The sequence below is a fragment of the Pinus tabuliformis genome, chromosome 8 (genome assembly GCF_031772625.1).
Source record: "Pinus tabuliformis cultivar Carrire ecotype Pingquan chromosome 8, CPIR1, whole genome shotgun sequence".
NCBI classification, from domain to species: Eukaryota; Viridiplantae; Streptophyta; class Pinopsida; order Pinales; family Pinaceae; genus Pinus; species Pinus tabuliformis.
Genome location: NC_142294.1, coordinates 789,293,392 through 789,365,480, shown reverse-complemented (window position 1 = coordinate 789,365,480; position 72,089 = coordinate 789,293,392).

Genomic DNA, 72,089 nt, shown 5'->3' with positions numbered 1-72,089 from the left:
GAAAACGATCCTTTAAAAGTTGTCTGCAAAGTATATACAAGTTTTGATTCTAAAAAGCATGAAGACAATCTTTACTTAGCTGATTGTAATTAAGAGAAAAACATTAAAGAAACTAAACCATTAAATGATTGCAAAGGAATTCAAATGCAAATGAAATAACGAGATTTAACTGAGTTATAACGAAATGATAAAATAGTGAATTAAGGAAACTAAGCTAGAAAAAAATGACAATGTGATAACAGAAAGTGATAAAATGAAATAAACTTGACCTCGACTGTTTGCAAGGGCTCTTCACATACAATAGGTGTAAATCATGCTTAAATACGCATCAAATAACAGAAATGTAACTTCAATTAAAAATGAGAACAAAAGGGTTTGTTTCACACAGTTTCTTCAGAGATTAACTACTACTTCCTGTTATCGTTTACAGGGGATACATATTTATATATAAAATGCATACTCAATAGTTTGAGACTTATACGCCTACAAGTCTTTTAATAAATCCTTATTCAAATTCAAAACTTAAACATTAAAAGCATTATCTCGACGATTTTCTATTTGGAAAGTAAATCGGAGAAGCGTGATGCATTCTGACTTCTGTTGCTACGTGTTTGACTTGTGTTGGCTTCTAGGTTCAGAGTTTAGCTACAACAACCAACAAAACCCTACACTACTGGCCCTTTCTGTAACAACCTGTGTAGTGCAGGCTGCAGTCTCACCCAAAGCAGTATGGGGGGATGCAAGAACCAAGTATTTGCATCTAGAGACTAGAGTGATGTCTTTGAGCGCCTCATATCTGCCTTCGTGTAGATTGATACACTCTTAGGGAAAGTTGCTACAACTTTGTTACAACAGCCTTCATACCTTTACGAAGGTCTATGATCAGTCTTAACAGACCTTTAACAGTAAATTTGCCTAATCATACGCATCAGAGAGCAGTCCTAAAATAGGATTCACGCATATTTACTTAAGTTATTAGTAAACATCGGAGAATTCATCAGTCTTCATGAAAATAATTAAACATGCATTGCATACATTATTAAGACTTATTTAGGGGAATCATGTAACATTCAATCAATATCTCATAAAACAAATCATTCATCGACAACATATAACATTAACAGAGATAAACAAAAATACTTAGGAATTCTTGGAAAATTGTCTTTATTGATCTTCAATTCAAGGTTATAGACTCAAAACTACCTTGCGCACATAGCTGTAAGGGTTCGCGCACTCAGCTGCAGACTCTACCTAGGCCTCTGCACACTCAGCTGCAGAGCCTTTCTTCTTCTTTCTTACCCGCTTCTCCTTACTTCTTCATCCCTTAGACTCTCTAAGACACACCTATTTATAGCCTTTTTCATACAATGCCATGGTCCGCGGACCATGGGTGAATCTCAAAACTGACTCAAAACTTATCCAAAACAAGGGGTTAAGCCCCTTTGACTCCTATTCATCTACGTGCTCCACATCCACAAATCGTGGAGACTTTACATTATTTACAAAACTGTACCAAAAATTAGGTTATCTTAACCCCAAACTAACCCAGGGGACCCCATCCCAACAAGCCCCCAACACAAATATTTGACTCACCCTCGAGTCACTCTGCTAGCGCCATGATCTTACTGCGAAGATCCCCCAGCTCCACCTAGACCACTCCAACTTCGACATTGCTCTGCGTTGCTACCTGTTGAACCTCCTCGACCAATGTTTCTGTGGCTGGCCCTTCAACGACCAGCCTCATTGTTTGTTGTATATGTTGCAGTCCCTTAAGCTTATCTTGAATGGAAGTAGTGACCTGATAAGTCTTGTGATGCAGGAAAGTGTTCCCTCTGCGGACAGAGGCAACCCCTCAAGTCCTAGAGTGGGTCTAGTTACAAACAAGGACAGATCAACAATAGCTTTCCTTAAATAGTCATAGTTGAAGGCCTACCTCAACCGGTGGTCAATGGAGTTCCGTTGTGCTACTCCAGCTTCCGCTTCCTTCTCCTAATGAGTGATCAACCTGAAACAATGCAAAGGAAATACAACAAAGCACGTAACCGGAAAACAACAATGATCTATTTACTCACAAAGTCAAGAAGTCATGAGCTATCAAGTAAATTACATACAAGACATAAGAAAACATCATTGATTGTATTAATAATGAAATAAGAGCAAGCTTACAACCAAAGTCTTGACATCGCAAGCCTTCTCAGAGGGATCCAACCAGCATGTTCTTCAAGCATTCACTCTTTGAAGATGGATCTCCCAACATACAAGATTCTCTCTCACTCATAAGTTTTACACAATGTTAAGGGCACTTCACAACCTTCCACAAGCTATCAACAATCCCACACTTGTCACACTCACACCAGCTACACTAACAGCACTGCTCAATCCAAGAATTTACCAACTAGCCAACTATCCAACTATCCAAACTAGCAATGCATAGCAATGGTGAGAGTTTAAATAGGAGAAGGAGTCTCCATGAAAGGTGGAAGAGTGAGCTTATCCCCAAGGAAGGTAGCACAAATGATGGAACAACCACACCAGAGGAGGAAAGGCGACACAAACTATGCCAACAACCAGGTCTGGAGTCATCCAGAAGGCCGACTGTTGGAACAAATTCGCCCAATCTGGATCATCACGGGTGAACAACTAAGCTTTAGCACTGACATCGCTAGTGAGCAATGTAACTAGTCAGATCATCGCTAAAGATAACAAGTAACCTCGCGCTGGAGCATAAAATCGGACCATCGCGAGAATCAGATGTACTTCCGCGCTGAAAGCACAGCTGGACTGTTTATGAGCGCCCTTCAGCGCATATATTAAGTCCACAGTCACGATGAGGTAGATAACTTAGGAAAAATGGGTCATTTGGCAGCACAAGAGAGCATTTGTTCAATATGAGCATGTTTGACTTGGACACATGACACAGTAGAAAGATTGGGATGAAGGCAATGACAAATCATTGTGTAACATATGCCCCCTAAAGTATGAAGCCCGAGAGATTGGGAGGGGTGAAATGCTTTACGAAACTGACTGAGCTATAACACCATCTGGAAGAACCTGCACGCAAGTACAACTGATATATCTGATAGTGAAATACATGTAGTTTAGGCATGGGCGCAGCCATCCAAAAGACATACGAACTAGGTCTGTGGTATGGACGTAGCCATCTAGCTAATAAGACCATGATAGTGATAAAGGTATGGTCGCAGCCATCCATGAAGACTCAGGTATGGTCGCAGCCATCCATCAATGAGTCATGTAATCACGAACCAATCCACGCAGCCCAAACATGTGTAATCTAAGTTCAGGGTCTTGAATCCAACCGATCGTAGTACATATTCTAACATGCGAATGGATGTGCTGAGGTCGAGCATGATAGAAAGTCACTTGATTACCGGTCAATGATGAAAACCATTAACAAGCGCGAGAGAAACCACCAATAATGCCAATGGTTCTCAAGGTACTATCTAGCACAATCCACAAAGTGTGAAAAAGGAGCTGAAGTCGAACACTCGTGGAATCACCCAATCGACGACCAATGATGAAAGTCAATCGTCAGGTGCGAAGAACTTGCCATTGAGGCATGCAAGCTCTAAGGTACCAAAGGGGATCTCTAGATCAATCTCCTGGATAATGAGCTGATGTCGACAGGAGACGACCCATCGCAGGAGGGCCATAATGTTTCCCCCATCAATGACACGAGATAAGGAACAAGTGGTAGATGGCGAAACAGAGTATCAAAGGAAGAGGCAAGGGTGTAAACTGCAAAAGGATTATACTCTTGAACATGTCGGCGACACGACTCCGGAGGGTGGCAGCATTCAGGTACCAAGGGATCAAAGGCTTGATGGAGACGGCGTGAATCGGATGGAATGAGGCTAAATGGCAACCCAAACCCGCGGAAGGCCAAATGATGATGTATGGATGTCCCAACCCGACAAGAAGCAAAAGTGTCGATGTTCAAGAGTGACTAGCTGCCAATGATGATTTCCAAATTTTCCCCACCATTGCTGGCAAGTACCCCTATTATTTTTGAAAATAAGCTTGAAGGGGATAGCATATGATTGTAATACAAGTTTTACCATCGGTCGAATCCAACCTAGTAATAGTTTAACGAGCCCTAGGGAGGAGAAGCTCGAGTCTCATCATGGTGACGAGTCTAATGTCGTCAGAGTTTAACGAGTCTGACATAGGTAAAACTCAGAGTCTTTTTCATGTTTAGAGATTTTGAAAAAGACATGGAAAAAAAACTCTAGGGGGGTCCTTTTTCGTAGATTTGTGTCTCTCGAGCCTGAAAAAGTATAAAACGATACTCAAAAGAACTGCTTGACCATTATGATCAAGGAGTACTTTTCGTGATTAGTGACCTCAACCCGAAAAAGTAGAAAAGTGATTGAAATCACGTCGTTTCATAACCAATAACGAACTCGAAACGACCAAGGCCTGGTAATCTTTTCGTGTTTACATGGTCGGAAAAGAGCTTAAAGCAGATCACCCCTTATTTTGTTTAACGAGTTAAAAGGGAAAGCTCGACAATCTTTTCGTCTTTAAACGGTTGGAAAAGAGCTGAAAGCAGACCTCCATTTTTGTTCTTTTTAACGAGTCAAAACGGGAAAAATACTCGGCAATCTTTTCATCTTTTACGAGTTAGAAAAGGGCTTAAAGGTGACTCATCCTAGAGGAACAAGTGGTATAAAGGGTAGCAACTGGTTCCGGAAATGGTGGAACTGCTCAAAACATGTAATGGTCAAGAGGCTAGCTAATAAAACTACTCATCACTGCGGTTCCTTAGGAAAGGATAAACAATCAAGTGAAAGCATATGATCAGCCAAAGAGGTGGTGGTGATGGAATGAAACAACCATGACTCATCTAGCAGAATTTAGCGGATAAAAATGACAATCACGAGGTGTACATTAGGTATGGGTTCATTTTTACATAAGCTTGAACCATGGAGAACTCTGCTTGGATTCGGTTTCATGTTTACACAAGCTTGAAACGAAAAACTATGCTTGTAATAAGTTCGCACGCCCCCAACATAATGACGGAAATCGAGGTACAAGCCCCCTAAGCTTCATTGCATTCAACGAGGTGGATGGAATGAAGGTTCACTTTCGAGACCTTGGAAAGACTCGATTTGGATTTTACGAGATCTTAATCAAAGACTCGATTTGGAAAGGGGAGTTGTTTCTTTTTTTAATGAGGTTGACACAGTGAAAAAGAACTATCCTCATAACCCTTGTTTCATCTAACGAGCTCGACACAAGACAAGGAACTATGCTCAGACACCTTGTTTCATTTTTTAACGAGGTTGACACAAGATCCAAACTATCCTCGGGACTCCTTGTTTCATTTTTTAACAAGCTTGACACAAGACAAGGAACTGTGCTCCATGATCCTTCTTTCATTTTTTAACGAGGTTGACACAGGAACAAACTATCCTCGTGACACCTACTCATGGGCCATATGAGAACATGGCTCCCAAGAGGTCTTCACGGATGGAAGAAAGGCACTCTGGGAGGAATACATGTCATGAGGAACCAATGACAGATCAGGTTTCAATGCCCCCAGTACATGATGTACGAGACCATCTGCATGATCGTCAGCAAAGGCAGAGATAGAACGGGTAGCCACATAATTGACATGTGGCAAGGAAGGTACTGCTTGCGAGCAAGAACTAATACGGGACGACGGCTGCACAGGAGGCACCGGGGGACTAAAGAACGATAATTGATCTATAGCTGCCATTCTTCCGTCGTGTGGAAAACAAACCACACGGAAAAGTGAAGAGATGAGGGCCCTTATGGCATAGAAATAGTCACGACCAAGGAGAAGACTGAAATCTAAAGCACCTTGGACAACCATGATGTCTATATAGACGGTTTTTCCCCCCAAAGTAACAGGAAGCTTCGGGAGGATTCCTAAAGGTTGACTGGTTCCTCCATCAAATGCCAACAGATTCTGCATGACTGGCACAAGTTGTGGGGAGCCCAAAGCTTGCCAAGTAGTGAAAGGCATGAGACTAACTGACGCACCCTCATCCAATACAGTGCCAGGTACTACCTTATTATAGGCATGTACTGTAATCTAGAAAGGCACATGGGATGGAAGGCGGAATGCAGTCAAATGACTCCAGTCGAAGGAAACGACCGGACTACTTGGTGGGGGAATCGTATGATTGCCCCCCTGCTCTACAGGAACCGAAGAAGGACTCTCATGATCAACGGGGATAGGAGGGTCGTTTTTGGACTCTGGAGAATCTGACGAGACGAGAAGAACATGAGAATGATGCTCTTCTGAAACATAGTGATCAACAGGTGGTGAACCCAAGTCGACACTCTCTCTGACCAATGGTTGGTCTGGAATAGGCTTAGCACATCCAGGCTTGGGAAGAGGAGGATGGACAAGAGAAGAATCTAATTCAATCTCTTTGCCAACAAGGAGAGGGTCTGAAGAGAGCCTCTGATAACCAATGGAAAGTTGGCGGGGGAGAAGCTGTAAGACTTTTCAAAACGGGGGAAGCTTTATCCATGAGAAAACAAAGGTGAAGGGGATGTTGGCCTTCACATAGCCTACAGGGGAATCGAATTTTCCCTTTCTTCTTACCACTGCCAGTTGATAGGGTAGCATCGTCATGAGCTTCAGAGGACAATGAGGGATGAGCCGAATCGCTAGACCATACGTCTAAGATCCTAGGAATACAAGGACAATCACGAAGAAGATGGTCACCCTTGCACAATTTACAAGGAAACTTAACCTTTCGTGGAGGACCAGAAGGTGATCCGATCTGAGATGTACTCGGAGCAATAGCTGCATAGGTGGCCTCGTGTTTATCGCATTGCTTCTTCTTCTTCATCTTCTTCTTCTTATTCTTAGTCTCCTGGTTACTAGATGTGAAACTTTCACTAGGCGAAGGAGGAGAGGAGGAGGAAGAAACAGGGGAAGAAGGCGTAGGCTCAACCTTGGAATCAACATATCATGGTTCACAAGAAGGAGACGGTGGAACAGGAGTCATGACGCTCGGGACCACTGAGGTTGAAAACAACCAAACGGGTAAACCGATGGTTAACCCAGGTAAGGACAGTGTTGCCATATACGGAGCACCGACATTTCCAAAAGGTGGAAACAGCCTAGGATTTCCATCTAGGGAAAGACCTTGGCCGATAGACTCGGGGAAAGTTTCCATCAAGAATGAGCCTGAAAAACAATCGAACTGTAATGAAGAACTCTAATTGTTACCAGGAATATTTCGTGGGTAGTAAATTTTATGTCACAGGAACAAAACTTGACCTTTTCATGTTTCAAGAGTCAAGAAAAGGACGAAGAGGTGACTCTATCTCTTTCGAGGTTTAATGATCTTGAAAGGACAAGTGCTCAGATGGACCTTTTCCTTTAAGGAGTCCGAAAAGGAACGAAAGTGACTACTCTGGAGAACTAGGCAAAAGGTTTACCAAACAACCCGTAAAATTGCATATACACCTTGGCAGTCATATGAAAACCAAGGACTTTCCGTATGGCAGTCAATCTTCCCGAATGCTGTGTTCGGTGCGTTACGGTTTGTAAGGCGGCAGACACGACTTCCTAAGGATAAAGGATGATAACCTAGTGGGGTCTCCCAACATATACTCGACGGTACATGGGAGCACAATTCTGTACTAGACCGCTATTGAGTCACAGAAGGAGGAATCACCCAACCTTGAGTGAAAACAATAGTGACTAGGTTTAACGACGTCAGAGCACGTCTCTAGCCTAGACCTCTAAATAGTGTGCGTTATGTTCCAATGCGTTGTTAGGTTTATTCAGTTCATTTTAAGGTTGATCTTGAATTATGTTTCAGTTTTCAGGCCTTACCGTATGTATACAACAAATCCTAGGATGCAGCTAGAATGAGTAAAACATCTTTCATTTCGATGAACACCTACTTATAGAAAGGTAGAGAGTTCATTCCCAAACCAAGACAAGTGAATGCAAACACTAAGAAACACAATGCATCAATACACTAATCTCACGATGCATCGATACTACTAATGAAAGATTTAAAAATTTGCTTTCCAATTTCTCAAACATGAAAATTCGTAATGCAAATGTACTTTCACTTTCGTATGCTAAATGAATGCAAACTTTTGATTTTTTTTTTTTTGAATTTAAAGAGACAAACAAGCAAGTGTGAATTGATCGATCCAAACAATTGTGATCTATGCTTGGTAGTGAAGAAATTGAATCAACATAAAAAATTGGTTCAATAATCGACACTAAAAATCAACCAGCAAGAAAACAAGCAGTGAAAAATCCTCAAGCAAATCAACAAGACAGTTGTGGATGAACCTTGAATAGACAAGTAACCCAAGCAAATGGTTTCTCGATGAAACTTCTAAAGGGCTAGGTCACATGGTCCAAGAAACACAAGACTCACTCAATGAAATCAAAGAGACAGTACCCTAACCAAAAGCAATTAAAACAAGCTAATGAGAGACAAGAAACAACAGGGGATAAGCAAGATTGATGAATTCAGGAGGTAAAGTCATAAAAACAACTTTACAAGAATCATCAAAAGTGTTACGCTAACAACTAGAGCTGTCATCGCTGAATGAGAGACCATCGCTAGTGATGGACAAACAACTAGAGTTGTCATCGCAAGTGTTACACTAACAACTAGAGATGGTCGCGAAAGTACACCTATTTTCTGCGATGGTGCGATTTCAAGAGTCGTCGCGGGAATTAAACTAGCAACCCAAGATCATCATGGGTGCAAAGCTATAAAGTGGCGATGACGTCACGACTGTTAGGCTTTTTTCCACGATGATGTTAAAAAACAATGACAAATGAACAAAAACTCCCAAACCAAAACCAGTCAACCCTTCAATCAAATAGATATATTTCCCAGATCAAGCCAGGAAACTTAAAATACTGATAGTTAATACCCAAACGTCAAGGGAGACCAAATCAAAATGAAAACAAGAGCAAAAAAGAGAAGAACATAGGACAGACTCCCCAGCGGAGTCGCCAATTTGTGATGCAGGAAAGTGTTCCCTCTACGGACAGAGGCAACCCCTCTAGCCCTAGATTGGGTCTAGTCACAAACAAGGATAGATCAACAATAGCTTTCCTTAAACATTCATAGTTGAAGGCCTACCTCAACCAGTGGTCAATGGAGTTCCGTTGCACTGCTCCAGCTTCCACTTCCTTCTCCTAATGAGTGATCAACCTGAAACAATGCAAAGGAAATAAAACAAAGCACATAACTGGAAAACAACAATGATCTATTTACTCACAAATTCTATTAAGATCATCCTCTTCACATACACGCATTTCAACTTGTGAACTCATTTGCGGCTGCTCATCCTCTGTTCCGCCTATAATTCGAAGCATTCCCGTTACCTACTACCGATTGTAGCCACTGCATTTTACCATAAACCCTGCAACCAAGCTACCTTCCCTTTGCTAAACCCTCACACGCAATTGAATCCTCAGTTGAAATTCAAAACAGAGGAAGGAATGGGAAAACTACTAAGGGTAGAACCATAAGGACCGAAATATTTAGAAGGCTACCCTCAAGCAAAAGATTTGCTGAAGAAATCCAAATGGTTACGCTTCATCCAAAAGTTTAAAGGCTATAATAAAGAGGTAACCAAAGCTTTTGCACGATCCTTCGATAGTCAAATGGTGGAGATTGGAGACTTGAAGCTCACGGTGACTGAAACAACAGTAGCAGTTGCCACAGGCTTACCCTAGGAAGGTGAGCGATGGTTCAAAAACAAAAGCGTGGATGAACAGGCATGGAGTATTATGCTAAGAAACCCAGGTATGGACACCACTGTGTTTACTAAAGGAATTCCTGTTCATGCATTGAAGGAAGAATGGGCCAGTCTGCTATTAGTTATCCAAAAATTGATCACTTGCGAAGGACGCTTTGGTTCAATGTACATGTACCATGCTAGACTATTGATGAATTTCTTAGAGAGTCAAACTCTAAATTTTCCTTATTTCTTACTGTTAATTTTGAAGAAGATGAGTATTACAGTCCAAAAACAAATAGGCAATATAGAACCTCATATATATCATCATGGACTTGTAAAAATTCTCATTGAGGACCAACTAAAGAAAAACAAAGATACCTGGGAACAATTCTTGATAAGAAACTACTTTCAAGAGCCATCTAAGGCCTCTGGAAGTAGTACACCAAATACACCAAGAAAAAGTAGGAGAAAAGAAAAGAGTACCGTAGTCCAAGACTCCCCTACTACAGAAACTCAAGAAGTTGGTAAAAAAGAAAAAGAGAACAGAACTAAAGACAAGAAACAGAGAAAAGAGAAAGGCAAAAGAACCATCCAAGAAGTATACTAATCACCTCAGCCATCCATAGAGGAGGATTATCAACCACTGTCAGAGAGATTAGTGCATCTTCAAGAACAGGCTGCTATAGCAAAGAAAAAGGAAAAAGGGAAACAGTGTATACAAGAAAGGAGTACTAGTACACCATACTTAAGAAGAAGCACCAGGCTAAGAGGAAAGGGGAGTAAAACACAAATAAAACGGCCCCATTTCATTGACTTGGGTGGAGAGACACCCGAGAAACCTCCGGCTGGCCGTAGTCCACCTCGTCCTCAGCCAAGTATTGAAACTAGTCCTCCACATGATGAAAGCCCTTCTCGGCTAGAGCTAGAAAGAAGTCCTCCACCTCCACAAAATTTTGAACTCAGTCCAAGAAAGACACTTGAAGTAGATCCCAATCAACAAGGGGTATATGACTACTTGGAATCTTTAGAAAAATCAGCTGCAGGTCCGAGTGCCACTCTGCCACCAGATGCACAAGTTCAGTCCTTAAAGGAGGAGGTATTTGAATTAGAGGTTCTAAACAAGCATATCAAGCAAGAAAATGAAGCACTCAAGGAGCAGACCAAAGTAGATAAAATTATTCATGATAACATTATGCTTCATTTGGGACTATGGCAAAAGAAAAACAAGAAACTGAAGAAAAAGTGCAAAAAGTTGAGCAGAGCATTGATCAATCTCAAATTCAGATGTCTAATAAGGAAACCCAGGATGGTGGTAGCACCAAAGAAGAAGAAAAGAGGGCTAGATGTCCTAGCAGAAGCTTCAGAACATATGGATTAGAGGGGAATGACTAAATTTTGGTTGCATGAGGACATGCAACACCTTCACAGTGGGGGTATGTTGAGTCCCAAACCTGCACTTCCCTATATACCTTTTCAGCCTTCTTTTCCATTTACTTAATCCACCAAGCTGTCAAATCATTGCATATTAGTCTAAAAAGAGCTTATGAAATGGTTTCCTAACTATGTTTATGACTGTTGTTTGATTTAGATTTTTTTTCAAGCAGCTGTGGAAACTTGTCACTTTCCGCAGCCAGCTTAAGTTTCCGCAGCCATTTTGTTAAAGACTATGTTACAGGTGTCCAATGGAGAAACCGACCACATGGGCAAGCTGCAAGTGACATGTACATGGAGCGTGTCTCCTCAGTTCAGCCAAATCACTCATAAACAGTCATGGTCAAAGACGGTCAAAGGAAGGGCCAAACCAAGAGTTTTGCAGTGGCACGACTCTGTTTTGCCCACGTGAAGGTTTGTGTGGCACGATCCTCAATTTCCGGAGGTATTGGCACACCTGTAGATCAACCCGTGAACTGAATCGAGCAGCCACCACTCCATGGATTTAACTGTCATGATTACCATAACGCTAGATCTCAGGCCGTGGAGATTTACGTGTCTGTTTGGCAGCGTAGAATCTAGGAATTAGTTGCAGCATTTTCACTTATAAATAACGCGTTGGTATACGCTGGATAGTTAGTTTTTGAGATGTAATTTTGACTGTTGTTATAAGCCCACTGTACTGTGCTTTACTTTGTCTTATTACTGCACTTTAATATATGAGAAGACAGCATTCCTGAATTCGATTTGTGACTGAGTACTGACTGGCTGAGGTTGCAGAGGGCCCCTGTACACCAAGGCTCTGTATAGTTTCTTACTTGCTTTCATTGTGTTACTATTTTTATAATCATAGCTTGTATATATTACGCTGTTCTGATGTTCATAATTAACTGCTGTCCATATTTCCTTTTATGTTTTCTCATAACTATTAGCTGATCAGTGCTTTTCTTACAAGTTTTTGTAGGCAGCCCGGGCAAATTTACATATTTTTAATGACTACTGACATGAGATCATCTTGTCCTTTTTGCTAATTTTCATTTACTGAGTTTTAATTCCAGCATTGTCATTTGTTTTAGTTTTGCTTTGCTTATTTACTTTCCTGCCACTTAGATATCATATTACTCACCTGTTTATGATTTCCTTTCTATAGCCAAGCGACTAATTTAGTGAGGAATCAGAATATTATTTGATGTAGTATGATTTAGTTTGCTTTCCTGCAAGTTAGAGATTAAATTACTTATGCCATTTTCAAGAATTAAAATATGAATGAGTAGTTAAATCTTAGTTTCCTTTTATGCAATTTGATTTCCTACAATTTAGATATCATATTACTCAGCTTGTTTATGATTACTTCCTATAGCCGGAGCGAGTCGAAAGGTGAAGGGTCAGAATGTGGGTTGAAGTAGTGTGATTTAGTTTGCTTTGCTTTCAGTCTTTGAGTTGATTTGAGTTCAGTTTTTATTTTCTTTTTCATACAACAGTAAGGATACTGGGCCATTGTCACTAGTTCACTATTTTGGTACATTTTCCTTTTGAGAATTGATTTCATCACAGTCATTTTGAAACCTTCTTTTTGAGAACTTTAAAGTTTGGAAAATCATTGTAGAAATCACCATTACCATCCATACTTGACTTTCAATTTCGCCATCTCACACTAAGGAAACCACAGAAGATAAACCCAAAAACAAACTAAAAAAACTCAAAAACGACAAAAGACTAGGAAATAGGTTATCTTGCACATACAGTGTACTTCACTTCAGCAGTTTACGACTCCCGGATTGACATTTTAAATAGAAATTTAGGACACATTGAATTGACCTAACATTTTGGCGCCATTGCCGAAGAAGTGAAAATAGGTAGCCAATTTCTTAAAAAAAAACACAAGAAAATTTCAAGGAAGGAAAATTGATAACCTCTCAAAGTATGCTCTCCTCTTGCACTTAGTGTGAATTGGAGGATCAGAAAAGAGAAAGTTATTGGTTTAATAGTTTCTTGAGTATGCTCTCTTCTTGCACCTGGAGTGACCTGGAAGATCAGAAAGAGAATTATTAGCTCGACTTGAAGAAAAATAAAAAAAATGACATGCATAGAGCAAGAGATTCTAGGGGAAGGTTTTTAGCTAGGGAAAAGAGTTCGATTTTTACAACTCCATCTACTTCAAGGAATTGACAAGAGACACCTCCATCATCTCCAACTCACACTCCTAGCCTTAGGATTCCTGGAATTCAAGAGGTAGTAGTTGAATTAGAAGACTCTCCCACACCATCCATCGAATCTGAATTAGGAAAAGATCCTTTCTTTCCTTCTATAGGGAGACACATTGTAATTAAAGAAGTAGAATCACCCGAGGAAGAAGAGGGAGAAATTCCTCCTCGTTCGCCATTAGTAGAGGAACCAGAGGACTCTAAAGTCTCTGAGGAAGCTATCATGACAGAGGAAGTAGTAAACGGATTTGGTAGAGGTAGAGGTAGAGGAGGAGGAGGAGGAAACAATGGAGGAGGTAGAGGTAACAATGGGGGAAATAGGGATGGAGATAACTCATTCGGATTTCCTATAGTCGATGAGGATTCTCGAGCAACAAGGAAAAAAATTTCACCATCTGTCCTCCCAAAATTTCATGGGTTAATAAATGAGGATCCTGAAACATTTCTATTTGAGTTTGAGGTCGTGTGTCGAACTTATGATTATCTGGAAGACTCTCAAAAACTCAAACTGTTTCCTTCAACATTGAAAGGAGCTGCTTTGAAATGGTTCATGGGATTACTCACTCAATCCATTAGGACTTGGAATGATATGAAACAAACATTTTTGGATAGATACCTAGACTATTGTATGCCCACCAATCACAAGGATGAAGTATTCAAAATGGTGCAAAGGGAGGATGAAAACTTGGAGGTTTTACTTGAAAGATTCCAATACAACCTGAAAAGAGCAAAAATGAGTAACTTAGATGAGGAAACCTTGAAAGCCCTTCTATTAAAAGCCATTAGAGATGAATGGATAGATATTTTGAACATGATGGGAAAAGGTGATATATCTCAACTTCCACTTCATGATATAGCAGAGCTATGTGTCCATCTCTCAAGGGGAAAATCTAAAACCGGAAAAGGGCCTAGAGTTCCTTCTCTCATTAGAGCAAACAAATCTGCAACTGGATCAGTAAGTAGGGCTGAGATTGGAAACATGCTTGATGAATTTAAAACTGATATTTTAGGGAGTCTTGGTGAACAACTAGACACCCTTAAAATACAAAACAAGCAGAAAGTAGAAGCTGAAGCTTTGGCCATATTTTGCCCAAAATGTAGAAAGAAACATGCTCTAAGGTAATGTCCATTGGATGCAAAAGTTGTAGAAACATGTGTGATTTGTTTACAGAATCATGAGACCAAGGATTGTCCTTCAATTCCTGGACTCAAAGCTGTCTTTCAAGAAGATCCAAATACAATTGAGTCTCTCTGTTTTGTTGCAAGGATACCTTGGCAGGGACAACAAAACCAAGGGTTTAACAACTCTATGAACTTTCAACCCCCACCGAATTGGAATCCTTGGCAACAACCTTGGTCCCAACCTCAAAATCCTTTTCAATCATGGGTACAAGGTATGCAAAATCCTTATGGGAGATTTGCTCAATTTTATCAATATCCTCCATATTTTCAAAACCAACAAGCTCCACAAGTTCCAAATCAAAATCCACAACTATCATTGCCTTTCCACAACAACAACAACCTTCTCAACAGAATCCAAATTCTCAACTCTTGCTTCCATTCGAACAGAAGCCAAATCAACTTCCTTCCCAACCATTGCCAAACCCCAACAATAAAAACCCTCAAAATGCTTACATGGTAGAAGGTCAACAATTTCCTACCTATATGATTGTTCCTCTCAATGATGTACAACTCAGATCTGGTAGAGTTTTAGATAAACCTTCTATAGATGCCCAAAAGCAAAGCATTTCTGAGGAAGATTCTCTTGAAGCCAATAAAGGTTCTGAAGCATCTCTTCAAAACCCAAGCACTCAAAAAGAAAAAGAAAAAGAATCAACCCCCACAACTCCTATAGTTGAGCAACCTGCACCTTCATCCACACCTCCTTTTCCTGAAAGATTACAAATTGACAAAGGGGTGGAAAAACAAATCTTGTTGCCTGACTATGATTTTCTAGATGAATTAAAGAATGTCTGTATCAAGATTCCCTTGTTACAAGCCATTAGAGAGATTCCTATTCTAGCAAAAACAATAAAGGAGTTGAGTCTTAAAAGACCAGGAAGGAAACCAAGAGATACAAGAAGAATCCACCTGGTAGGAAAAATTGCAGATATCATGATGGGAAAAATTACTATGCAGAAGTATGTAGATCCCGGTAGTCCAATTGTCAAAACACATATCAATGGGGTAGAAATTCCAAATACTTTGATTGATTTAGGGGTTGCTATCAACATTATGAGTAGACAGACTATGGAACAGCTGAAACTTCCTAATCTTCTTTTTACACCTACTTTACTGCAACTTGCAGATCGATCAATTATCAAACCAGATGGTGTATTAGAAGACATTTTGGTCTCCTTAGACTCTTGGGAATATCCAATTGATTTCATGATTTTAAATCCCAAGAGTAATTTAGGAGGACACCCTCTCATCTTAGGAAGACCTTGGCTAGCCACAACTGATGCTTTTATCAGTTGTAGGTCTGGGGATATGTATATTTCTGATGGTAATTCAACAAAGAAATTCAATCTGTATCCTCCAGCAAAAGAAATTACAGAAATAGGAGATAATGAGTGGGTTGATGATGAGGATACTATACAACTTGTCTTTACCATTTCTGAAATCAGTGAAGATAGTCAAATTCTGAACACATTAGAAAACTTTGAAACATCTTCAGAATATGACCACACACAATTTCAGTTAGATTCTGACATTGAGTATCTATCATCTAGACAAATGTCTCTTTTCTCTATGGAAGAGTTTGGTAGTTCTGCCATTGAGATCTTTCCAGGTAAAACATTGAATATCAACAAAAACTTGGAAAAATCACAACAGGGAGAGCTAACCAAAATCTTGCAAAAACATTCTACTGCATTTGCATGGGAGTATACTGATATGAAAAGTATTGACCCTAAGACTTGCATTCATCACATCTACATCGAGGAAAACAGTAGACCAATCCGACAACCTCAGAGAAGGATGAATCCAAACCTTAGGGAGATAGTGAAAGAAGAGCTCCAAAAACTACTCAATGTAAACTTCATTTATCCAATTTCAGATAGCCGATGGGTTTCTCCTTTGGTTATAGTACCTAAAAAGAATGGTAAATGGAGGGTATGCATTGATTACAGGGAATTGAACAAAGCAACTTTGAAGGATCACTTTCCTTTACCCTTTATTGATCAGGTATTAGATACTTTAGCAGGCAAAAATTATTTTTCATTTTTGGATGGTTTTAGTGGCTATAATCAGATTTAGGTAGCACCTGAAGATCAAGATAAGACCACATTTACCTGTCCATGGGGAACTTTTTCTTACCGAGTACTTCCTTTTGGGTTATGTAATGCACCCGCAACATTTCAAAGGGCAGTACTAGGAATATTTTATGATCTAATCCATGATTGTGTAGAGGTTTATATGGATGATTTTACAGTTTATGGTAATTCATTTGAAGAGGCATTAGAGAATTTGGAAAAAGTCCTTATAAGGTGTAAAGAAACAAACCTTTCATTGAGTCATGAAAAATGCTTTATGATGTTTACTGAAGGGATTGTTTTAGGACATCATATTTTAGGGGATGTGATTAAAGTTGATAGATCAAAAGTTGAAGTCATCTCCAAGTTGTCTATTCCAAATTGTCAAAAAGATGTTAGAAGTTTTCTTGGATTTACTGGATACTATAGAATATTTATTGAAAAATTCACCAAGATAGCATCTCCACTCTTCAAATTACTTACAAAAGACTGTGAATTCAAATGGGATCCTGATTGTCAATCTGCATTTGAAACATTGAAAACAAGAATATCTGAAGCACCCATTTTGAGAGGGCCAAATTGGAAACTTCCTTTCCATATTTCTACAGATGCTTCAGATACAACTCTAGGAGCTGTGTTGGGTCAAAAGGATTTAGTTCCGTATGCCATTTACTACACTAGTAAAAATTTGACTCCCACCGAGTTAAACTATACTGTGACTGAAAAAGAGTTCTTAGTTGTTGTTCATGCAATCAATAAGTTTAGACATTATATAACAGGCTATGAAACTTTTGTCCATACTGATCATTCTGCAATTAGATATCTAATGAACAAACCTGTTACTAATGGCAGAGTTACAAGATGGCTCTTACTTTTACAAGAATTCAATATTACTGTGTTGGATAGACCAGGGAAACAAAATACAGTAGTTGATTTCTTGTCTAGAATCCAAAATACTAATGAAGATTCTCCTGTAGAGGATAAGTTTCCAGATGAATATTTTTTTGCAGTAACTACTAAGACTCCTTGGTATGCAGATATTTCTAACTATTTGGTTACAGGGAAGCTACCTCCACATTTATTTCCTAGTGAAAAAAGAAGAATTATTCAGGAGAGTTCGAATTATTCATGGATTTCTAATGAATTGTTTAAAACAGGGCTAGATTGTGTGATCAGAAGATGTGTTCAGGAAGATGAAATCACTGAAATCCTCAAGGCATGTCATGATGAACCATGCGGTGGACACTTTGCTGACAAAAGGACGGCCTATAAAATCCTTTCTTTAGGATATTATTGGCCTTCTCTTTTCAAAGATGCAAAACAATATGTCAGAAGGTGTGACAGCTGCCAAAGAGTTGGGAGACCGACTCTTTCAAATGAAATGCCATTACAACCATAGGTACTCATCGAACCCTTTGAAAAATGGGCTTTATATTTCATTGGACCCATTAATCCACCATCTAAACATAAGAAGTATATATTGGTATGCACTGATTATGTCACTAAATGGGTAGAAGCCAAAGCATTTCCTTCTGCCACTGAAAATTTAGTTGTTCATTTTCTTTATGAGGATATTTTTACTCATTTTGGTGTCCCAAGAGAAATTGTGACAGATCAGGGAAGTCAATTTACATCTAACTTGATGGAGAAGCTGATGGAAGAATACAAAATCAAGCACAGAAAATATACTCCTTACCATCCGCAAGCAAATGGCCAAGTGGAGTCTACAAACAAATTTCTTGAGAGCATCATCACCAAAACTGTCCATCTACACAGAAGAGATTGGGCAGAGAGGCTTCCTGAAGCCTTGTGGGCCTACATAACTACATGGAGGAATACAACATGACATTCTCCCTATGAACTTGTTTATGGGAAAGAAGTCATGCTCCCCATTGAGTTTCAAGTCAAGACTTTCAAGATGGTAGTCTAGTTGGGGATGAATCTATCAGAAGCCCAAAAGCACAGAATGGAGCAGCTGAATGAGCTAGATGAGATCAGACAAGAAGCAATTTTAAGGACTGATCTAGTTCAACATCAAAGAGCTAAGTGGCATGACAGATATATCAAAGAGAAAAAGTTTCAAGAGGGAGATTGGGCGCTACTGTTTGATTCCAAGTTTAAAGACTTCAAAGGCAAATTTCAGACCCATTGGCTTGGGCCATATGAGATTGACAAAGTCTTTAACAATGGAGCGGTAAGAATCAAGACCATTGAAGAATTTCAGACTCCTCTTATTGTGAATGGCCACTGATTGAAAATTTATCATAAGCCACTCTCAAAAGAGGAATTTGTCAAAATGTTCCAAGAGAATTCTGCAATAAGGCTGGTGGAGAAGAATCCTTCTTCCCCACCAGCCTAGCCTTTGTTCTTGTTCCTTTCAGTTAAAAAAAGAAAAAAAGAAAAAAAGAAAAAAAGAAAAAAAAAATTGTATAAGCTTGAAAACCAATCATAGATTGGCGGTCTTATATAGAAAATATAGAGTGAAAATCAGGGACAATTGACACTCTATATTTTCCAAAAAAAAAATCTCTCCTCTCCTTCTTTTTCCATCTTCACTCCACCTAATTTTCCATTTCACTCCATCTCCATCTCATTCTCATTTTCATTTCACTTCACTCCGCTTCACTTTCACTCCATTCCACTCATTTCATTTTCATTTCATCAATAAAAGTCCCTTTCAGGACTATTTTCACTCAGTTAGTTCTTTTCTAACTATCTTTGTTCAGCTAAGTGGGTGCTGTCCCAGTTTTCGCAGCTGGAAGTAGTTTCCACAGCCAGAAACAGTTTCCGCAGCCAGAAACAATTTCCGCAGCTACCACCACTCTGTTTTTCAAATTCACAGTCAAAATGTTAGTGCAATAATCATGAAAATGCAGGTGTAATTGAGCAAATGCTATGAAGACATGGAGCATCTCCAAGACATCAAGGAAGAGCAGTTGGTTAAAAGCTATGAGCAAGAAATGACAAAGTTTCCAAAGGTATGAGCAATTTTTTTTATCAAATAGCAATTAAAGTCATGATTATGCATAGTTATCAAACCATAAAAGTTCTACTATGTGCAATGATTCGGTACGATAGCTCCATTACCCACTCCTATTCCACGATATTACTCCACACACCATGCATTCATTTCTTAACGGTCTCATGATTGATTTTCGGGTTTAAACTCAAGTTGACTGCACTTTCATTTACCACCTGTACTCATGAGATGTGACCTATCCCATTACGGCTCCTCTCCACCGCATTTCCCGCAGCCATCCATTAAAACGTGTGATATTTCGTACGCAGCCGTTAATTCAAAAATCTCGACTCCACTCCGTTCACTTACCATTCTATTAAGATCATCCTCTTCACATACACGCATTTCAACTTGTGAACTCATTTGCGGCTGCTCATCCTCTGTTCCGCCTGTAATCCGAAGCATTCCCGTTACCTACTACCGATTGCAGCCACTGCATTTTACCATAAACCCTGCAACCGAGCTACCTTCCCTCTGCTAAACCCTCACACGCAATTGAATCCTCAGTTGAAATTCAAAACAGAGGAAGGAATGGGAAAACTACTAAGGGCAGAACCAGAAGGACCGAAATATTTAGAAGGTTACCCTCAAGCAAAAGATTTGCTGAAGAAAGCCAAATGGTTACGCTTCATCCAAAAGTTTAAAGGCTATAATAAAGAGGTAACCAAAGCTTTTGCACGGTCCTTCGATGGTCAAATGGTGGAGATTGGAGACTTGAAGCTCACGGTGACTGAAACAACAGTAGCAGCTGCCACAGGCTTACCCCAGGAAGGTGAGCGATGGTTCAAAAACAAAAGCGTGGATGAACAGGCATGGAGAATTATGCTAAGAAACCCAGGTATGGACACCACTGTGTTTACTAAAGGAATTCCTGTTCATGCATTGAAGGAAGAATGGGCCAGTCTGCTGTTAGTTATCCAAAAATTTATCACTTGCGAAGGACGCTTTGGTTCAATGTACATGTACCATGCTAGACTGTTGATGAATTTCTTAGAGAGTCAAACTCTTAATTTGCCTTATTTCTTACTGTTAAGTTTGAAGAAGATGAGTATTACAGTCCAAAAACACATAGGCAATATAGAACCTCATCTATATCATCATGGACTTGTAAAAATTCTCATTGAGGACCAACTAAAGAAAAACAAAGATACCTGGGAACAATTCTTGATAAGAAACTACTTTCAAGAGCCATCTGAGGCCTCTGAAAGTAGTACACCAAAGACACCAAGAAAAAGTAGGAGAAAAGAAAAGAGTACCATAGTCCAAGACTCCCCTACTACAGAAACTCAAGAAGTTGGTCAAAAAGAAAAAGAGAACAGAACTAAAGACAAGAAACAGAGAAAAGAGAAAGGCAAAAGAACCATCCAAGAAGTCTACCAATCACCTGAGCCATCCATAGAGGAGGATTATCAACCACTGTCAGAGAGATTAGTGCATCTTCAAGAACAGGCTGCTATAGCAAAGAAAAAGGAAAAAGGGAAACAGAGTATACAAGAAAGGAGTACTAGTCCACCATACTTAAGGAGAAGCACCAGGCTAAGAGGAAAGGGGAGTAAAAAACAAATAAAATGACTCCACTTCATTGAATTGGGTGGAGAGACACCCGAGAAACCTCCAGCTGGCCATAGTCCACCTCGTCCTCAGCCAAGTATTGAAACTAGTCCTCCACATGATGAAAGCCCTTCTCGGCCAGAGCTAGAGAGCAGTCCTCCTCCTCCACAAGATTTTGAACTCAGTCCAAGAAAGACACCTGAAGTAGATCCCAATCAACAGGAGGTATATGACTACTTGGAATCTTTAGAAAAATCAGCTGCAGGTCCGAGTACCACTCTGCCACCAGATGCACAAGTTCAGTCCTTAAAGCAGGAGGTATTTGAATTAGAGGTTCTAAACAGGCATATCAAGCAAGAAAATGAAGCACTCAAGGAGCAGAGCAAAGTAGATAAAATTATTCATGATAACACTATGCTTCATTTGGGACTATGGCAAAAGAAAAACAAGAAACTGAAGAAAAAGTGCAAAAAGTTGAGCAGAGCATTGATCAATCTCAAATTCAGATGTCTAATAAGGAAACCCAGGATGGTGGTAGCACCAAAGAAGAAGAAAAGAGGGCTAGATGTCCTAGCAGAAGCTTTAGAACATATGGATTAGAGGGGAATGACTAAATTTTGGTTGCATGAGGACACGCAACACCTTCACAGTGGGGGTATGTTGAGTCCCAAACCTACACTTCCCTATATACCTTTTCAACCTTCTTTTCCATTTACTTAATCCATCAAGCTGTCAAATCGTTGCATATTAGTCTAAAAAGAGCTTATGAAATGGTTTCCTAACTATGTTTATGATTGCTGTTTGATTTAGATTTTTGTTCAAGCAGCTGCGGAAACTTGTCACTTTCTGCAGCCAGCTCAAGTTTCCGCAGCCATTTTGTTAAAGACTATGTTACAGGTGTCCAATGGAGAAACCGGCCACATGGGCAAGCTGCAAGTGACATGTACATGGAGCGTGTCCCCTCAGTTCAGCCAAATCACTCATAAATAGTCATGGTCAAAGACGGTCAAAGGAAGGGCCAAACCAAGAGTTTTGCGGTGGCACGGCTCTGTTTTGCCCACGTGAAGGTTTGCATGGCACGATCCTCAATTTCCAGAGGTATTGGCACACCTGTAGATCAACCCGTGAACTGAATTGAGCAGCCACCACTCCATGTATTTAACTGTCATGATTACCATAACGCTAGATCTCAGGCCATGGATATTTACGTGTCTGTTTGGCAGCGTAGAATCTAGGAATTAGTTGCAGCATTTTCACTTATAAATAACGCGTTGGTATACGCTGGATAGTTAGTTTTTGAGATGTAATTTTGACTGTTGTTATAAGCCCACTGTATTGTGCTTTACTTTGTCTTATTACTGCACTTTAATATATGAGAAGATAGCATTCCTGAATTTGATTTGTGACTGAGTACTGACTGGCTGAGGTTGTAGAGGTCCCCTGTACACCAAGGATTTGTATAGTTTCTTACTTGCTTTCATTGTGTTACTGTTTTTATAATCATAGCTTGTATATATTACGTTGTTTTGATGTTCATAATTAACTACTGCCCATATTTCCTTTTATGTTTTCTCATAACTGTTAGCTGATCGGTGCTTTTCTTACAGGTTTTTGTAGGCAGCCTGGGAAAATTTACATATTTTAGTGACTACTGACATGAGATCAGCTTGTCCTTTCTGCTGATTTTCATTTACTGAGTTTTAATTCCAGCATTGTCATTTCTTTCAGTTTTTCTTTGCTTATTTACTTTCCTGCCACTTAGATATCATATTACTCACCTGTTTATGATTTCCTTTCTATAGCCAAGCGACTCAATTAGTGAAGAATCAGAATATTATTTGATGTAGTATGATTTAGTTTGCTTTCCTGCAAGTTAGAGATTAAATTACTTATGTCATTTTCAAGAATTGAAATATGAATGAGTAGTTAAATCTTAGTTTCCTTTTATGCAATTTGATTTCCTGCAATTTAGATATCATATTACTCAGCTTGTTTATGATTACTTCCTATAGCCGGAGCGAGTCGAAAGGTGAAGGGTCAGAATGTGGGTTGAAGTAGTGTGATTTAGTTTGCTTTGCTTTCAGTCTTTGAGTTGCTTTGAGTTCAATTTTTATTTTCTTTTTCATACAGCAGTAAGGATACTGGGCCATTGTCACTAGTTCACTGTTTTGGTACATTTTCCTTTTGAGAATTGATTTCATCACAGTCATTTTGAAACCTTCTTTTTGAGAACTTTAAAGTTTGGAAAATCATTGTAGAAATCACCATTACCATCCATACTTGACTTTCAATTTCACCATCTCACACTAGGGAAACCATAGAAGATAAACCCAAAAACAAACTAAAAAAACTCAAAAACGACAAAAGACTAGGAAATAGGTTATCTTGCACATACAGTGCACTTCACTTTAGCAGTTTACGACTCCCAGATTGAAATTTTGAATAGCAATTTAGGACACACTAAATTGACCAAACAGTGATGTAGTGATGTTGGTGGTTCACTAATCTAAACACCATCCAGTCATCAAAGTATACTTCCAGGAACTTATGAATGAACTCCTTGAATGCTGCTATGACTATGTAGGAAAATATCACAGGCGCATTCTTAAGACCAAATGACATCACAGTGTATTGAAAACAACCCCATTATATAGCGAAGGCCATTTTTCTCATATCCTCTGGTGCGATCTTGATCTGATGATACTCGGAAAACCCGTCAGTAAAGGAATAGGCCTCTTTCCCTCCAACAATGTCTAATACTTCATCTGTAAATGACGTTGGGAATGGGTCATGAACACACACATCATTAAGCTTCTACAGATCTATACAAATACTTAATTCTCTTTTTTGTTTCTTCTCCTGCACCACCATCGGGCTCACCCAGTCAGATTCTTCAATAGGTTCTATGATGCATGCCTCCAACATCTTATCCAGCTCCTGGCGAACCTTTTCCTTATATTTAGGATTAAGGAAATATAGCCTCTGTTTAATAGGCTTCACGTCCGGCTTCAGAGTGATCTTCATAATGCCCAAATCACCAACTATGCCCTTTAAATCCGAAAACTTAGTGGGGAAGAGATCCTGGTATTCGCAGAGTAACTCAACAAATTTATCCACGGTAGCGTCATCCCAATAATCTCCAATCTTCGCAAACTTCGGTTCTGCTTCAGTGCCAATGTTTACTTTCTTTGTCTTCAACAACGCAGAGATGTCCAGGTTTTCTATTTGTGGGCCTTCGACTTCACGATGCCCTTCTGCCTCTGGAATATTAATGTTTCTCGGATCTTCATCCTCCTCTTCAGCGGTCACATTATAGCATTCCAACGCATGGCACAACTGGGTGCTCCAGTCTGGTTGGATCCATTCCATAGGTTCTTTTGGCATTCTGAATATAACTGCCTTAATCTCTTGTGGCTCTTCATCGATGCTTGAGAAGTTGTCTTCAAAGCTGAAGGTCAATAAGAGTCCTTCCTTCAATGCATTCCATCCCGCGGTGCCATGGCCGAGCTTCGTTTCCAGATACCAGTTCATGGGAATGGTGTCCAAGGTATGGAAAAATATGTGTACCTACTTTGGCTACGGTTCTGTTCCCCAGGATTTAGTCCATTTCACTAGGTGATCACGCAGATCGTCCCTTCCATTATATTTCTCAGTCATTCTGGTGTTAGCACACCTAAACCATAGCTTCATCATTCTTTTGTAATCTCGCCATCCAGAAAAACTATCCTTATGCGTTCCCCACCATCGTGTAGGCATAGCGCGCAATGCCAACTCTAATGCTTGGAAGTGGAGATCCTCGGGGACTTCGCGCTCAAATTCACCCAAAAATAGATCTACGTCAGTTTAACCATCGTAATAGGGTAATTTCCTCACCTTCGACAAAACATAGCGCAACAAATTCATCATCATATTGCATCGCAATGTAGACACTTCATTAAAGCGATTCTACCAATGCTCTAATTCTTCATTGAAATAAGAGGTGCAAGAACTCTCCCGGTCCCATGCAATCCTCCCATCTGCCGTCAGATTGATCTAGTCTTGATCTCATGCTATTATTTTGTAGATTTGATCCAGTTCATCATCACTTTATTCATAATCACAGACTCGTTCAATATGTCATGCCCCTCCTACAGGGTCAACCGGTATTACAACCCAGAGCGTTTTTCTTTCAAATGACATTGTCCTCTTCTTCAAATTGATGACCCCATTCATATCAATAGCCCAGTCAATTCCGAGGAGCACGAGGTATGGAAAACTATCATCAACAATTTATATAACTTCAAATTTTGCTACCGCACTCGCACCTTCAATATCAATTGTTACTCCATATAACCGTCCCATGGGGATGATTTTCCACTGGTTCGCCATCCTAAGATGAATCAGAGACCACTGCAGCGTAGGTCTCCCCATCCTTTCCCATGTCGGTTTTGGTCAAACGTTCGCATCGGACCCCAGATCCAAGATGACCTGACCCATTTCATACTCACTTATTTGAACGGTGAGCCTCATCTCATGCCCTATTCATGCCTTATGTTTGCCAATTTTTCTGACCACCCGGTGTCTGTCAGGGACTTTCTCCTTACTGGCGCATTTATTTATTAACTCCTGCAGGCCTTCCACAACTTTGATGTCGCGCAACAGTTTTATGCAAGTCTCCAAAAACGTAGTGAGTAAAAAGGGATCAACCTCTGCAAGTGCCCTCGTTTCTTGCACCTTGTCCTGGCTTCCTGAGGTGGAGACCTCAACGAAGCTCTTCTTAGCTTCCATAAATGTTTCCTTAGCGTGATTCAAATAAAATCCCACTTCTTTATTTGGCGCTTTGCAGATCGATCCTTCTTCTTCAGGCTGTTTACCCTTATTAGCGTTAGTCGTCATTCCACTTGTTAGCACAATGTTAACGTTTTGATATTCTATGCAGGGTTCAACCCTCATCATATGCAGATTCTGCGTAGGCTGCTGAGGTTGTGTTTTCTTCTCTTTCATTTTAGCTATCAACATTGAGTACTCTTCTATAGTATGGTCAAACTGTCTACAGTATTGACACGATGGGTGTGTAGCATTCTAGCACTCTCACACGTAGTGCTCTGACTGTTCGCAGTTGTAGCAGATAATGTGATTGTAACCTCTACTAGCTCCTCCTCCTTCACAGCCCTGTCGTGGACCCTGATAACCTTCGCACGTTCCTTCGACGTCCTGATCTGGAGGCCAAGTTTTTGCTTGCATCCAATATGTAGGTGTTCTTTCCATAATTAGCTTATAGCTTTGATAGTGGCACTCATCGTGACCCACAAATTTGCAGAATTTAGAGAACAACTGTTGGGGTGTCTGGAAAAACTTTTGAAGTAAATGGAAATTATCCGTTGCATGTTGTCCCGCAACTTAACAAATAGTGCACCATAGCACAGGCCACACGATCGGTCCTACTAGGGGTTCTGGCTTCAGGGGAATTGGCCCCCCTCCTGTAATATAATTCACGTACATGGGACAATGATCTATATCGTGCCCCTATCCCTTGCACTTCAAACAATAGACTTCCGCGCACACTTCTAGTTTAGTCTCCTTCTCTTTCTTCAAAATCTGTAACTCCAGGTGTAAGCTTGCTAATTGTGATTGGATATGCTTTACTCCGAGGTTCGTATCTTGAATAGGGGATGCATGTAGCCTCATTGTGATTTCCAAGGGTTCTGCCTGTGTTTCTATCTTATGTTGTGACAGAGAAATTCTCAAATGGGGCAAAAGTGATGCTATAAACCATTCGCGGTGCTGACTATATGTGATCTGCATATTAGCTTCTATGATCTGACACTTCAACCTCTGATCAAATTCCCAGGGTGTCTCCTCAACCCTCATCATGATTTATTTAAATCCAATTACTGATTGGGAGTCAGACTTAGGCTTACTAAACTCCTTGTTTAAATCCGCCTTAGTCTCTGCTAGCGTTGCAAGAGGATTATTAGAACAATACTTAATATACCAAGTTAGCACGTGATCCTACAAAGTGGTAACAGGCTATGATGTTTTTATATTATCGTTAGTAATCTGTTATGTTTTCCACACAACATTCACAACAAACCAAAACTGCTCTGCATCTTCACTCCCTATGCCCTTGAAAATTGACATCTTCATCGTGTTTGCCATGTTGAATGGTAGTGGTGGAGGTGGAGGTGTGGGCGAAGGTGTATGCGGTGGAGGTGGAGCGGAAGGATGATTTTATCAAGGAATCCCCTGATTAATTAGCTAAATAATGCTTCATGGCGGTGTCTGCCCCCACCTTCGTTGTCACTTGGAGGAGCTCCAATTAATGGACTATACTCTGGCCCTGATTCTTCATGATTTCTAAAGAATCGTCCACTTCACGTAGCTCCAAACATCAAGGTAATGGCATCACCCGTTTTTCACATAATAAAATTTTAATCCAAGTATTCAATGATCTTAAGTACTTACCTAGTGGTCCTTTGAAAAATTGCCACTCCGCTCCGCTATAGCTGACTAAGGTATCAACTGCAAATTCTATAACAAATCCTTGAATTTGATTGAGCTAATGATCGACAACCCGCACGATCTTCTTTTCAGAAGCTTCTAATCATCGCACTAATTTTGGAGTCCAAACTATAGAACTATCGAGCTTCCACCTTCCTTGACTGTCTGTTAATTTAGCTAACCACTTATACAGTTCAATGGGAAAAGTGAAAAAGAAGATCTTGTGTATCTATGTATACAGATACCTATTCAACCACTCTTCCTTTGACAGGTGTAGATTCTTGTTTTCTTATGAGGCGTAATCGTGAATCTTCTGATCCAACCACTTTTCAATTTATTTCTTGGCCGGATTCCAATTATGCGACATCACACATCTCTTCAAGCAGATCCTGGTTCGACAATAGAACCATTTGTTTGCTTAGGGGGTCCTAACCCAGGTTCAAAGTTTAGCTGCGCCAACCAACAAAACCCTACACTACTGGCCCTTTCGACAACAACTCATGTAGCGCAGTCTGCAGCCTCACCCAAAGTAGTATGGGGGGATGCAAGAACCAAGTTTCTACATCTATAGACTAGTGTGATGTCTTCTAGTGCCTCATATCTACCTTTGCGCATATCGATACACTCTTAGGGCAAGTTGCTGCAACTTTGTTACAACAACCTTCAGACCTTCGTGAAGGTATACGATCAATCCTTGCGGACCTTTAACAATCAATTTTCCTACTCATGCACATCAGAGAGCAGTCCTAAAGTAGGATTCAGGTAGATTTACTTAAGTTATTAGTAAACATTAGAGAATTCATCAGAGTCTTCGCGAAAATAATTAAACATCCATTGCATACATTATTAATACTTATTCAAGAGAATCGCGTAACATTCAATCAATATCTCATAAAACAAATCATTCATCGACAACATATAACATTAACAGAGATAAACAAAAATACTAAGGAATTCTAGGAAAACTGTCTTTATTAATCTTCAATTCAAGGTTACAGACTCAAAACTACCCTGCGCACATAGCTGCAGGGGTTTGCGCACTCAGCTGCAAACTCTACCCAGGCCTCTACGCACTCAGATGTAGAGCCTTTATTCTTCTTTCTTACTTGCTTCTCCTTACTTCTTCATCCCTTAGACTCTCTAAGACACACCTATTTATAGCCTTTTTCATACAATGCCATGGACCACGGGCCATGGGTGAATCTCAAAACTAAATCAAAACTTATCCAAAACAAGGGGCTAAGCCCCTTTGACTACTATCCATCTACACGCTCCGCATCCACAAATCGCAGAGAATTTACATTATTTACAAAACTGTACCAAAAATTGGTTTATCTTAACCCCAAACTAACTCAGGGGACCCCATCCCAACAACCTGTACCTTTGACTGCGCCACTATGTGATTACTTCAGTGGATTGGCTCAAGCGAATAGGAGATCCATGAGGGGATTGATCCTCAACCGCCCATGTGCTTCCTTTCTTTGTTGGCACACCAGAACTCACAAACCATGGAGATAGCTACAAATTTGTAAAATAGCTGCGTAATCATGTTAATTTTCTAGCTAATGCAATCTTTAACATAATAATAAGGCACATTAACAAATATGAAAAACAAGACACGTGAGAGTTTTTACCTTATCAAAATCTATGGTTTTACTGCTTTTATTGAGTTGATAGCGATGATGAAAAGAAGAAAATGGAGGAAAAAGGGGTGTCAAAACAAAACAGTTATGAAACTCTACAATTCTTAGAACAAATCAGTCCACACTTATACAGGAAAGTCCCAAATTGAAACTTTTTTTTGGATATTTGTCGCCTTCACTATTGGACATTACATATTGGAAGATCATTAATGAGATGCTTTGAGGGCTAAAACATTTATAGAGAAGATCAGGCATATCCATCTATAGGTATAAGAAACACTGTAGAAGTCACAGGAGAATTATAAGGCCAAGAATGATCAACACAAAACGAAGAAATCATTCAAGGTGGGAGACAAAGTATGGTTACGGTTGAACAAGGAGAGGTTGTAGGGACTGGTAAGAAAATCAAGGCTATGAGGTATGATTCCTTTTAAATAGTGGAAAAGGTGGGTGATAATGCTTATCGACTCAATTTACCACCATATATGTGCATTTACTCAGTTGTGAATGTGGATAATTTGAAATTCTATGAGCCTTCCATGCTAGATCAGGAAGAGGAACAAGTCCTACCTTTTGTGGAGGATTTGGCAGTAGATGATCGAACAAAGTTGATAGAACATACAATTTTACAGAATAGGTCTACAACTACAAGACATGGGAAACATGACCTTTCACAGATTGGGTTGAAGGGACAACTTCTAAGCAAAGCTAAATGGTACACCAGAGAGAAGGTGGAGGAAAAATTTCCTCACCTCATTCAATAGAAGCATTTGGGGACCAAAAGCCTCCCAAAATGGGGAGGTGTGGTTTGGATTGGATAATTATATTGTTTTTCATCCATCTCGATGAATTCAGAGTGGAAAAAGTGGAGGAATCATCTCACGGGATCGTTTTTACCGGCGAGATCCAGTTTGGAAAAACGAGGTCTGAAACCTTCTGGGAGCATTTTGAGGCATCAAATGATGTTTTTTTGGGGGAAAAATTTTCCACTTTTATGAATCACCTTTTGATGATGTTCTACATATAGATATATTTCCAATGACACAAGAAGTACGTCAATCAAAGTTCGTATGAAAAAGTTATGCTACTCATAAGTTGACCTTCCTATTGGCACCTATAATTAAGGAGGATGTCGCATCAGCCTCCATTATTCATGGAAAGGGGGCTAGCCATGTGTTTTTGATGTAAAAATAATCGACAAGAGTCTATATTGTAACTCTAGTTAAGAGTTGATGTAGTCAAACTTAACCACTAATAGGCTATCACATTGTGTTATAACCGGGCCACTAGGAGGAAGATACATACCATTCTTTCAAGAGAATTTTGTTCCATAATTGAGCGACGATAGCCAGGAGAGATAGGAGGTAGAGAACATAGACAGGATCTGTGCACTATAGTAGCTCACAAGCCACATGCATTACTTATTTTTACGTGAAGCCTTATTTTCCAGACATAGAAAGAGAGTGAAGCGACCTCACCTTCCATCTAGGTTTTCTTTTGGAAGGGTTTCCCACAACATATTTTGCATCTTATGTGTGTTTGTGAGCTTAATTTTTCATTGTATATTTTTCTTCATAATTTCCATTCGCAAGCATGCACTAATTACAGTTAAATCTACAGATCTTAAAGTTTAATAAAATTGTAATAGTGTAGAATCTCAGATTTTTAATATAATATTACCAAATATGTTGTGACGAACTATTAAGTGGAATATGCACATCATTTTATGGATCAATTGATGAAAACATGACACTAATAGAATTGATGAGATAACCTAGGTCCTAAATGGATGGTGAACAATCTTATTTTATAGTTGGCATTCATTGTTTATACAAACAAATGAAATTGATTTTTATGATGAACCACGATAAGAATGCTTATAGTGTATTATGGTTCAATATCTGATAATTATTGAGATGATTCTCATATGAATGATGCTTCATGATGTGATGGTATGTGGTAAAGGGATATAATTCTAGTGAGAGGTTAATGATGCATATGTGGTGCTTATTTATTTATTTATTATGATAATGATGTTGTATGCTCATGATAGATATGATATGCATAGGGATCATGATGTATATTGACATGTGGTTCCATTTATTATGTGATGTAATGATATATCCTTGATGTAGATATGTTGATGTTACAACTTATGATAGTATTTCATGATTTGAAGCATGTGGAATTGCATGCATATTTTATGACATGCATAAGCATGTAGTTCGTTATTATCCAAAATGTTGTGGTTAACAATGATGTTATGTTCTCATGATTACGTGCAAGGCTTGACATGTGGATTATTTTCATGATGTTGTGATTATAAGTAATGCATTGGTTGCATGTTGAGATGTGGTGATTGACCAAGAATCCACAAATAGGCTGAGAGGGCCGGTTTATTTGATGATCTTGTAGGAGCCCATACCTACAAGGGAGAATATGTAACACCATATGGGTTGGGGACAAAATCAATCAACACTACATATGCCATTGGTTCCTTTGTATTGTATGGCTCTTGATGGATATCTCTTGAAGGGCTATGGGACAATCTTGAGGAAGCCAAGTGGGGTGTAAAAACTTTGAAGTCTAGTGGGGCTGTAAGGACTTCGATGCCTAGGGCTGCGCATCTTAGTGAGTGTGGAGGAAGTGGGTTAGCCTTACGAGATATCCGAAGTGATTGAGTAATAGGACTGGATGCCTGCCTTGGGGAAAATGAGGTCTAAGCCTTGGGCTATGGTATAGACTAATGAGGTTTTATGATTGGTTCCAAAAGTTGGGGAAAAGGACAAAGATTCCTTGGTATTTCCCTGGTGTTGTGTAACTTTCGATGCTAGCTAGTATACTAGTTCAGTAGAGGGTGTAGAGAAAACGTGAAGTAATAAGAAACTAAATAAAATAAAATAAAAAGTTAAATGATTCAAATTAACTTCAAGACGAAGTTCCTTAAAGAGGGTTATGTATTGCCCCGTAATCATAATAATAATAATAATAATAATAAATATAATATAATATAATAATAGTAAATAAATAAAATAGTAAATAATGAACTGGAGTTCTAAATAAATATATATATAAGTAAACTATAAAAAGTAAGAATAAGTAAAGTTATCAACAATAAAAAAATAAATAAAAAAGAAGGTCAGTGGAGGCGGCTGGTTGGTAAAGTCAGACTTGTAATGACAGTCAAGTCTTGTGCTCAAACTTGAGCGAGGGCAGTGACTAGTCTCGGGAAAAGCTTAACCTTGGCCAAACCAACACACCTTTAGCCCATGAGATTTTGGATTAACCGTGAATGGGTGCTTTGTTAAGACACTCCTTGCGATAGATCACTGGTTCAAATACCCTATGGGTGCTTACTTACAAAAAAAAATTAAGAAAACGAATGAAATAAGAAAGAGTTAAATTAAGAGAAATATGGAATTAAGTAGAACTTAAAAAAAAGAAATAAAAGTTGGTATGTTGACACATGGATTATGTGCATGTGGATCCCTTTCCAATTCCTTTCCATTTTTGGAATTGTTTGTTATATTTAATGGATGAGAAGGGGGATGAGAAGCATTATTCATCTTCTAGAGAACATTGGAGGATAACCTAGAAAAGTGGCTTAGATATTGAGACTACAGGCACTAAAATGAAGAATTTAGGCCATAACTGCATGGAAGCAGACCTATGCATGTGGTTGGAGGCCTATAATTGCACCCTTTCCTTGTTATGCATGCAGTTAGGGTGTTATTTTAGTGAAAAAGGTTTCCATCTCAGGGATTGATCACCTAGGGTGGTTGTTAAGCTCTTGAGTGATCTGTAGTCCCTGTAGGATGTTAGTAAGTGTTCAGTTTGTAGCCCCCACTTCCTTAACTAGAACATCGGAGGTTGGGTCATGTCATAGTGACACTAATCTCATGTTTACCTTGGAAAGCTTGTAAAAGTGGGTAAATGTGGGAGGGGTGGTTATAGATTGGTATTAAGTGAGGTTGCAACACTGGACCTCGGGGTAGATGTGATTGTTATGTATGCATGTCTGATTGTCTGTGTGTTCATCATGCATGCATGTTGGTTATTTCTTTTGATGGTCATTGTTGTAGTTTGTGTCATCATGTTGAGGTTGATGATGCTTGTATGTTATGATGTTGATATAATAGTGTCATTATGTACATAATTTTATATCATTCTAATATGGACTAGTTTGTGCATACGAGGTAACCTTCCCTGAAACGCACTAAGGTATGTTTGATTATGTTTATATTTGGTTTATTTGACATGGTATGTTTGCAGGAAGAAGAATATCAAATATGACAAGTAGAATGGTGGATTACAGTTCATGTGACTCTCCTTACAGATCACCTGAGCAACATGGGGAAGAGTACTCTCCTTAGATAGCAGATACCTTAAGAAGTATGAAGGAAGAAATCAAAAGTTGCAAGGATGATAATGACATGATAATTCATTCATAGGAAAGGCTTTTGAGAGCTTAGGAAAACCAAGCAGAGGTTAATGTAGTGATTCTTTAGAGCTTAGCAGATTTGCAGAGACGGGGACAATCAATAATCAGTTATGGCTAGGAGGAAAGGACTAATGGGGCATATGGTAGTAGGTCTCATGGAGGACACATGTCAGACAAGGATGACATGATCATAGGTGGAAGATGGATGGATACACCTAACAAAATAGGTATTGTTTATGGGTTTTATTCTAGTTTTGGTTTAGAGAGACATCATGGTCATCATTGCTATCATCCTTATAGGAGGAGTGAGAATCAATGCTTGCCGGAGGAGTTTAAGAAAGCCAAGCCTCCTAAATTTGATGGAGAGAGTGTGGCTACTTGGGATGAAGTAGTTGTTCAAATTGCATGGTTATATAAAGAATACGAAAACATGATAACTATTTTCAGTCTCAAGGGAAAAGCAAATATTTGGTGGGAAGATGTGAAGCATGTTGGGGCATTAAGATAAAGGAAGAAGTACTTGTTAGAGAAATACAATGATGGAAAGACTAAGGAATCATATGAACTTAAGATGGGTTCTATGACAAATGAAGAGTACACGACTAAGTTTCTAGAGCTGTTGAGGTATGTGCCATATATTAAATATGAGAAGGCAAAGGTTCAAAGATTCATCAGTGGGTTTCCTTTAACATTAATGGATCATATTGAATATGATGAGCCTCATTCATTGGGGGAAGTCATTGGGAAATTGAAGCGTTGTTATGAGAAGTCTAAGCATAAGTCTGAGCCTAAGCGAGATTGGAAAGGTAATGAAAATAACAAAGGAAAGTGGGATGAGAAGCAACGAAGACCTCAAGATGCAAGTAACAAGGAGTAACTCCAGACCATAAGTTCAATGCAATTGAGAGAGGACATGAGTCTTAGCCCAAGGAGCAGAACAAAGTTGATGGCAGGAAGCCTTTGCAATGTTGGACTTGTGGTGAAGAGCATCATAGGAGAGATTGTCCACAACATCAGACCTCAGATTACAGTGCTTAAGTGGCACATACATTTTGGGATGTTGGTCAGAGTATTCCTTGGATTTATGTTGCAGTGGATAATAGGCAGGATGATCATCAAGCATCTGTTATTGAGATGGAAGGTAAACTTTTGATCAAGTTGTTTCCATTTTGATTGATATTGGATATAACTATAGTTATATTTGTCCTGACCTGGTGGATAAGTGTTGCATGAATAAAGAAGTGCATGAAAAATCTTGGTTGGTGCAGTTGGTTATAGGGACCAAGAGAATAGTTCATCATTGGGTGAGATGTGCATTTGTGCTGAATGGTATGCCTACATCAACACATATAAATGTGCTTCATTTGGGTTCATACAACATGCTTTTGGGAATGATTGGTTGTACATTCACATGACTAAGGTAGATTTCTATGATAAGGTTATTAAGTGCCTGGATGATGACGGGGAAAGAATAATTTTGCAGGGAAAGAAGAATCCTACATCAGTGAGAATTGTTACAACTATGAAAGAAAAGAGAAGTTGCAGGAAATTATGTGTATTGTTTGCAGTTCATATTTCCAATGACAAAGGGAAGGATGTTGAGGATGTTGAAGTCTTGAAGAGGTATCCTATTTTTCAACAGTTTTAGGATGTATTTCCAGTAAATATTTTAGAGGTTCCTCCTCATAGGGAAGTGGAATTTTCTATTGAGTTGATGTTGAGAGCACCATTAGCATCAAAGGCACCTTACAGGATGAGAACTCTAGAGTTGGTGGAATTGAAGTCACAACTTAAGGAAATGTTTGATAAAGGATACATTGGGCCAAGTGTGTCGCCTTGGGGTGCACCATTGTTTTTTGTAAAGAAGAAGGATGATACTATTAGGTTGTGCATTGATTACAGACAATTGAACAAGGTGATGATCAGGAACATGTATCCTTTTCCGCAGATTGGCGATGTGTTTGATCAGTTGAAGGGAGAAACAATGTTCTCAAATATTTATTTGAGATTGGGATATCATCAACTACACATCAAATAAGAATATATTTACAAGACCGCCTTTCGTACCAAGTATGGGAATTATGAGTTTGTAGTGGTTCATTTTGGTCTTACTAATGCTCCAACTACTTTCATGTGTTTGATGAAAAATATGTTGTTTTCTTATCTAGACAAGTTTGTGATAGTGTTTATTGATGATATATTGATATATTCTAAGAATGAGGAAGAGCATGCAGAACACCTGACAAAAATATTAAGTTTGTTGAGAGAGCATTAGTTGTATGCCAATCTTATCAAGTGCAATTTCTTTCAGACTAAAGTTCACTACTTGGGACATGTTGTTTCCAAGGAAGGTATAAAAGTGGACTAAGAAAATATTAAAGCTATCATTGAGTGGCCAACTCCTAGGAATGTGGATAAGGTTAGATCATTCATGGGACTAGTAGGTTACTATAGGAGGTTCATCAGAAATTTCTCACAGATTTCCTATCCTATTACATCTTTGTAGTGAAAAGGAAAGAAGTTTGAATGGACTGAAGAGTATGTAGCTAGTTTTGAGCAGTTGAAGAATTTGCTTACAAATGCTCCTATTGAATACTGTAGATCATGAAAAAGAGTTTGTGGTATGTATAGATGCTTGCAAGAGACGACTTTATAGAGTCTTGGTGCAAGAAGGATAGGTGGTATGCTGTGAGTCAAGGAATTTGAATGAGCACAAGCAGAACTATGTGACTCATGATCTTGAGCTGGAAAATAGCATTCATGCCTTGAAGATGTGGGGACATTATCTTCTTGGTAGGATGTTCATCTTGATGAGTGTTCATAGTGGAATGAGGTACTTGTTTGACCAACCTAATCTAAATGTCAGGCAAGCTATATGGTTGGCTACCCTTAGCTAGTTTTAATTTGAGATCAGGTACATCAAGGGAAAAGAGAACAAGGTTGCAGATGCTCTCAGCAAGAGAGTGCATGTGAATCATATTGTAGTAGTGAGTTCTTATGGGATAAACTTGTAGGACATGATATTGTAGGTTGGGAAACATGATGACATGTATCAATAGTTAAGGCATAAGATACAACAACATGGTGAAGGTGATAGGGATGAAGATTATAACCTCATGATAGATGGCCTGGTCAGATTCAGGAATAGGATTTATGTGCTAGATAATAGTGAGCTCAAGAAGCTTATCTTGATTGAGTTTCATGTCAAGCCATATTCAGGTCACCAAGGATATCATAATACTTTGACAACAATTAAGAAGTTTTACCATTGGCTGAACCTAAAGAAAGAGGTGGCTAAGTTTGTCGCTAGATGTTTGGACTGTCAGCAGGTAAAAGCATAGTGTAAGCATCTAGGTGGTTTATTACATCCTATTCCAATTCTAGAGTGGAAATGGGAGGTAATTTCCATGGACTTTATTACATGTTTTATGAGGACATCGAGACAACATGATTCCATCATGGTTGTGGTTGATAGGTTAAGTAAGATAGTGCACTTCATTGCAGTTAAGTCTACGAATTCAGCTAGTGAGGTAGCTCATATTTTCATCAGGGAGATAGTTATATTGCATGGTGTTCCCAAGAAGATTATATCATACATACATGCCAAGTTCACTTCCATGTTTTGGAAGGATTTGTTTGCAGGCTTGGGGATAGAGTTAGCTTTCATTACAACTTATCATCCACATATATACGGACAAACAGAGAGGGTCATCAGGATTCTTGAGGACATGTTGAGGATATATGTTATGCATCAACAACAAAAGTGGGAAGAGTATCTTCCATTGGTAGAGTTTGATTATAATAATGGGTATAAGGAGTCCTTGAAGATGAGTTTGTTTGAGGTTATTTACGGGCGGAGTTGTAATACTCCTATCAGCTAGAGTTATCCAGTGAGTAGGGTGCTGATTGGACCATAATGTTGGTAGAGATGGAACAAGAAATGTAGGTTATTAAGAGGAATTTGAAGGTAACACATGACAGTCATAAGAATTATGCAGATCAACACAAGGAATATAAGGAGTTTCAGGTTGGAGAGAATGTGTACTTGCACATCAAGCCTAAGAGGATCTCCTTGAGGATTAAATCAAGTGACAAGCTGGAACCTCGGTATTGAGGTCCTTTTGAGATCCTTGAGAGGATTGGACCACTGGCCTACCGACTTGCACTACCTCTGATAGGGAAAGTCCATGATGTTTTCCATGTTTCATTACTTAAGAGATATGCCTAGGATGTTGATCATGTGATTGAATGGTATGTATTGTAGGTGGAACTAGAGGGAGAATTCCATCTAGAACCATAATGTATATTGCAATGAAAACAACTCATGCTTCAGAACAGAGCAATCGAGTAGGTTAAAGTGTAGTGGAAGCACTCTGGGCTCAATGAATTTATATGAGAGATGGTTGATCAGATGCATGATTTATATACTTCATTATCTGTTGGTTCAAGAAAATGAGTTTTTGATATATGTATATGTATATGGATGTTTTTTCAAATACTGCAATGAGATGTGTTATAAATCTCTAATAAACGATATGTTTATTTTGTTCTTCAACAGGATGTCATTGTCAATACTGCATTGAGCTATGTTATAACGCTCCATGGATAGTATATTTTGTTTTTCAGTGGTTTATTGGTCATAGGTGTCATAGAAAACTGAGGATGGTGTTCCCCTAAGGGGGAGGGGTTTGTAATAGCCCCTGGTTGATTTTCCAGGTAAATAAAATAAGACCAAGGTCATGGGATACATATTCCAATTTGAATGTTAGGAAAAACTATTTATTGGGCATCACTTGTGATTAATAATGGCTATGGAAATTGGAAAAGGCAAAGAGGCATAATTGGTATTTATTTATGAAAATAAATGAAAATAGGACAAAAGGAAGGTGAAGAGACACATATTTGCATGCAAGGGAAATTGGAGGAAAAATGAAGGAGAAAATGAAGAAAATAGAAGCCTCAATGATAAAAAGGTTTATGAGGATCAGTTCATAGCCTTTTGTCAATTTATCTATGTTCTCTCATACTCTTGCACACTTAGAGAAATCTTGGAGCACTTTGGAATTCACTTGGACTTGGAAAAAGAAGGCAAATGAAATCAGGGAATTGCAAAGAAATAGTGGGATAACAAATTACAACTGGATTTCTTTGCAAGTAACAAGTTGCATGTATGATTCCCTTACTAATTTCTGGATGCATGGTATATGCATGTGAGTCTCTGGTTATGTGATGTCATTGACATGGATATTTTCCTGGATTGACAATGGGTTTTAGCCTTGCCTTTCCGTTTGCTAGATAACCATGGTGTTGTGGATTTCTTCCACTTGTGTTCCTGATTGGTGGTCAGGTTCCTTATGCTTGTGGGTTGAAACAAACACTTTGGAATCCCTAGAATAACTTGGGTCGATTTACTAGTTCTTGGAGCCGTTGGTTGGGACAAACGATCTAGAGCCCTTGGTGGGTTGAGTTAGTAGTCCTTGGAGTTGCAATTGGAATAAATTCTTTGGAGCTTTCAAAGGTTGTGGGTTGAGTTACTAGTCCCCGGAGTTGCAGTTGGAATAAATTCTTTGGAGCTCTGAAAGGTTGTGGGTTGAGTTACTAGTTCCTGGAGCCCTGTACAACTTTGGTAGAGACCGATATGGTTTATGTTAGTGATTTTCGGATCGTATAGGTGGAATCATTGTGATTGAGGGTTGAGTTGGTTTGGCCTCTGGAAGCCCTGGTTTGTTTATTCCATGAGATTCCACGTTCATGCTTGGAATATGGCGCAGGGGTGATTGGCTGAAAGAGAGATTTATAGTGATTTATAAATACTTGTAATGGTTATGATGCTGATGTTATGGCTGATTTTTCATGGTTTCTATGCTTGTTATTTACTAGTTATGCTGGTTATATGATGTATTCTATCTATGGAACTTGACATGCTTTGATAAGTTATGAAATGGTTAATGAATGCATGGAATAAAAAGTGTTATTGCAGCTAGCTCAAGAGGGATTAGAGCCTTATTGGTGATTCTAAGATGAAGACCATAAATTTATGATCATATATGTACTCATGAATTGTAGCTTACATGTTTGCCATATGTTTGACGAAATGTCTAGTGTGTTTAAGGTAGTCTAGGTCAAGTTTCTGATTCATGTTTGAATGGTTAGCTTTTCCATCATGTTAATTATGTTTTTATAAAGTTACAGGAAGTTTTGGGTAGTGATTTGGAGGCTAGCATGGAAAAGCGGCTCAGATCTCTGGACCACAGGCACTAAATTGAGGATTTTAGGCCATAACCACATGGAAGTAGGCCTATGCATATGGTTGGAGGCCTATAACCATACCCTTACCTTTTTATTCTTGCGGTTGGGGTGTTAGGTCAGTGAAAAAAGGTTTCATCTAAGGGATTGATCACCTAGGGTGGTTGTTCATCTCCTTAGTGATTTGTAGCCCCTATAAGATGTCAGCAAGTATTTAATTTGTAGGCCCCACTTCCTTAACTAGAACACTGGAGGTTGGGTTATGTCATAGTGACACACATCTCATGTTTACCCTAGAGAGATTGTAAAAGTGGGTAAACGTGGGAGGGGTGGTTACAAGTTGTGACAAAGTATATAACATTACATCACTAAATTCAAGAAGATGCCCATCATGTTGGGTATCTCTCTTAAGATCCAAAATGTACTCCATAAGTATCTAGGGAGTATACACATCCATCTACGAAATCATTTGAAATTTTTCAATTCAAGAATAATGGATGAGACTTTTGTACATGCACAATACGTAGAAAACGTAGGCCAAAAGAAAGGGAAGTCAAGTGGTTCAAAATAGAAAGAGCACCGGGATAATTCCAAGGAAGGGAAGAAGTGGAAAGAGGGAATGTACAAGAAGACAAAAACAATGCACATTATTGCAATAATCTTATAAATCAATGCAATCACTACAACATTGATGGCCACTTGGAGGAGAAGTGTTGAAAATTTCGTTGGGAGATGCACTTGAAGAACTAGTAGAAGGATGGGAAGAAAAATAATCTTATCAATGTATATTTGAACAATCAGGTGGAAAGAAGTGATAATTTGGATGAGAAGATTGTACATACCTTACTATATAATGAGGTGAATTTAAGTATCCTTCATAATTAAAAAGAGAATGAGATGTCAAAGCTCTTCCACATTAAGATATGGGTAAAGAAGACTAAGATCAATGCCCCATTAGACTCGTGTTCACATGCTAATCTCTTATCATCGAATTTTGTCAACAAAGTTGGATTGGAGTGTTGGTATCCTAAATTGCCCTATTTTTTACCCCATTTCCATCAAAATCAACCTCTGTTTTATCTCAATAAAAGACCCTTCTTTCCTACACTAGTACAAGATAGTTACCCATTCCTGCACATGCTCATATTTTATATTAAGATTTATTACAACACTTTATTAATCATTTTATATGGATTTCATGCCTATTTACATATCTCTTGTAACTCATATTAATTTCCTGGAGTAATCATGGAACTTAGTATTAATTATGAATGAGTATGACTAGTGTAGATAGATTCCTGCACTGCCACGAAGACACTCCGAGATTTCCAAGAAGCCAAATCTTCCACGAGGACGGGTCTCGATCCTTGACTCCGAGTTTAGCTATTGATGAACTGAAGCAGGATAACAGGTGATGCAAAATAAGGGAATATTTTCCAAACTTAGTTTATGGCCAAGCGAGATTCATGTGTATTATATTTGCTGGCCAAGTTTGTAATTTCAGTTTCTAAGTCTGTTCGGCCGAAAGGCCTGAACAAGAAATGTCTGTAATTAGTGAAAATGGCTAGATCCAAAAGGATATATAAAATATAGATATAGGTAGGAGGAGGCTAGTAGGGAACCATTGATTGTATTTTTGTTTAGGTAATCCAGTTATCGCCTCAGCTCTGGGGCTGGACTGCTCTGTCATGTATATTTTCCAAATCAAGTAATACAAGAGAATTGCCATGATTTGCATACACAATGTCTAGTTTATCTTTGATGTATCTTTTGAAGTGCTGAGCTTTTTTATTCCTTAGAAGGGGAACGAGCTGGTTGGCTAGGGCCCAGCCAACCCAACTCGTTTACCCCTCTCGCTTTCGTTATTGAGAAAGAAGGTGTGGATATTTTGTTTGCAACTGTGTGATGTTATAGTTTTAATCTTTATCTTTCAAGTTATGATTTAAAATATATTTTGTAGCTAACATGTGAAACGGATCCGTGGTTTGAGAGTTAACGGTGTTTACTTTGTTTATGGAATACCTTTCTTGTATTTCCTTTACTCTCAATCATTGTTTTAACTCGTTTTCGATCGGATCGTGAAAGGAGCTCTTTCCTGCACCAGTGCATGCTGTTGCATGCACTTTGGTTTAATTATTCTTTTTGTAGCGAACATTGAATCACTTCTCTGCATATTATTTCCAGTTATTACCCAAGTGAATGAATCATTAATCTAGTAACTGTCTTCGGTATTAAAAGTACATCTTTAAGAGGATCTGGAAGAAGTTGCATAAAATCATCATAAACATATTATACTTGCAAAGAACATAAACATATTTGAATGGATTACTAAAGTTAGATAACACATGCAAAACACTTAGACTACTGTTTGATTCTTTTGAAGTGCCTTTATTTCATGAATTTTATTTCCTTTGCAAGGTTTAATGAATTGAAACATTTCCTTTTTCACAGATAATTTACTTCAGAATTTCATTTACAGTTGCAATTCTTTTCTAGCACATCTTTCAGTATTTTTGAAAGTAATTTGGAAACTAGGTGAAGGAAGCTCTGCTTCGGTGCAAGAGCTGGTCTCTTGTCATAGAAACAAAGTGCTCTAAGCCCTTAGGCTTAGAGAACCTTCACTAAGACATAAGTCTTCAGTAAGGAAGGTCACATATACTTTTTCACAGAGATACTGTACCTGCACTAGTGCAAGCAGATTGTAACAGTGCAAGGACAGGTTGTTTGTGTGGAAGGAAGATCAGAAGGAAGACAGAATTCTGCAAGGGCCCACTTGTCAGACTGTTAGCCATCCATCTGAAGATGAACATAGCATTTCATTACAACATTTAAGATTGTTTCCGTTGTGTGGAATTTCTTTACTTGATTTACATGCAAATTGTCTTTTACATTCCAGCATCAGAGTTGCTTTGGTGTCAATTACCTTTTTGATTGTTTTCTGTCTGATTTTGCAAAGCATTTCCTTTAAGAATTAGGATTATAGATAGGAAAATTTCATACCATTTCTGGCATTGCCTATGCTTCGTCTCTAAGTTTACGAAACCCTCGGGTTGACAATTAAGTGTTGAGGAGTTTTCTCAAGCGCAATTCCTGCACCCAACATTTTGGTGCCGTTGCCGGGGAGGCAATTTGAATTGGTAAGAATTTTCCATTTTTCAATAGGGGTAAGTCTGCTATAATTTTTTCTGCAGTGTGCTTCTATTTTTTAAAGGAATTTATAGGTGCTGATTTATTTTTTTGAAACTTGCAGTTTTTATTTGAATTTCGTTTTGTCATTTTTTGAAATGAATGCCTAAAAGAGGTAGGGTTCCGAAGCCCACTAGGGGCCAAAGAAACACTGACAAATCTAAAACAAAAACTCATATTGGGCCTTCTTTTGCAGGCAGAAAGTCCAAAGAAAAGCAGATTCATCATGTAGGAACAATCCACCTAGGCCCTGGTAGCAGTGGTTCAGGTGTGACACAACCCATAAAGGGGAAGAAGGGGACTGTTGGAATCCATAGTCATCCTTCTCAGCCTGTTAAGAGAGGTTTGAGTGGAAGAAAAACAATGGCAGATATGGAAGACCATGCAGAAGGAAGTGGTGAAAATTAGGTAAATGAGGAACAATCCACTTTTGGATTCCCGATTGTGGATCCTGATACACAAGTACAAATGAAAAACATTTCACCATCAACTCTTCCTCATTTTTATGGTAAGGTACATGAAGACCCAGACTCTTTCTTATTTGAGTTTGATATTTTGTGTAGGAGTTATGATTATTCATCTGATGCCCAAAAGTTAAAGTTGTTTCCTGCAACCCTCAAGGATGCAGCACTCCGCTGGTTCATGGGACTAGGAGGAAACACTATATCTTCTTGGGAGCAAATGAAGAGAGTGTTCTTGTCAAAATATCAAGAATATTGTAAAACTAGAGATATTCAATATGAAATCTTTACTATTGTGCAAAATGATGATGAGACTTTAGGTGACTACTTGGAGATATTCCTGTATATCCTTCAAAGGTCAAAGCACAAATTTGATCCAAGTACCATTAGAACCTTGTTCTTACATGCGCTCATTGATGATGCTAGAAATAATTTAAATCTATTTGGACAAGGGGATATTTCTCAAAAGACTTTTGATAAGATCTATGACTTGTGCAGGAAATTCTTGAGGAATCAATATAGATTTGGTAAAGGAATTCGGAATAAAAACAGAAAACCAAATTTACTGATGCTATGATTATTGGATTAGAAAACAAGATGGACATTATGAAAATTGAAATAATGAATATTGTTAGTAAACAAATAGATTCTTTGAAGTTTCAGCAGAAACTTGTAGAAGAGCAGGAGATATTTTCGATTTTCTGTCCTAAATGTAGAAGAAAGCATCCTTTAAGAGAATGTCCTCTAGATATTAAAGAAACTAAGAAATGTGTAATTTGTGTAGATAACCATGCTACGGATAAATTTCCCTTTGTACCTGGGCTGAAAGCTGTATTGGAGGGGGGAAAACCTGAAGCCGAATCATTGCATGCTATGGGAGGAAGAAGGAATTGGCCTCATGTAAGTGCAGGTATGGTTCCTGAATCTCCACCACATTCTTTTGATTATATGCACATTCATATTCCTATCCTAACATTGGTCACTCTCAACATTGGCAACATGGGAATCAATATCAATATGGAAAACCCTCCCAATCTTGGCAACAAGGATGGAGAGGGCCAAACCATTCATATCATCCACATAATTCCTATCATGCACCTATGCAATCATACCCTCCTACATATGCACTTTACCCAATGCCTCAACCATCATTACCTCAGCTTAGTCAACCTATGCCACCATTACCATTACCTCCACCGTTTCAACCTTCTCAACTACCTGCTCAACCTTTACCCAACCCCAATAATAAAGTGGTACAAATGATACATTCTATGACCCTGATTTCTTCATCCATATTTCAGACTATGCCAGTTGGAGTCAATGATCTCCAATTGAGATCAAGGTAGGTAGTAACCTTAGAGGATCAAAATCAACCCATGGTGATTATTGATGAGAAAGGAGAGGAGGAAACTCCTGACCATTTCGAAAAAGATGACACCATTCAACCTATCCTGGTACATTCGGAGCCCTTGTCATCTTCTTCCAACAGACCTCCCTATCCAGAGAGGTTAGTTGTGTAGAAGAAAGACCCCATTCCTGAGTCTAGCTTGGATTCCGAGCTTAGGAACCTTTTCATAAGGGTACCTTTGCTCCAAGCTATCAAAGAGATCCCCATTTGTACAAAAATAATTAGGGAACTTTGTCTCAAGAATCCAGGAAGGAGAAGATTGGAACCCCAAACCATTCAATTTGTTGGTAGAGAAGTAGAGTTAATGATGGGATGTATGCACATGGAAAAATATTCCGACCTCGAAAATCCTGTTGTCTCTGTTCAGATAGGTGATGTCCTTGTATCCAATATACTTATAGACCTAGGGGCAATCATTAATGTTATGACCAAGAAAACCATGGATCAACCTGGATTGGTCCATATTCATCCTACTCCCACTATGCTTGAACTGGCAGATCGATCTAAAATCAAGCTGGAAGGGGTGTTGGATGATGTGGTTGTTTCCCTAGATTATTGGGAATATCCCACAGATTTCATTGTGCTTCAGCCAAAGAACCCTATGGGATGACCATGGCTTGCTATGACCGATGCTTATATCGGATGTCGTTTTGGTGATATGTATATTTCCCATGGAGATTCCAGAAAGAAAGTCACCTTATATCCACCCGCTAGATCTATTCAGGAGCTCCGAGACACTTTATGGTTAGACTACAGTAGTGATGAGGAGACTCAGCTTGTTTCCTTGATACATCAGAATGCTGAGTCCTCACAGGAGGGTGAGATTCAAGACTTCCTAAACAATCTAGACACCATGCCTAATTTCGAGTCATTGAGTCAGATTTTTAGTCTAGATTTTCAGGAAGGATATGACTCTCTACCCCCATCATCACCATCTCTAGCGACACCGTTGTGTACTCTTGATCCTGATACTACTCTTGTCAAGATTAGTCCAGGTAAATCCTTGTATATTAGTTCAGACTTGGATCCTTCTCAGCGAGAGCAGCTTGTGAATTTGTTGCAAAACCATCTTGATGCCTTTGCATGGGGTTATGAAGATATGAAAGGCATCCCTCCTGAAACTTGTACACACCATATCTATATTCAGGATGGAGCCTGACTTGTTCGACAACCCCAAAGGCGAATGAACCCAGCTCTAAGAGACATTGTAAAAGAAGAATTGCAAAAACTCTTAGATTTTGATTTTATCTATCCCATTTATGACAGCCAGTGGGTCTCTCCATTAGTATTAGTCCCAAATAAAGATGGGAGATGGTACATTTGTATTGACTATAGAGAATTGAATAAATCCAAGCTCAAATATTACTTACCCCTTCCTTTCATCGATCAGGTACTCAATACCCTTGCTGGTAAGAAGAACTTTTCTTTTCTAGGCGGCTTTAGTAGATATAACCAAATACAGATAGCACCTGAGGATTAAGACAAAACCACTTTTACATGTCATTTGCTTATCGAGTGCTTCCCTTTGGGCTATGTAATGCCTTGGCTACCTTTCAAAGGGTAGTCTTGGCTATTTTTTCTGACCTTGAATGCGTAGAAATCTATATGGATGATTTCTCTGTGTTTGGTGATTCATTTCAGGAAGCCCTCAAGAATCTAGAAAAAGTGCTTCTTCACTGCCAAGAAGCTCATCTCGCCTTGAGTGACAAGAAATGTAGATTGATGTGCAAGGCGGGAGTGGTTCTTGGCCATCTTATTTCCAAAAAAGGTATCCAAGTTGACCCTGCAAAAATAGAAGTCATTTCGAGTCTTCCTATACCCAAAACTCAAAGGGAAGTGAGAGGTTTTCTAGGACATGCGGGCTACTATAGGAGATTCATTGAGAATTTCTCAAGGATAGCTACCCCCCTTTTCTGACTTTTGGCTAAAGATAGTGAGTTTTCTTGGTCCACAGCTTGCCAATAGTCCTTTGAGACATTGAAGGAAAAATTAGTTCAGGCACCAGTGTTGAGAGGACCAAACTGGTCCCTGCCATTTCATATTTCCTTTGATGCCTCAGATACTACTATAGGCACAACTTTAGGACAAGAAGAAGACAAACAATCTTATGCTATTTATTTCATTAGTAAAAACTTGTCACCCGCTGAACTCAATTATACGGTTACTGAGAAAGAGTTTTTAGCTGTAATTTTTCCATTAATAAATTCAGACATTATATTACAGGATATGAAGTTTTTGTACATACTGTAGAAATTTTGAATAATATAACACTTATTCACAGAGATTATCCTGATTATACACTATTTGCGGAATGCATGCATAATACATAACCTCCTCTACGTTGATCATCAATTTTGCGGAATTAAAAACAATGAAACATCAATCGCATGCGCACATTAACACACTATGTACTGGGGAAAGCATACAGTTGAAAACCCACAACTATTTGTATATTATAATGATAGAGAACATGTAACAACACATAGTACAATACTCCTCACAAGTACTCAGTACTATCTCCACCTGCTACACACAAACTAGCTTAGATTTGAATCAAGTCACAAGTTCAAATCTCCTCCGCTGTTTGCCTGCCTCTACTGTGCAATCCAATGTGAGAATAGGAATGATCCAAGCTCGTTTTCCTTGGCTTGTACTACGCAATCCTCATTGGCAATCTCCATCACTGATTGTGAAAATCTCATGCACAGCTATAGTCACAACTGATAGCAGTCTCACTCTTTCACCCACCTCTGACACTTGTCTCCACTGAACTGTCCATGCACTGAGTTAACTGATGTATTATTTAGTTGCTTTATGAGTTAATAATTAGTGAATTAATTAAAAATTAATTCACATCACTCATCACTAGTGTATTCTGCAGTTAGACTAAATACAACTAGTTCAACTAAGTCAAACTGAACACAACTCCATCAACTCCTCAATCAACTCCACCAAACTCAATCACTTGAGTTCTAACTGAAGTCCATCAGCAATAGCTCAACTGACCCATAAGAAAAGCGTATTTCCTTCTGGCAGTTGCATGTGCCACATCTGTAGCTCTAACTGAAGTGCTCCAAGAGGATAAGATAATGTTTATAGTCCAAATATTATTAAGAGCTAATAATATTCGACTGTTCTATTTTTAGCCTGGTAGTCTAAAAATAGACTCCGCCTATATGTCTAAAAATAGAAGTCCATCTATTTTTACCAACATGACCAGTCATCCACAAATAGCATCCTGCAACTCATAGACCATGATCCATATGTCTAAAAATAGACATAGTCTAAAAATAAACTTTGCGCCAAAATAGCCTGCGGGCCCACTTAGTGAAGGCAACTTCTTTTCACTAAGCTCCATCATCTTGTTGCATTTTCAACACTCCCTCTCAACAAGATATGGATTATCTGCAACCCCTATCCTGCAACTCTAGAATGTTCTGCATGCAACACATTTGCCCGGTCCACTTGCTCCAACAACACTTGGAACAAAAACACTCCCAACTGACCACTCTGTTGGGCTAGGAACATACTCTGATGTTGAAGCTCTACCTATTGCTGACAAGTGCTCCCTCTCTGACATCTGCGCTACTACAACATCTCCATGCATCTCGCACCATTGCACACTTCTATGTGCCACCTAGCACTGTGCAAAACACTTGTTCCTCTCGCATTGTTGCAGCCTGCTAGCTATGCACTGTCCTGGGATTCCATACACTGTCGCTCTCTCTGCCACTCCATCCGCATCTGTCTCTACCCAATCAGTTAGTTCCTGCTACTCCACATCGGGGCTCCCATAGCAAGGTCTCATCCAAGAGGTTGGGTACCTCAAGGATCCTACCCCTCCTCCTTGGGACGATCACTCTATATTGCCCCACCTCCTACCTGGAGGTATGGCTGCATGTGATCCCTCAGCCCACCTGGCTCGAAGTTTCCCCCTACTGGAGGTCTCTGCATGAGTAGATGTCTCTACTCGATCTCCTCTCAACTTCCCTTGTTGTGGCTGCTCCACAACCTCCTGAAGCTGCTACACCAATCGTGGCTCCTCCACAGTCGTCTGAGACTTCTTCTAGCTATGCATGTTGAGAGGTAATATACGCTCCCTCTCAACCACCAAGTCTCCATCAGTTGCCTTACTGCTCAAGGCTTTGCATGCATCTTGAACCTCAAGAGCATACAGGTTCTTGACCCGTGAACCAATCTGCTTCACCTGTCTAGTGATGATGTGTCTAAGAAAAACCTTTCCCTTACTGAAGACTACATCATATCCTCTGTCTTCCAGCATCGCGATTGACACCAAGTTTCTCTCCAGTCCTGGTACATACTTGACATTGGTCAAGGTAAGGCGAGCTCCATGCTCCCTATGAAAAATAACCGTGCCTACACCCGAGACACTATACTTTTCATCATTACCCATCGCTATGAGTTTCTGGAGATCTTTCTCCTCCAAAGTACTGAACAAACTCTTGTCACCGGTCATGTGGAAAGAAGCTCCACTGTCAAGAAACCAACCAATTTCCACCATGGATGAAACCATGCATGCGAAGAGTGTGAAATCCAACTCAAACTGTGAAGCAAGTGCCTCACCTTCAGATCCTTCCCCGGATCCCTTCTTGGATTTCCTCCGTGGACAATTTGCAGCATAATGGCCCACCTCATGACAACGAAAGCATCACACTTTCGATTTGTCAACCTTCTTCCCATCATTGGAAGAACTGGATTCGGAAATAGAACCCTTCTCCTTCCCCTTCTTTGCTTTGGCAGCCAAAGCGCAATTTTCTTCATCAGATGCCTTTGATGAAGATCCGTCCCTGGTATTCCGCTTGATCTCCTCCTGCACAAGATCTGACCAAAGTCTCTCCCATCCTGGAAATTTCTCCTGACCATTGACAGAGTCCTGATAGGAATGCCAACTCTTCGGAAGACCAAGGAGAGCCAAGCTCACCAAGTCCTCATCATCGACAGTCACCCCCACACTTCCCAGCTCATCCCGACATTGAGTGAACTTCGTGAGATATTTGGGCATACTGTCTCCTTTCTCACACTTAATGTTTCTAAGTTTATCCTTGAGTGCAACTTCCTCTAGTCGCTCTTGCTTTGGAATAAATCTGTCAACGCTTTCCACATCAAGTATGGAGAAGCCTTTCCATGCAGGCTAGACACAATGTGATCCTTCACGCCCTCTAACAGAATCCTTCGACACTTTGTTGTCTTCTTTTGCCAAACCTCAACGTGAGCAACATCAGTAGGCTTTGGGACCTCAGCCTCTATGAACTCCTTCAACCCATTTTCATCTAACACCGCCTCCATCCTATCTTTCCATGCAATATAATTCGAACTGCCTTCAAGGGCATACTCCAATCGCAATCCGTTGAAAGACATTTCAACTTTGACACCAAGAAAACACTGCTGCAAATTCAAATTCCACCAGCTCAAAACTCAACCGCTTCTGATCTAAAATTCGTGAGAACAAAGTATTTCTCGTATAGAGATTGACTGTATGGGCTTTTACTGGATATCTCACCTTCCAAAGGAAGGATGAATCCAAAGGCTACCTAGCCCGATTACAGACTCTGCCTAAAGAAATAAAATGTAATCACTTTCTGAATAATAGGTCTGATGATCAACTCTGCTCTGATACCATGTAGAAATTTTGAATAATATAACACTTATTCACAGAGATTATCCTGATTATACAATATTTGCGGAATGCATGCATAATACATAACCTCCTCTACGTTGATCATCAATTTTGTGGAATTAAAAACAATGAAACATCAATCGCATGTGCACATTAACACAATATGTACTGGGGAAAGCATACAGCTGAAAACCCCCAACTATCTGTATATTATAATGATAGAGAACATGTAACAATACATAGTACAATACTCCTCACAAGTACTCAGTACTATCCCCACCTGCTACACACAAACTAGCTCAGATTTGAATCAAGTCACAGGTTCAAATATCCTCCGCTGTCTGCCTGCCTTTACTGCGCAATCCAATGTGTGAATAGGAATGATCCAAGCTCGTTTTCCTTGGCTTGTACTGTGCAATCCTCATTGGCAATCTCCATCACTGATTGTGAAAATCTCATGCACAGCTATAGTCACAACTGATAGCAGTCTCACTCTTTCACCCACCTCTAACACTTGTCTCCACTGAATTGTCCATGCACTAAGTTAACTGATGTATTATTTAGTTGCTTTATGAGTTAATAATTAGTGAATTAATTAACAATTAATTCACATCACTCATCACTAGTGTATTCTGTAGTTAGACTAAATACAACTAGTTCAACTAAGTCAAACTGAACACAACTCCGTCAACTCCTCAATCAACTCCACCAAACTCAATCACTTGAGTTCTAACTGAAGTCCATCATGCAATAACTCAACTGACCCATAAGAAAAATGTATTTCCTTCTGGTAGTTGCATGTGCCACATCCATAGCTCGAACTGAAGTGCTCCAAGAGGATAAGATAATGTTTATAGTCCAAATATTATTAAGAGCTAATAATATTTGACTGTTCTATTTTTAGCCTGGCAGTCTAAAAATAGACTCCGCCCATATGTCTAAAAATAGAAGTCCATCTATTTTTACCAACATGACAAATCATCCACAAATAGCATCCTGCAACTCATAGACCGTGATCCATATGTCTAAAAATAGACATAGTCTAAAAATAAACTTTGCGCCAAAAATAGCCAGCGGGCCCACTTAGTGAAGGCGACTTCTTTTCACTAAGCTCCATCATCTTGTTGCATTTTCAACACATACTAATCATTCCGCTATAATATATTTGATGAATAAACCATTAACTAGTGGTAGAGTGACTAGGTGGTTGCTATTATTACAAGAATTTAATATTACCATTGTTGATAGACCATGAAAGTCAAATGTAGTAGCAGATTATCTTTCAAGATTAAATAATCCTGGTGAAGCAATTCCTGTTGATGATGATTTTCCTGACGAACATCTTTTTGCTATGTCAACAAAATCTCCATGGTTTGCTGACATAGCTAACTATTTAGTCATCGGAAAATTACCACCTCACTTATCCGCTCGTGAAAAGCAGAATATCATTCAGAAAAGTGTTGCATATTCCTAGATCCAAGGAGACCTCTTTTACACCGGAGAAAATCTCATTATCTGTAGATGTGTAAGAGAGGAAGAGGCATTTGATGTCTTAAAATTTGCCCATGATGAACCTTGTGGAGGTCACCTCGCCGATGAGCGGATTACATACAAAGTATTATGAGCTGGCTATTTTTAGCCTTGTTCAAGGATGCCGAACAATAATTCAAGCGGTGTGATAGCTATCAGCGAATTGGATAGCCTAATCAAACCAATGAAATGTCTTTATGTCCTCAGGTTATGATTGAGCCTTTTGAAAAATGGGCCATTGATTTCGTAGGACCAATAGATCCTGCATCATCAAATAAAAAGCATATTTTGGTTTGTACAAATTTTGTTACAAAATGGGTAGAAGCTAAAGTTGTTTCTTTTGCTACCGAAAGAGTTGTTGTTGATTTTATTTTTACTAAAATCTTTACTAGATTTGGTGTGCCTAGAGAAATTTTTTATAACAATGGATCACAGTTTATTTCTAATCTGGTACAGGGTGTGATGGAGCAATACAAAATACGACATAGGAAATCTACACCATCTCACTCGCAAGCAAATGGTTAGGTGGAGTCCATGAATAAGGTAATTGAGTCCATCCTTACAAAGACGGTAAACATGCACATAAAGGATTGGGATGACAAATTACCGGAAGAATTATGGCCTATCGAACCACTTGGAGAAACAACACAGAACATACACCACATGAGCTGGTGTACGGGAAACAAGTCCTTTTGCATATAGAATTCCAGATCAAGACTTTCAGGACTGCAGTCCAATTGGGACTAGATCTCTCTGAAGCACAACAACATTGCCTTCTACAATTAAACGAGTTAGATGAAATCCGAAGGGATGTTGTTCAGCAGAACATCTTGGTTCAACAATAGCGCAAGAAGTGGCATGACAAGTCCATTAAGAAGAAGCAATTCCAACCAGGTGATTGGCTACTCCTTTACGATTCAAGATTCAAACATTTTAAAGGAAAATCCCATACACACTGGATGGGACCCTATGAGGTGGTCAAAGTATTCGAAAATGGAGCGGTAGAAATCAAAACTATAGATGGATGGAATTATGTGTTCCTAGTAAATGGGCATATACTGAAGGTATATTTTTAGCCCCTTACTAAAGGAGATTTTATGCAACAAGTCCAACAACAATTTGAAAAGGAGTTGGTAGGTGGTAACACCAACCTGTTGAAGAATTGATTCCTTCTTGTCCTTATTAAGAAAAAAAATAATCAAAGAAAATAAAAAGAAAAATGACAAAAATAAAAAGTATAAAAAGAAAAAAATTCCTGTAATTATGAAAATCAATTGACTGACATGATTGCAGAAGGATCAACTTGAAAAATAACATGCTGGCAGGAAGATCAAAATTTTAATAAAAAGGGAATGTTACTTGATTTTTAGATATGCTGGCTGCCACCAAGAAGAAGCAGGTTCACGAAACCGAGCACTTACCCAAGTTTGGGGTAACTAGCATGGACATTTTTATCCAAGTAAACGCTTACTTCCCGCTGCAATTACTTTTCCTGCACCAGTGCACGCAGATTTCAAGGTAAAAATATTGTCTTTCTTCTATTTCCCATTTTGAAATTTCCCACTATTTCTTTTCTAAATTCCCCAATGAATTACCTTCCTCTTTCTTCCAAGAAACTACCCTTACCCAATTTCGTAAAATCCCTCTTTTCCCTTAAATTTTTTCCCACATCCCATTTCGTTTATCCCTCTTGGTGATATTGTTTATGAAATCCCTACTGTAATATTCCTTCCCATTCTAAATAATTTTACCCCTTTCCCACTTCTTTATTTCCTCATAAATTGATTGCAGAATTTGATGGAGTCAATCCAAAAGGCATATTTAAGAAACACCAAAGGATGGCGAATAAATTTTTCTTGTATAATGAGGCAAAATTTTAAGTCCAACTATATAAGTATGTCCTATCAGATTCTCTGTTTGGTAAAAGTCTCTGGTGCAAGAACAACGTAGTGCAAGCAGGTTTGGTGCAGGAATTCAGTTGACTGTGAAACCAATTCACATAGTCCTGGAGTGGTTTATTAGGGATATTTATGGGCATGTACTTTCCTACACATGTGTTAATATGTTATCTCATTCCATGTTTTAATTGATGCTTTGTTTCATTATTTACTAATCTAGGAACAAATCTTTAAAGTGCAAGATGTGTAAGGTTTGGAATCTAATATTTTTAATAAATGCTAAAGTATGTCTAATTGAATTATGATGTTGACTGCGAGATGGTACTACTCCTTGAAAACCTGCACACCGTCCTTGAAATGATTCAGCACTGATTGACCATTATTAGCTTACTTGAAATTTGATCATTGTAGTCGTTGTGCCACCACCATTGCATCCAATCATTATAATTCACCCATAGAGGGCTGACACGAATCAATACTTGATGTGGGGGGGATGTTCCATCATAGCCGGGAAAGTGGGTCTGAAAAGGCAGAGGGCAATGAACCTCCGACATAAAACTCTCAGCGAACGTTGTAGTCACTTAGAAATTCCTTTGAGGGTGTGAACAAAGTGAAGTGGAGTGTGGTTCGAAATGGGACCTATGAGGAATGAACCACTGTCTTTGTAGGAAATTGAAAAAACTGCCGAGTACAGGAACAGTCTTGCACTATTGCAAGAATCTGGGTTCCTGCCATTTCTACAAAAGTTTGACAGGTTTGACATGGTGGTTGCATTAGATTTTGCAAGGACGTTCAAAGAAGGCCAAGTTAGGGTCGGGTCCTTAAAATTTAAAGTTACAAAGGAGTTCATCGCACAAGCCACAAGCTTGCCACTTACAAGGGAGTGCTGGTTTAAAAAAGAGCGGCTCATGAAGAAGTGTTGGCACCAGTTTGTGGTCGATAAGAAAGTTAAGGCTGATTGGAGAAAGGGACTTCCATAGAATACATCAGTTAACTCATTGCATGGATAGTTCAGTGGAGACAGGTGTTAGAGGTGGAGACTACTATCAGTTGTGACTATAGCTGTGCATGAGATTTGCACAATCAGTGATTGAGATTGCCAATGAGGATTGCGCAGTACAAGCCAAGGAAAATGAGCTTGGGTCATTTCTATTCTTGCTTTGGATTGCGCAATAGAGGCAGGAAGACAACAGAGGAGATTTGAACCTGTGACTTGATTCAGATCTGAGCTAGTTTGTGTGTAGCAGGTGGAGATAGTACTGAGTACTTGTGAGGAGTATTGTACTATGTATTGTTACATGTTCTCTATCATTATAATATACAAATAGTTGGGGGTTTTTAGCTGTATGCTTTCCCCGGTTACATACTGTGTTGATATGTGTTATTGATGTGTTTCAATGTGCGCATGCGAATGTTTTGATTCTACAAATTGATGATCAACGTAGAGGAGGTTATGTATTATGCATGCATTCCGCAATAGTGTATAATCAGGATAATCTCTGTGAATAAGTGTCATATTATTCAAAATTTCTACATGGTATCAGAGCAGAGTTGATCATCAGATCTATTATTCAGAAAGTGGTTACATTTTATTTCTTCAGGCAGAGTTTGTAATCGGGCCAGGTAGCCTCTGGATTCATCCTTCCTTTGGAAGGTGAGATATCCGGTAAAATCCCATACAGTCAATCTTTGTACAAGAAATACTTTGTTCTCACAAATTTTAGATCAGAAGCGGTTGAGTTTTGAGCTGGTGGAATTCGAATTTGCAGCAGTGTTTTCTTGGTGTCAAAGTTGAAATGTCTTTCAATGGATTGCGATTGGAGTATGCTCTTGAGGGCAGCTCGAATTATATTGCATGGAAAGACAGGATGGAGGCGGTGTTAGATGACAATGGGCTGAAGGAGTTCATAGAGGCTGAGGTCCCAAAGCCTACTGATGCTGCTCACATTGAGTTTTGGAGCAATAGCTTAACTTCCATAGACTGCATGTTGAAAATGCAGCAAGATGATGGAGCTTAGTGGAAAGGAGTCGCCTTCACTAAGTGGGCCCGCAGGCTATTTTTGGCGCAAAGTCTATTTTTAGACATATGGATCATGGTCTATGAGTTGCAGGATGCTATTTGTGGATGATTGGTCATGTTGGTAAAAATAGATGGACTTCTATTTTTAGACATATGGGCGGAGTCTATTTTTAGACTGCCAGGCTAAAAATAGAATAGTCGAATATTATTAGCTCTTAATAATATTTGGACTATAAACATTATCTTATCCTCTTGGAGCACTTCAGTTCGAGCTACGGATGTGGCACATGCAACTGTCAGAAGGAAATACGCTTTTCTTATGGGTCAGTTGAGCTATTGCATGATGGACTTCAGTTAGAACTCAAGTGATTGAGTTTGGTGGAGTTGATTGAGGAGTTGATGGAGTTGTGTTCAGTTTGACTTGGTTGAACTAGTTGTATTTAGTCTAACTGCAGAATACACTAGTGATGAGTGATGTGAATAATTATTAATTAATTCACTAATTATTAACTCATAAAGCAACTAAAGAATACATCAGTTAACTCAGTGCATGGACAATTTAGTGGAGACAGGTGTTAGAGGTGGAGATTACTATCAGTTGTGACTATAGCTGTGCATGAGATTTTCACAATCAGTGATTGAGATTGCCAATGAGGATTGCGCAGTACAAGCCAAGGAAAATGAGCTTGGATCATTCCTATTCTTGCTTTGGATTGTGCAGTAGAGGCAGGCAGACAGTGGAGGATATTTGAACCTCTGACTTGATTCAGATCTGAGCTAGTTTGTGTGTAGCAGGTGTAGTTGGCGCTCAAGGATAAACTCAGAAACATTAAGTGTGAGAAAGGAGACAATATGCCCAAGTATCTCACGAAGTTCACCCAATGCAGGGATGAGCTGGGAAGTGTGGGGGTGACTGTCGATGATGAGGACTTGGTGAGCTTGGATCTTCTTGGTCTTCCAAAGAGTTGGCATTCCTATCAGGACTCTGTCAATGGTCGGGAGAAATTTCCAGGATGGGAGAGACTTTGGTCAGATCTTGTGCAAGAGGAGATCATGCGGAATACCAGGGACGGATCTTCATCAAAGGCACCCGATGAAGAAAATTGCGCTTTGGCTACCAAAGAAAATAAGGGGAACAACAAGAAAGCTTCTCATTCTGGTGCGAAAGGCAAGAAGCAAGACATGTCCAAGGTGAAGTGCTTTCACTGTCACCAGCACGGACATTATGCTACAAATTGTCCGCAGAAGAAGAAAAATAAGCAAGCTGCTGGATCTGCAGCGGGAGAGGCCTTAGCCTCGCAGTTTGAGCTGGATTTTTCATTGATCGCATGCTTGGTATCAAGTGTGATGGGATCGGTATGGTTCTTGGACAGTGGCGCATATTTTCACATGACAGGAGATCGAGATTTGTTTTTTGATCTAGAGGAGAAAGATCTTGGAGTGGACATCGAGATGGGCGATGATGGTAGATACAGTGCGACCGGTATCGGTACCATTTCCTTTGACAAGGAGTCTGGTAAACCCTTTGTATTGAAGGAAGTGATGCATGTTCTAGGATTGAAGAAGAATCTTATCTCTGTGGCGATGTTAGAAGACAAGGGATATGATGTTGTTTTCAGCGAGGGAAAGGATTTCCTGCGCAGTAAGACAACTGGAGAAACCCGGAAGATAGGGGTTCGAATCAGGAACCTTTATCAGTTGCATGTAGATGGCTGCGCAGCAATGGCATGCAAGGCAGAAGGATTGGTGAGCTGGGATGATGGCGAGCTGTGGCACAGGAGATTGGGCCACCTTCACCATGGAGCCTTGAAGATACTGCAACAGATTACTACTGGGCTTCCTAAAGGAACTCTTGCGTAGTCAGATCAGTGCAAGGGGTGTACTTTGGGAAAATTTGTGAAAGCCACCTTTCACGAGAAGGATAGTCGCGCCACGACGATCCTTGAGAGAATTCACACAGACGTGTGTGGACCTTTCTCAGTAGCTTCGACAACAAAGCACAGGTACTATGTGATCTTTGTTGATGATTTCTCTCGAAAGTGTTGGATCTTCTTCATGCAGAAGAAGAGCGAGACATACTCAAAGTTATGTGAGTTCAAAGCACTAGTCGAGAAGGAATCGGGGAAGAAGGTGAAGGTTCTTAGGAGCGACAATGGTGGTGAATTCATCTATGGCGAGTTCAAGGACTTTTGCAGTGCAGAAGGGATTCAAAGAGAGCTCATAGCTCCCCATAACCCACAGCAGAATGGGGTTGCTGAGTGGAAGAACAGAACGATCATGGGTGCTGCACAGGTGATGTTGCATGATCAGGGCCTACCCCTTCACTTATGGGCAGAGGCATGCAATACTGCAGTATATGTGCAGAACTGTTGTCCTCACAGGATACTTGGCATGAGTACACTCGAGGAGGATTATTTTGGTAAGAGGCCTGATATTTCTCATTTGAGGATTTTTGGTTCTAACGTTTACATGCATGTGACAAAGGATGCCAGGAAGAAGCTGGAGCCGACCGCAGAGGTTGGGATATTTGTGGGGTACACTGATACGCCCCACAACTATCGTGTGTATTTTCCAGACAGTCGCAAGGCTGTTGTGCGACGGGATATCAAATTTCAGGAGGAGAAAGCCATGAAGTGTTCGCTTGAGAGGGAGCCACACGTGCATGCAGATGAGGAGCTATTAGTTCCTAAAGATGAGCTTCAGGATGTGGATCAGCCACAAGATGAAGTTCATGGAGTGGAAGAAACCACTCATGCAGCGCCAACCATCAGAGGGCGAAAGCGCACTACAGAAGCTAAGCGACTGGCTCAAGATGCAGAGAAGGTTGTAGGACCACCTAGGACAACGCAGATAGAGACAGTCACCTGATAGGTACACTGGATACATGGCTCTTGTGAGCAAATGTGTTGTGACTGAGCCATCCTCTTTCGAGGAAGCTGTGGAGGATCCCGTATGGGTAGATGCCATGGTGGAAGAGTATGATTCGATTGTCAGAAACAGTGCATGGGAGATTGTCCCAAGACCGGAGGGGAAATTAGTGGTGGGTTCGAGATGGATCTACAAAGTGAAGCAGGCAGCTGACGGGAGAGTGGAGAAGTACAAGGCAAGATTTGTTGCCTGAGGCTTTTCATAGATAGAGGGGATCGATTATGAGGAGACCTTTGCACCTGTCGCAAGGTATTCTTCCATACGAACGATTCTTGCTCTCAGAGCGCAGATGGGGTGGCACATTCATCAGATGGATGTGAAGACTGCGTTCCTCAACGGAGTCATTTAGGAGGAGGTGTACATAGAGCAGCCCGAAGGTTTCAAGATCTTTAGTAGCGATTCGCATGTGTGTCGGCTCAAGAGAGCGCTGTATGGGTTGAAACAAACACCACGTGCTTGGTACACACGGATAGACAGTTATTTCACCGGACTTGGATTCTCCAAGAGTGAGGCGGATCCTAACCTATACCAGATTGTGGTGGAGGGTAAGTTGCTTATCATTGTACTTTATGTAGATGATTTGATTTTGACAGGTGATGATCTGTTGATACTTTCATGCAAGGATGATCTTGCTAGGGAGTTTGAGATGAAGGACTTGGGCCTCCTTCATTATTTCCTGGGATTGGAAATTTGGCAGTGTAGTGATGGACTATTTGTTTCTCAAGGTAAGTATGCTCGGGAGATACTGGAGAAGTTCAACATGCATGGCTGCAAGCCTGTTGATACTCCTCTTCCTGGAGGTTGGAGGAAGGAGGATGCTACTTCAACGGAGGTAGTGGATGCCACTGTTTATCGACAGTTGGTGGGGTCGCTTATGTATTTGGTCAATACACGACCCAATATATGCTATGCTGTTAACCAGCTTTCACAAGCTATGGTTAAGCTGACCAAGCTCTTCTGGAAGGCAGGCAAGTATGTACTGTGTTATCTCAGAGGCACATCGGGATATGGATTGTGGTACAGACAGGAGGATGAGGTGAAGCTATGTGGCTTCACAGATGCAGATTGGGCAGGGAGCCCAATGGACAGAAAGAGCACATCTAGAGGGATTTTCAGTATCGGTTCGATAGCAGTTTCTTGGTACAGCAGGAAGCAGAGATCCGTGGCACTCAGTTCAGCAGAGGCCGAGTATATGGCAGCAAGTTTGGCTGCATGTGAGGCTATATGGATGAGGAAGATCCTAGTCGGGTTGTTCGGGTCATACTTGGAGCCTACAGTGATTTATTGTGATAACCAAAGTTGCATTAAACTCTCGGCTAATCCAGTATTTCATGATAGATCCAAGCACATCGACATCAGGTACCATCATATCAGAGATTGTGTGCAGCGGAGAATCATGTTACTTTCATACATTCCAACGGAGGATCAGGATGCTAATATCTTGACAAAGGCGCTCACCAGGAGAAAATTCAAATACCACCGAGGCAGGATAGGGGTTGCAGATAATCCATATCTTGTTGAGAGGGAGTGTTGAAAATGCAACAAGATGATGGAGCTTAGTGGAAAGGAGTCGCCTTCACTAAGTGGGCCCGCAGGCTATTTTTGGCGCAAAGTCTATTTTTAGACATATGGATCATGGTCTATGAGTTGCAAGATGCTATTTGTGGATGATTGGTTATGTTGGTAAAAATAGATGGACTTATATTTTTAGACATATGGGTGGAGTCTATTTTTAGACTACCAGGCTAAAAATAGAACAGTCGAATATTATTAGCTCTTAATAATATTTGGACTATAAACATTATCTTATCCTCTTGGAGCACTTCAGTTCGAGCTACGGATGTGGCACACACAACTTTCAGAAGGAAATACGCTTTTCTTATGGGTAAGTTGAGCTATTGCATGATGGACTTCAGTTAGAACTCAAGTGATTGAGTTTGGTGGAGTTGATTGAGGAGTTGATGGAGTTGTGTTCAGTTTGACTTGGTTGAACTAGTTGTATTTAGTCTAACTGCAAAATACACTAGTGATGAGTGATGTGAATTAATTATTAATTAATTCACTAATTATTAACTCATAAAGCAACTAAAGAATACATCAGTTAACTTAGTGCATGGACAGTTCAGTGGAGACAGGTGTTAGAGGTGGAGACTATTATCAGTTGTGACTATAGTTGTGCATGAGATTTGCACAATCAGTGATTGATATTGCCAATGAGGATTGCGCAGTACAAGCCAAGGAAAACGAGCTTGGATCATTCCTATTCTTGCTTTGGATTGCGCAGTAGAGGCAGGCAGACAGCGGAGGAGATTTGAACCTGTGACTTGATTCAGATCTGAGCTAGTTTGTGTGTAGCAGGTGGAGATAGTACTGAGTACTTGTGAGGAGTATTGTACTATGTATTGTTACATGTTCTCTATCATTATAATATACAGATAGTGTGGGGTTTTCAGCTGTATGCTTTCCCCGGATTACATACTGTGTTAATGTGCGCATGCGATTGATGTTTCATTGTTTTTAATTCCGCAAAATTGATGATCAACGTAGAGGAGGTTATGTATTATGCATGCATTCCGCAATAGTGTATAATCAAGATAATCTTTGTGAATAAGTGTCATATTATTCAAAATTTCTACATGGGAAGTGGAAATATTTACTATTTATATTGCATAAGTTTGTAACCGAAGAAGGACGCTATACCTTGGCATTTGTATACCACCTCCGATTGTTGTTGCATTTCGAGGCAGGAAAATTGATTAATTTTCCTCACTTCTTGCTCAGAAGCCTTGAGAAGATGGAAAAAAACGTGTAGAGTGGAAGTGCAAGCTAGGTTGCAAACAAGCTCTGCCATCACAGGCTTATTACAATTCTGGTCAAGAAAAAGTTATAAGAAAAGGGGATAACGTGGGGAGAATTTCTGAAAGAATTCCGAGCGAGGGGTGCAGAAGAGTCTGCTAGCACCAGTATAGGTAAGAAGAGAAAGGTGGGGACATTGTCTCCTACCAAGCGGCAAGGTAAAAGTTCACCAGTGCAAGAAGAGAGAGGGCCGTTGAGAACACTCCACCCGCGGCAAAGAAGAAAAAGACTAGAACCTCGATGAGGAGAAAGACTGTCGCCCAAGGGATGAACCAATCGAGTTCTCCAATCATAGTTGATGAAACACCCCAAAGTTCCCCCACAGTTCATAATCTCTCGGTGCTTGCAGATGCAGTGGCACACACTGTGGAAGATGAGGAGAATGCAGAAGACGACGTCCTGTTGTCAACATTTGTCAGTAGGCTAAGGAGCAGAAAGACGAAGTCGACACCACATATTGGTGAAATGAAAGCAGAAGAGAATGAAGAGGAACATCATGCAGAGGGTCCTGATAATTTCAGCGAACCAGATGTATAAACCCTTAATGATTTCGAGGGTCAGAGTACTGAAAACCTTGCAATTTTAGAAGGTCAGGGTACTGAAGACCCTGCGATTTTTGAAGGTCAGGGTATTAAAGACCCTGCGGTGTTCGAAGGACAAGGTACTGAAGTCCTTGTAGTTGTAGAAGAGTGAGGAACCTAAACCCCTACTAATTTGGAAGATAGGGAGCTGAATCCCCAGAGAAGCTGAGAGAACAAGGTGTTAAGAACCCCGGGGAATTGAGTGCACAAGGCATGGAGATTTGTGAGGACATCAAAACCCTCAGTAACGAGAAAACCCCAAGTATAGAAACCCTCAGCGATGTCATAAAGCATGATTTCGACCGCCATGATCTTGATGATGAGGGGACTTGTTTCGAGTCCGTGGCAGAAAATATGTTCACACCCAAAGATGTTAGCACAACACCCTCCACTCTTTTCCTCAATAGCAGAATAGCAGATCTATGGCAACAAGTCCATGATCTGGAGGCTTTGAACCAGGTCATGAAAGAGCAGAGTTGGCAGAAACAGAGCGAGGTGGAGTTACTTGCAGAAGTAAAGAGGCAGAAGCAACAAGTAAAGGTATGGAAGTATCGGGCTTCCAAATGCTATAGACGCCTCAAGAAGGTGACTAAGTAGCTGTGAAAAGCCCAAGACAAGAAGCCAAAGATAGTAACGACAGGAATAAACATTGAAGTTCAGGACTGAGGAGCTGGCCATTCATTTTTGAAGGTTTTTTGTAGAGGTAAAACGTTGTGTGAGGACACACAACAACTTAGGGATGGGAGGATGTTGGTATCCTAAATTGCCCTATTTTCTACCCCATTTCCATCAAAATCAACCTCTATTTTATCTCAATAAAAGACCCTTCTTTCCTGCACTAGTACAAGATAGTTACCCATTCCTGCACATGCTCATATTTTATATTAAGATTTATTACAACACTTTATTAATCATTTTATATGGATTTCATGCCTATTTACATATCTCTTGTAACTCATATTAATTTCCTAGAGTAATCATGGAACTTAGTATTAATTATGAATGAGTATGACTAGTGCAGGTAGATTCCTGCACCGCCACGAAGACTGTCTAAGATTTCTGAGAAGCCAAATCTTCCATGAGGACGGGTCTCGATCCTTGACTCCAAGTTTAGCTATTGATGAATTGAAGTAGGATAATAGGTGGTGCGCAATCAGGGAATATTTTCCAAATTTAGGTTACGGACAAGTGAGATTCATGTGTATTATAACTTCTCGCCAAGTTTGTAATTTCGGTTTCTAAGGTTGTTTGGCTGAAAGGTCTGAACAAGAAATGTTTGTAATTAGTGAAAACGACTAGAGCCGAAAGGATATATAAAATATAGATATAGGTAGGAGGAGGCTAGTAGGGAACCATCGATTGTAATTTTGTTTATGTAATCCAGTTATCGCCTTAGCTCTGGGGCTGGACTGCTCTATCATGTATATTTTCCGAATCAAGTAATACAAGAGAATTTCCATGATTTGCATACACATCGTCTAGTTTATCTTTGATGTATCTTTTGAAGTGTTGAGATTTTTCATTCCTTAGAAGGGGAACGAGCTGGTTGGCTAGGGCCCAGCCAACCCAGCTCATTTACCCCTCTCGCTTTCGTTATTCAGAAAGAAGGTGTGGATATTTCGTTTGCAGCTGTGTGATGTTATAGTTTTAATCTTTATCTTTCAAGTTCTGATTTAAAATATCTTTTGTAGCTAACGTGTGAAACATATCTATGGTTTGAGAGTTAGCGATGTTTACTTTGTTTATGAAATATCTTTCATGTATTTCCTTTACTCTCAATCTTTGTTTTAACTTGTTTTTGATCGGATCGTGCAAGGAGATCTTTCCTACACCAGTGCATGTTGTTGCCTACACTTTGGTTTAATTATTCTTTTTGCAGTGAACAATCAATCACTTCTTTGCATATTATTTCTAGTGATTACGCAAGTGAATGAATCATTAATCTAGTAACTGTCTTCGGTATTAAAATTACATCTTTAAGAGGATCTAGAAGAAGTTGCATAAAATCATCATAAACATATTACACTTGCAAAGAACATAAGCATCTTTGAATGGATTACTAAAGTTATTTAACACATGCAAAACACTTAGACTACTGTTTGATTCTTTTGAAGTGCCTTTATTTCATGAAGTTTATTTCCTTTGCAAGGTTTAATGAATTGAAGAATTTCCTTTTTCATAGATAATTTACTTCAGAATTTCATTTACAGTTGCAATTATTTTCTAGCACATCTTTCAGTGTTTTTGAAAGTAATTTGGAAACTAGGTGAAGGAAGCCCTGCTTCGGTGCAAGAGCTGGTCTCTTGTCACAAAAACAAAGTGCGCTAAGCCCCTAGGCTTAGAGAACCTTCACTAAGACATAAGTCTTCAGTAAGGAAGGTCACATATACTTTTTCATAGAGATACTGTACCTGCACTAGTGCAAGCAGATTGTAACAGTGTAAGGACAAGTTGTTTGTGTGGAAGGAAGATCAGAAGGAAGACAAAATTTTGCAAGGGCCCACTTGTCAGACTGTTAGCCATCCATCTAAAGATGAACATAGCATTTCATTACAACATTTAAGATTGTTTCCGTTGTGTGGAATTTCTTTACTTGATTTACATGCAAATTGTCTTTTACATTCCAGCACTAGAGTTGCTTTGGTGTCAATTACCTTTCCGATTGTTTTCTGTCTGATTCTGCAAAGCATTTCCTTTAAGAAGTAGGATTAGAGATAGGAAAAGTTCATACCATTTCTGGCATTGCCTGTGCTTCGTCTCTAAGTTTACGAAACCCTCGGGTTGACAATTAAGTGTTGAGGAGTTTGCTCAAGTGAAATTCCTGCACCCAACATGGAGGTTTGAGATCATCCCAACCCATATCCGTTGGGATGAGTAAATAAGGATTCAAGAATTAAGGGTAACAAAATAGTGTAGATGAAATTTGCTATCAATGCTAATTTTTATTAATGAAGTATAATTGGATGCAGTTCCACTTGATGTATGTTGATTTGTGTTTGGGAGTCCCTAAATGTATATGCATGATGAAATCTTCATGTAGAGGGCTACCTATTACCATCTCATTAAGGATGGGAAATCATTCATCATCAATGCACATGAAGGTAAGTCCAAGATTTCACTAGTAGGTGCTAGCTAAGCCAAGAAATTGATTAGTTCTAGTAATAAATATGTTTTACTATTTAAAAAAAAGAATGTAGTGAGGAGTTAATAAGGGCAAAGACATCCCTATAGGGGTGTGCTAAAAACAAATACAAAAATTAGAAGGGTTGCTTCTGACATATAGGAGAGTGTTCCAAGTGCCTAAAGGGATAACACCTAAGAGGGAATTGGAGCACAAAATTCAATTATTGTCGAACTCTTCATTGCCAAATATTGGGCTATACAGACAGTTTATTCTAGAAGCAAGCAAAGTGTAGAATAAATTTCAGCAACTATTGGAACATGGTGTGATTTGACCAAGTAACTTACCTTGTGGTTCACCTATCATAATTATGCCAATGAAGGATGGGGCTTGGTGAATGCACATTGATTACATAGTGTTAAACAAGATTATATACAAGAACATGTACCCCCTATCTAGGAATGGTGCTTTTTGGATCAGTTGCAACAACAAAAATATTTCACCAAGCTAAAATCAAAGTATCACCATGTTCAAGTTAGAGAAGAAGACACATAGAAGACCGCCTTCAAAACTAGACAAGGTTTGTATGCATGGTTATTCATGCTACTTGGTTTATGAAATGCACTATATACATTCATGATGTTGAAAAATGTGCAGCAAGAAATGTTAAATTTAGAATGTGCTAAAAGTAGATCTGCTAAAAATAGCATGTCTAAAAATAGGAGTTTGGCAAATGAGGTCATTGGCCACATTGGGTGAGAGGTGAAACTGCTAAAAATAGAAAGTTCTAAAAATAGCATTTTTGGGTCCCTTCCTATTAGCAGTCCCTGGTCTAACTATAGGAAGTAAAACGAATTTGGTCTTAACAACAGTTTAAAATATTAATTAATTAATCTGTATGAGTTAATTAATTATGGAAAATTAAACTTGAAGTCTTTGTGATATCATGCAATTATTTTCTCCCTTGATTTAGGAATTTATCCCTTGATTAAAGGAGATAAGGTTTAGTTCTATAATGAGAGAATCAATTGACTTAGTTTTACTTAGTCAAGTCTAGTTAGATTATTTTAACAAGTTGTTAAAATAATAAAATATAGTTTGTTAATGCTTGCATGCATGTGACAACTATTATTTTAGAGAACTGAGGATTCACTCATGGACAACTGTTGCATGTCAGTTCTGTCAGAGACCCAGTTGAGATAATATGTGGGAAAATGTACTATCAGATGCTTGGATATTTCTAGTAAGTATTCCTTGCATGGAGAAGGATCTATTATAGGAGATTGGAGGACTTGTGGCCTATATATTGAGGCCTAGGTAGTCCATGATTTTCATCTTCTGATTGAAGATCATCAGAGTACAGAGAGAGCAGGATAGATTGAGAGCTGATTCTTTTTGTATTGTGAAGAGGATTTCCACTTGATTGATAATACATGGTTGGGGTTTTATGCTGGTGCTTTCCCCTGGATATATCTTGTGTTATGTGTGATTATTTCTCTTGATCAATTATGCATGTTTCTACTTGATGTTTCTCATGAATTCGATTATGCTTCCGCTTAATGTTTTGTAGAAGTAGAACAAGTATTATGCTTTAGGATATTGCATATATCAGTTTGTTCTACAGGTGAAATTTCTACATGGTATCAGAGCTAGCTGATTTGTAGAGAAAATTCTACATGGTATCAGAGCACAGGTGATCAAGCAAGAACAATATACTAGCAGGAGAAATTCAAAGTTTATTATTCGGGATATAGATCTCAAGTTCTTATCACATCTATTTCATTGATGGAATTCTATGGTTTGAGGCTTGATTATGCCCTTGATGACAGCTCAAACTACATAGCTTGGAAGGATCGCATGGAGGCAGTTTTGGAAGATAATGGTCTTAAGGATTTCATTGATCAATAAATCCATAAGCCTGCTGACAAGACTGAGCAGGTGGAATGGAGGAAGTGTGTGGCTAGAGCTAGGAGAATTCTCTTGGAGGGAGTGCAAGATCACATTGTCTCAAGCTTCCATGGGAAGGAGACTTCACATGCAATGTGGAAAACATTGAAAGATTTATATTAGAATAACAATGATCATAGGAAGTTGGCACTGAAGGACAAACTTCGAAAGATCAAGTGTGGAAGGGATGAGACAATCTCTATGTATCTGACCAAGCTCATCACATGTAGGGATGAGCTTGCAAGTGTAGGGTTCGTGACATCGGATGAGGATATGATAAGTCTAGCATTCCTTGGCCTTCCTAAGAGCTGGCATAGCTACTAGGACTTGGTGAATGGAAGGGAGAAACTGCCAGATTGGGAATGACTATGGTCAGATTTGATGCAGGAGGAGATCAGACGGAGCACCAGAGGTAGTGCTTCATCCATGCATGATGAGGAGAACTGTGCCTTAGCGAGTAAGGCGAAGAAGGGGAAGGAGAAGGTTTCTCTTTCCGAATCCAATTCTTCCAATGATGGGAAGAAGGTTGACAAATCAAAAGTGCGATGCTTTCGTTGTCATGAGGTGGGCCATTATGCTGCAAATTGTCCATAGAGGAAATCCAAGAAGGGATCCAGGGAAGGATCTAAAGGTGAGGCACTTGCTTCACAGTTTTAGTTGGATTTCACACTCTTCACATGCATGGTTTCATCCATGGTGGGAAGTGGTTGGTTTCTTGATAATGGAGCTTCTTTCCACATGATCGGTGACAATAGTTTATTCAATACTTTGGAGGAGAAAGATCTCCAGATACTCATAGCGATGGGTAATGATGAGAAGTATAGTGTCTCAAGTGTAGGCACGATTATTTTTCAGAGGGAGCATGGATCTTGCCTTACCTTGATCGATGTCAAGTATGTACCAGGACTGAAGAGAAACTTGGTGTTGATCGCGATGCTAGAAGATAGAGGCTATGATGTAGTCTTCAATAAGGGAAAAGTTTTCCTTAGACACATCATCACTAGACAAGTGAAGCAGATTGGGTCACGGGTCAAGAACCTGTATGCTCTTGAGGTTCAAGATGCATGCAAAGCCTTGAGCAGTAAGGCAACTGATGGAGACTTGGTGGTTGAGAGGGAGGGTATATTGCCTCTCAACATGCAGATCCAGAAGAAGTCTCAGACGATTGTGGAGGAGCCACGATTGGTGTAGCAGCTTCAGGAGGTTGTGGAGCAGCCACAATAGGGGAAGCTGAGTGGAGATTGAGTAGAGACATCTACTCATGCATAGATCTCCAGTAGGAGGAAACTTCGAGCCAGGTGGGCTAAGGGATCACATGTAGCCATACCTCGAGGTAGGAGGTGGGGTGATATAAAGTGATCGTCCTAAGGAGGAGGGGCAGGATCCTTGAGGTACCCAACCTCTTGGATGAGACCTTGCTATAGGAGCCCTGATGTGGAGTAGCAGGAACTGACTAATTGGGTAGAGACAGATGCGGATGGAGCGGCAGAGGGAGCGGCAGAGAGACTGAAAGTGTAGAGAATCCCAGGACAGTGCATAGCTAGCACGCTGCAACAATGCAAGAGGCACAAGTGTTTTGCACAGTGCTAGGTGGCACAGAGAGGTGTGCAATGGTGTGAGATGCATGGAGATGTTGCAGTAATGCAGATGTCAGAGAGGGAGCACTTGTAAGTAGCAAGTAGAGCTTCAACATCAGAGTATGTTCCTAGCCCAATAGAGTGGTCAGTTGGGAGTCTTTTTGTTCCAAGTGTTGTTGGAGCAAGTGGATCGGGTAGATGTGTTGCATGCAGAACATTCCAGAGTTACAGGATCGGGTTTGAGAGAAAGCCTTTCTTTTTGAGAGGGAGTGTTGAAAAATGTGCAACAAGAAATGTTAAATTTAGAATGTGCTAAAAATAGACCTGCTAAAATAGCATGTCTAAAAATAGCAGTTTGGCCAGTGAGGTCATTGGCCACATTGGGTGAGAGGTGAAACTGCTAAAAATAGAAAGTTCTAAAAATAGCATTTTTGGGTCCCTTCCTATTTTTAGCAGTCCCTGGTCTAACTATAGGAAGTAAAAACGAATTTGTTCTTAGCAACAGTTTAAAATATTAATTAATTAATCTCTATGAGTTAATTAATTATGGAAAATTAAACTTGAAGTCTTTGTGAGATCATGCAATTATTTTCTCCCTTGATTTAGGAATTTATCCCTTGATTAAAGGAGATAAGGTTCAGTTATATAATGAGAGAATCAATTGACTTAGTTTTACTTAGTCAAGTCTAGTTAGATTATTTTAACAAGTTGTTCAAATAATAAAATATAGTTTGTTAATGCTTGCATGCATGTGACAACTACTATTTTAGATAACTGAGGATTCACTCATGGATAACTGTTGCATTTCAGTTCTGTCAGAGACCCAGTTGAGATAAGATGTGGGACAGTGTACTATCAGATGCTTGTAAATTTCTAGTAAGTATTCCTTGCATGGAGAAGGATCTATTATAGGAGATTGGAGGACTTGTGGCCTATATATTGAGGCCTAGGTAGTCCATGATTTTCATCTTCTGATTGAATATCATCAGAGTACAGAGAGAGCAGGATAGCTTGAGAGTTGATTATTTTTGTATTGTGAAGAGGATTTCCACTTGATTGAAAATACATGGTTGGGGTTTTATGTTGGTGCTTTCCCCTAGATATATCTTGTGTTATGTGTGATTATTTCCCCTGATCAGTTATGCATGTTTCTACTTGATGTTGCTCATGAATTCGATTATGCTTCCGCTTAATGTTTTTTAGAAGTAGAACAAGTATTATGCTTTAGGACATTGCATATATCAGTTTGTTCTACAGGTGAAATTTCTACATGGTATAAGAGCTAGCTGATTTGTAGAGAAAATTCTACACATGAGATTAACCAATGATGTTATGTGGCATTATCTACATTCATTTTTTATTCTTTACTCAAATGACATATGGGTTTATAATGCTACCTAGGAGGAGCACGTCTCACACTGAATGCAAGTGCTAGAGACTTTAAAGAAGCACCAAATACCAAAAAATATTAAGAAATGTGAGTTTTCGCAATAGTCTTTGGTGGATTTAGGCTATTATGGAGGGGAGCTCACGATAGATCATACTAGGATGGAGGCCATCATGAAGTGGTAGAGGCATAAAAATGTCTCTAAAGTTAGGAGTTTCATTAGGGGAACATATTAACTGAGGAAATTCACGACTTTGTTTTCAACAATAGGTGCACCACTCATTGACATACAATTAGTGGAAATAATTCCCAGTGAGTAAGGGTCAATGTGAGGCCTTTGAAGAATTGAAAAATAAAATCAACCAAGTACCAATTCTTGTGATACCAAAATTACAACATCCCTTTGAATTGGAGACATATGTGAGTGGCATTCCATGGGAGCGGTATTCATGCAAGGTCGAAGGATTGCAAGCTACCAGTTTGAAGTATTTTATGGGTCATTTCTCAACTACCCTACCTATGACAAGGAGTTCTATGCCCTGGTATAAAGCTGTCAAAAAGTGCACACACTATTTGATTGGAAAGGATACCATCATCCACATAGATCACTAGCTACTATAGTACTTGCAAGCCTAGAGTAAGCTACAATAGACTAGACATTACAAGTGGATGGATTTCTTACAAAAATTTCATTTAGCCATCAAGTATAAGAATGGAAGAACATAAAAGTTGTTCAACATTCTTCAAGGACACTCATAAAAAATTACACATTTGGGAACTCTGCACATGGAGCCTTTCATCCATGATGCATATATAGGAATATATAGAGGATGTGGATTTGAAAGAGGTGTTTTGGCAATTGTGGAGATAGAGTCATGCAAACAATGGTGACATCATAGTTGAATATAATCTCAAAAATGGGTTATTCTAAAGGTTGGATAAGCTTTGTGTTCCTAGAGGTAAGCAACTACAACTAATCAAATAGGTTCACACCTCCAAGGTTGTGGAAGATTTTTATGTAGGGAAGATAGTGGCCAACTTACAGAGGTATGTGTAGTGGCTCACAATGCAGGAATATATAGCTAGGTTCATTAGAGGATGTATGCTTTGTTGTATGAACAAGCTTAGTAATAGGAAACAAGGTCTATGCCACCCCTTACTGGTACCCACTCATTTGTGGGAAATCATTACATGGAATTTATGGGAGGTTTACTAAGAATTAGGAAGGGACATGACTTGAATACTTCAATAAGATGTGTGTTCTCATACCATGTAAAACGACCATCAGGAACAAGTTGTAGAAAACTTGTTCCTTGAACAGGTCTAGGTGTACTTTGGGATGCTAAGGAGCACCATTTCAGACAAGGACACTAGATTTCTTAGTGAATTTTGGACTACATTGTGGGAGAAGATGGATGCAAAATTAAAGAGGTATATAACATTCCATTCACGGATAGATGGGAGAACAAAATTAGTCAATGAGCATTTAGTGTAACTTTTGAGGGGTTACAATCAAAAGCATACGAAGCCATGGGATGAAAATACAATATATA